The following is a 72,089-nucleotide window of genomic DNA, read 5'->3' on the forward strand; positions in this document are numbered from 1 at the left end:
TGTCTTGAGCATCCGCTATCCAAGTACCATTTGTTTGTTGTCGTTGTTGTCCTAAGGCAAACCTATAATGAGGGACACTAAGTGTTAGTTTTTGGAACCCAAATTCTTTTGACTTTTATTGTTTTACTGTTGGTTCCACTATTTGTCTTCCATTCTCCTTGGATTTTAACATATTTTCTCTTTAATGGACAATTAAACATTATATGACCTTTAGTCTTGCACATATAGCAAGTGGTGTGTTCATGTTTGTTGTTTGATGAAGTGCTAGCATAAAACCTAGCTTCCTTATTAAAGTATCCCATGTATAGCTTGTTATTCTTTTTATTTGTTTTACCATTGTAGCCTATTCCTTATTTGTTTCCATGAAGCCTTTGCTGTCCAATCATCTTTTCAAAGTTCTCTTTACCTTTAGTGAAGTTATAGATAATCTTTTCCTTATCCTTAACTATCTTTTTGAGTTCATTTATTTCTAAATCTTTCTTATTCAAACCATCTATATGAGTTTTATCTAACTCTTGTTTTATTTCTTCTTTCAGCTTCTTAATATAATTATTTCTTTCTTCTTCAATAACTTTGAATGATTCTAGTTGCTTTACTAGTTTTTGATTCTGATCTTTCAAAGTTATATTTCTTTTAGACACTTTTATAAATCTTTTATGTAGTGAAAATTATTCATTTGTAATTCCTTATAAGAAGACAAACTATCACATAACTCATCACACGACATATTTTGAGATTCTGTTGAAGAGTAATAAGAGTTTACCTCTTCATCGTTTGCCATGAAATAGATATTTGCCATCTCTTGCTCACTTGATTCAGTTTCAGTTTCGCTGGAGCTTGAATCATCCCAAGTAGCTTTCATTGCTTCCTTCTTTTTCTTCTTGTCTTTCTTGAATAATGGACACTCCGGTTTAATATGCCCTGGCTTTTTGCAATGATAACAGATTGGTTCATTTTTACCTTTATTTTCTTTCCTACTTGTATCGCCTTTTTCAGTTTTCTTTTTATAGAATTTTCTAGGAAACCTTTTATTTCTTCTATAGAATTTTCCTAACCTTTTAGTAATGAATGCCAATTCATCTTGATCTAGGTCACTTGTTTCACTTTCTTCTTCACTAGAACTATGGCTAGATGCTTTTAGAGCTATGGATTTTTTATGCTTTGGTTCAGGATTCCTTTCTTTCAATGCCATTTCATATGTAAGAATTGAGCCTATTAGTTCATCCAAAGAAGTAATCTTAAGATTTCTACCTTCTGTGATAGCTGTGGCCTTTGGTTCCCAAATAGGAGGTAGACCTCTTAGAATTTTCCTGATCATTTCATATGTAGTATAGGTTTTTCTTAAGGCACTTAGAGAGTTTATTATGTGGGTAAATCTGGTATACATGCTTGATATTGTTTCTTCAGAATTCATTTTGAAGGCTTCGTATTCATTTGTCAGCATGTTTATCCTATTGTCTCTAGCATCAATAGTTCCTTCATAAGTTACCTCTAGTTTATCCCAAATCTCCTTAGCTGTCTTGCAGGCCATGACTCGATTAAACTCATTTGCATCTAGTGCACAATATAACGTGTTTATAGCACTTGCATTTTTTTGAAGCATTTTATAATCTAAGTCGGTCATGTCTTTCTTTTTTTTTTTGGAATTTCTTTTCCATCAACTAACTTAGAGGGAACAAGGTTTCCATCCATGACAACTTCCCAAGCTTTCCAATCCATGTGTTGGAGATATATTTCCATTCTCTTTTTCCAAAAAGTGTAATTGTGTTCACAAAAGATTGGTGGACGGGTTGAAGATTGTCCTTCACCAAAAGGTGCTACTCCAATATTTGCCATTTGATCTTTTTATAGTTTCTTGTTAGGAATTTCTATACCTAGGCTTTGATACCAATTGAAATGAGGAATAACTTCCCAAGAGGGGGGGGGGGGGTGAATTGGATTTTTTTAAAATTTTAATGATTTTTAAAACTTTCTGATTTTAATAACTCAGAGAACATAATATATAATAACAGTAACCACACTTAAGAAGACTGAAACTTAAAATTATAATTCAATCAATGAAATCAATCAATCATAAATTATTTAGGCTTTTGTTGCTTTCCCTCTAGCCTTTCATCACACACTTTACTTGATTAAGATTTCCGCAGATTAATCAACGTACTCCCCGTTTGGGTTTCCGCAAACAATTAATCAAAATGTATTTTCTATTTATCAAGTACCTCTGTAACCTTCTCAATTCAAATCCTGCAACCTGCACTTAAAAATCTTATAACAATAGCAAGTAAAGTATGTAAAATAAAAATAGAGAGAAAGAGACAAGAATTTTTACGAGGTTTCGCTTCAACACAGCCTATGTTCTCGCCTTTGGCAAAAATACCAAAGGATTCCACTATATCAGTTCTGTTACCTGGTGGAACAGTACCAATTTACAACACACTCCTTTGATTAGGCTAGAGTCCGCCTCTCCAAATAATAACCCCTTATTCGGCTCAACGATTCAACAACTCTGAATCGCTTAGAAAAGATAATAAGGAAATTTGTGTACAAAAGAGAACTCTCACAATAGAGTAAATTAGTATAACGATCAGCTCACTTTATACCTCAAAGTAATTCAAATATAAGAAATTTCAAGCTCAATACTGTATGAATTACCAAATAATTTTCCAAAGAAAAAGAAAAATTCTGATCGCTGAAAAACTTAACTTCAAAATGTAAATCAATTTTAGATCAGAGATTTATCCTTGAAAGAATTTTAGATCTTTTGAAAAAAACAAAATTTTGAATACTTGAAGATAGATCGATCTAAAACCTCTGAAAACTTACTTTGATCTAAAAGCCTTTGAATATTTCTGAATCAGAAAATTTTTCGAGAAATCACTAGATCTGGAAACTTTAGAAGATTGCACAATTTCAAAACTCTTTTGAATATCTCATTAGTGTTCTCTCTATAATTTTTTTCTCTACCTTAAAATTTTGAGATTAAGACTATTTATAGAGGCTTTAGAAATCATCCATTACTCCCAAAGATTTCTAAAATTTATTTCCAAATATTTTGAAATAAATATATTCAAAAACATGGTTCAAAAAATCTTCTCGTTAAAAAATTTATTGCCAACGTTTGAGTGGCAGTCGCCTGTCACAAAACAACTCTCAACACAGAATACAGGCAATCGCCTGCCAAAACTAGGGCAGTCGCCTGGTTTGTTCACACAGGCGCCTGTCTAGCTACTAACTTTTTTAAAAAAACTTCTATTTAATTTAGCAGTCGCCTGCCTCATCATGGCAATCGCCTGGCCCTTCATTATTTCAAAAAATTTTCTTTTTCTTAAACCCTTTCTTTTTATTGATTTGAAAATTATTCTTTAGGGTATATGTATAAAAACATATTTTTGACTTTCTATGAGCTTCAAATCACTTTATACTTGAGATTTACTTTGAAGTACTTACATTTTAGAATATCCTTAAAAGTATAATTCGTTTAGTCTTCAAACTTGTTCTTCCATTATCTTTGTAGTTGCAATCTTTCCTTTGCGCTTTTCACAATATAACTTTGTTCTTCATGCTCTTTGTAATCCATTGAACTTTCTTATGCACTTGAGTTTTGTTATTTTCCTAAAAACTTTTACTTGAAACATATTAAACATTTCATTTGATTTGTTATCATCAAAATAATAATTATAAGTCTTATTAGGCCAACACTAGTATATCCACAATGGGAACAAATAACATTTCCTTTGGCTTTCGATTTTGTGAAACGAGTACCATTAGTAGTAACAAACTTTTGTGTTTGTGCAACAGTCATAGCATGAGAATCTATGGAAAAACCAACAGCATTAGACAATGATCTTTGACTTTCTTCTTGCAGTAGTAAAGAAAAAACTTTGCTCATACAAGGCAAAGGTGATTGGAGAAGTAATTGAATTCACATCATAAAGTAAGAATCATGCAAACTAATGAGAAACTTCATCATATAATCTGATTGCTGCCTATCTGTAAAATTCTTTAAAAGATTACAAGAACACCTATCAAGAGTTCCACATCTGCAGCTTGGAATTGGTTCGTAGCTGATATATTCATCTTAGAGGGTCTTGAATTCATTAAAGTATTCAGTGGCTGCTCTTGTTCCTTGAGAAATTGAATTGAGAGATTTTTCTAGGGTAAAGACTCTTGGACCATCACTTTGAAGGTACCTTGTTTTGAGTTCTTCCCAAACATCACATGCAGCTGTGAAGTATAACAGACTCCCATGAATTTCTTTAGCTATAGAATTCATTAGCCAAGATAGAACGAGATTATTTGCTCTTAACTAAGCAATTCAAATCCGAGAATCACCAAAATTGGATTGAGGCAGAGTACCATCTATGAATGTGATTTTATTCTTAACTGTAAGAGCAATGGAGATATATCTACTCCATGCAACATAATTTTCACTAGTCAAGATTTCGAAGACTAGAAGAGCTCTAGGGTTGTCCGATGGATGCAAGTAATAAACACTTGAAGAATCATCCGATGGATTTCTTGAAGATTCATCAACATTTGCCATAGAAGCAGAATGCATAGAAGATTCAAGTTCCACCATAGAAATGGAACTGAAAAGAATTTTTTTTTTTTAAGAGAGCAGTAGAAATTGAATCAATTAATTTCTGAAATTTGAAACTCCCTTGGCCAACCACAGCTTGGTCTGTAGTTGATTTTCTTCTCCCTGGTTTACAGTGAGAGATAGAAGTTTGGTGAAGATGAATATGCTTCTTTTACAATAGGCATTTCCCTGTGGAATTTAGTCAGTGTACTGTGAAGCATACAACTCTGTCTGGCGGAATTTTGCTTTGATACCATGTAAAATATAGAAAAGCTTTGGAAAACAGAGATAAAAGCAAGAAGAGTAATATTTCTTCTCTTCATTGAATTGAATTATATGGTATGTTATAAAAGGTGTACTCCCAAGAGGGGGGGTGAATTGGAATTTTAAACTTTCTTCCTAGGTTCAACTAGTCCAACAATTAGTATTACACAAATCTAGGGTTTTTCTATGCAATTCCAAATGCACTGATAAATATAATGTGGAAATTAAACCATGTGCATCATTCACCCCATAACATACATGTGCTATAAATATAAAGTGCAGAAATATAAATAGGGCACACGATGTGTTATCGGGGTTCGGCCAACTGTGCCTACGTCCTCGCTTCTAGCTCACAAGTCAGAGGATTCCACGAATAGCTCACTTAAGGGTGGAGCGGCACCATTCACAACTAGGTCAAATTAACACAGGGTTGACCTCAACCTTAACCAGGTCAATTAGCGGGGCTGACCTCAACCTACACGCCTTAACTGGACGACGCACCTAGCTTTCCTAACCGGGTCTAAGCCAATCTGGGACTATTCCAGGGCTAGTCTCCCTCTTCAGGCCCGTGCCTGGATATACAAAAAATGTATATATAATCAAATGGTACAGTGATTGTGCTTTTGTGTAAAGTAGATATGTACCCAAATGCGCGCAATTACATACACCACAATAGGATTTAATATGTAAGCTCAGTGTGGTCTTAAGATGTCTACTCTCAAATAGATTTACTATCGATGTAATTAGTGCGTGAAAGTGCAAACCTATATGATTTTTGTATCATGATATATTCAGCCAATAAGTTTACACAAAGATATCAAGTCTCAAATATTTCAGTCAACAGGATGTCTCAAGCATGCAAATATCAAATAATGTATATGCTTGATTTGCAAAAGATGTGTAATCTTTGTATTCAGCAAATAATATATGAGTGAATGAATATTGCAACAAAGATCACTCTGACAAACACAAATATCTTTTCACAAATATATCAATATAAATCACACAAGATACTTGAGTAAGTTTTGAAAATGATTTCGCAACCCAAAGACAAATACAAGACTTCCTAAGATATTGCAACACAAATGCAATACTCAGAAGCCTAAGCAAGTTTTCTTAGGATAGACTTATTAGCAAAAGCCCCCTAAGAACACTTAGGTTTAGCTCTCATAAAAATCAAATCAATCAATCAAGAATGGGAGAGCAAACCTATTTAGACTAACACTCAATCAACTTACAGAGGGTTCAATCAGTATGCAAAGGTAAGTATGAGTGTAGGAGGCTCAAAAAGGAGTATTATAGGTTTTTGGATTTTCAAAGAATTTTCCCTAATCAAATATGCTAATCTCCTCTTAATCTTTAGCAAATGAGGGGCTATATATAGACATTTGAAGAATTATAGCCGTTAGCCGTTAGGACATGTAGAGTATTATTAATATTGTTTAAAATCATTTTAACCTTAATTAACCCTGTTTAAAAATATTTAACCGCGATAAAAATCAGAGCAACCCGAGAGGTTCGGTCGACCAGATTAGTTTTGGTCGACCAGGACTCATATGGTTCGGTCGACCAGGGGACTTTTGAACTAAATGGTCGGTCGACTAGGAGAAGGTGATTTTTCAAATCTCCGAGGTTCGGTCGATCGGGACATTTTGAAATGGCTAGTTCGGTCGACCAGACCGTTGGGATTTTTCCCGAGGACCCTCGATCGACCAGGTAGTTGGAGTACATTTTTGCCTCGATCGACCAGATGGTCAAACATTTAACCTTAGGGGGTTTCGGTCGACCAGGAGTTTTGAACTGCAATGGTTCAGTCGACCGGGACCTAGGTCAACTGTTGACCCAGGCCAGGTTCGGTCAACCAGGCCAAAATGAATAGTCCTAGCCGGTCGACCGAAAGTGCACAAAGTGTGCATTTCGGTCCTATCTTGAAACACACAAACCCTATTCAAGTGCCTATCAATGTGTAATGGTGTGTGTCCTAAGGTCATTTACGTCCAATTAAAGACATAAAAAAAATTCGGTGTCGGTCGACCGAAGGGTGTTCCCTAAGGTCTGTCTAAGATCATTTTCATTTTGAACTTACATATTAAGTCATGCAATTATTACAATTAAATCCCTATTTACTATTACAGACCTTTCCTACTTAAATATTATAGACCCTTTACATCAATAAAATATATTACAATACAAAATATTGGGTCTTCAATCTTCACTTTCTCTTTGTGCATTCTGATATGCCAATTTGAATTCCTATACATAACTTCAAACACCCATTAGATATAATGAGTATTTGTCATTATCAAAAACGGGCGTGACTTATAAGGTCAACATGGTATACAAGTAGGCTTCTTATATAGATACAATAACAACCATTGGGCGACTAATCTTACTGCACATATTAGTTATAACAGTTTGGCGTATTTAATAACATCTTGTAAGCTCCAACTCTCTCTCTCTCTCTCTCTCTCTCTTATCCCATATATATAAATATAATAATAAGGTGTCATTTTTTGTAATTATTTAAAAAATTAAAAATCATTTGTATAAATAAATAGTAGCAAAATTATTTATAATTTATTTTTTTATTTTCTATAGATATTGTAAAACTAAAAAATTAACTCATCTTTCGTAATTTTCATTTTTATAATATTTTTAATTTTTTTATTTCTTAATAAATCCAAAATAGATAAAGATCTAGAAATAAAATGAGTAAATTTCAAAACAGAATATAAATGGAATGGTGCTTGTGAGTTAGGATATGATTCTTTTGTTTTATTATTATATTATTTTTTCAGGACATGGTGTATTTGTGAGTTTAGGTTAGCATATATACTCTTCTCTCTCTCCCCACTTTTCAACTTTCATATATATATATATATATATATATATATATATATATATATATATATATATATATATACTAAAGTGCCATTTTTTACAACTATTTAAAAAATTAAAAATTATTTACATAGACAAATTGTATCAAAATTGTTTATTATTATTATTATTCTATTTTTTATAAATATTGAAAAAATAAAAAGTTAGCTTATAATTTCCCTTTATATTTTTATAATTTTTTATTTCTTAATAAATCCAAAACAAATAAAGATATAGGAACAAAATTAAAACAAAATTATAAATTGGAAGGTACTTGTGAGTTTAGGATGTGGCCTTTTAGATATATTATTATTTTATTTTTTTAGGATATGGTGTATTCACAAGCACCTTCTAATTTATATTTTATTTAAATTTTGTTCCTATATCTTTATCTATTATAGATATGTTTAGAAGTAAAAAAATTAGAAAAATATTATAAAGATAATTTTTTTTTATTACATAGGAACTTCAGCTACCAACAAGCCCTTTCGGATCCCCTAGTGTGGTACCAAACTTACGAATCAGCGTCCTCCCCCTAGGTCTCGCTGATTAGGTAAAGTTCGAAATGCGGACATGGCTTCTGTGAATCAGTTGGACGTTTAGCCAATTCGACTCCCGGGACACATCTTCATTATTATTTACGGTTCCTACTGACTCACAGAGATATAAAAGAGAATTTGATCTTATAATAAATAATTTTAATATTATTTATTTGTGTGAATAATTTTTACTTTTTAAACAATTACAAAAAATGACACCTTACTAGAATATATATAGATATAAATGTAGAGAGAGAGAGGGAGAGAGAAGGGGGTCGGGCTGGGTAATGGGGGAGCCTTTGCTTTTGATATGAGAATCGAGTTTGAAAAGTTGATTTCTATTGAGTTCGAATTTTTTTTTTTAAATTTGGAAATCAATTTTTTAGTAGTTGATTTTAACTAAAATCAATTTTCGAAAATTTGATTGAGTTTATTTCTGTAATTTTTCATCCAACTAACCTGTAATTGTATTTATTTTATTTTAATTTAAATATTTTATAAAAAACCCCAGAAAAATGAGGATGAACAGATCAAAGCGGAAAAAAAGAGAGAAAACCTTATTCGCAAAACGACGACGACTTGCAGCCAATCCTATTCATAAATAAAACACGTGTGGGGAGGTGAGGATGTAGCCGTTGCAGGCACAACGTGTACCTGACTTTAGTAGCGAGAAGACAAAGCTCATGCAATCCTCCAAACGTTGGAGTCTTTTTAGGCTGTCCCTTTCCCAACGGCCACAACAAAACCGCCATTTTTTCCTAACCACACCTTTTATCCTTTTTTTTTTTTTAAATTTTTTTTATTGAGCAAGTTTAATTGTGTGGTTGTTGAATTTTGGCATTTTTATTATTCTATTTAATAATAGAATTATTATTTTGCTGCATGTCTAATCCAACCTTTCTAACGTGTTGAAAATGATTGTATTTTTTTTTCAATTCTTAATTAAATATTTTCATTTTAAAATTTTAATCTAAGTTTTTTAGTAAAAGAAATTTACTTTTTCACAATAAAAATATAACTTTTTTTTTGAAATTTTAAAAATGTTAATAAATAATTTCATGCAAATTTAATTTTTAAAATATTTATATTCTTTTATTAATTTATTATGAAACAAAAAATGTAAAATAAAAATTTAATTCCTTTTTTATATTTTTCCTTAACATGTGTGAAATAAATTTTATCAAAAGATAGAATTTCTAATGGTATATTATTATGTAGAAAAAGAACAAAACATATATTTATGTTTTATAATTTTTTTAATTATTTAACAATAAGATAATGAGTTGCAAATGAAATTTTTCATGAACAGTAAAAAATAAAATAAAATACTAAAATGTTAGACTTTTAATTTGTTAAATTAATAATGCAAAGATAAATATATGTTTCTCAAAATTTAAAATATTAAACATTATATATTTTATTTTTCATATATATATATATATAATTAACGAAAAAAATTGATTCCACTTAAAGAGACTCTGCTGTAAAAAAAAATCGACTGTAAAAAATTTAAAACTAAAATTATCAATTATTTTATGTTTGGTCTTGTATTAAAATTTAGTAATATTTACAGCAGGGAAAAGCATGAATCAGCTTTTTCTGCATCTTCCTGCACTCTCTGGAAAGCTCACCGAACAAATAATTCACTATCTGCTCCACACACCCAACTGACCATTATACCCATCCCCCTTAAATGCAAATGTTTCTTTGCCCTAGATGGACATAACAGTAATTTCGCCCGGACAACCGGCCTTCCCCTCTGACCCCACTGCTTCAGCCTTCAGCCTTTATAAACCTAACCCACTCACTTACGCCATTATCACAGAGCTCAGAGAACTTCACACACTTCCCATTCTTTGGAAGCTTTCTGCGCACAGGGAGAGAGAAAGAGAGAAAGAGAAAGAGAGAGAGAGAGAATGGAGGGGAAAGAGGAGGATGTGAAGTTAGGAGCAAACAAGTTTTCTGAGAGGCAGCCGATAGGGACGTCGGCGCAGGCGGACAAGGACTACAAGGAGCCACCGCCGGCACCCCTGATCGAGCCGAGCGAGCTCTACTCATGGTCCTTCTGGAGAGCAGGAATTGCGGAGTTCATGGCCACTTTCCTCTTCCTCTACATCACTATTTTGACTGTGATGGGCGTTGTCAGGTCCCCGAGCAAGTGTGCCACTGTGGGCATTCAAGGTATTGCTTGGGCTTTTGGGGGTATGATCTTTGCCCTCGTCTACTGCACCGCCGGTATCTCAGGTCATCTCTCTCTTCTCTTTCTCTTTCTCTCTCGTATGTGCTCTGTTTCCGTGGAGGCTTTGATCTGAACAAAAATGTTTTTATTGTACTTTTTTTCCTGCTAACTTGTTCCGATGCCTCAGGGTTTTTGCTAGTTTCTCTGCTGCTGGTTTGTTTAATTTTCTTTAGAACAGAGCTGGCTTTGCTTTAAAATATGTTGCCCTTGACACTAATTTGGAAATATTCTGAGAATTCTATCTTTCCCCTTTTATTTTCTTCGCAGATTCTCAACTTTTATTCCCCCAGAATGCTATTTTCCTCTTATTTTGCTCCTGATTCTCAACTCTTTCTGGGTTTGCTTAAAATCCCATGATCTTCTCTGCTGCTTTCTGGGATTTTCTAATCGTATGCGAAACTCATTTTTTGTTTTTGTTGCGCGACTTTAGTCCTCGTGTAGAATTTATTGAGAATAGTAAATGTGGTTGTGAGCAGGTGGACACATAAACCCAGCTGTGACATTCGGGCTGCTGCTGGCGAGGAAGCTTTCACTGCCCAGAGCCATATACTACATGGTGATGCAGTGCCTGGGTGCGATCTGCGGGGCAGGAGTGGTGAAAGGGTTCCAGAAGTCTCAGTACCAGATGCTGGGTGGTGGAGCTAACGTGGTGAACCCTGGCTACACCAAGGGTGATGGCCTCGGTGCAGAGATTGTGGGCACTTTTGTTCTTGTCTACACGGTTTTCTCTGCAACTGATGCCAAGAGAAGCGCCAGAGACTCCCATGTCCCAGTAAGTATCTCTCTCTCTCTCTCTCTCTCTCTCTCTGCGCACCTTATATCTATGTTTTGTTTTGCTTCTGTGTATTGTGAATGCTTGCTATGGTTAGTGGATTTAGGTTTTTCTCTTCACTGTCGTTGATCCCATCGTAGGTTTGGCTTGTTTTCATCTGAACTTAAGGTTACTTTCGTTTCACAGAAAAGAATAGGGTGCATAGTTGATACTATGGAGGTTTTGTTTTTTGGTGGGTGTTTGGATTCTTTTACACCGTTGCAGATCAAAGTAGGGTGGAAGTAGTATCAACTAAGGAGGTTTTGTTTTTTGGTGGGTGTTTGGATTCTTTTACACCGTTGCAGATCAAAGTAGGGTGGAAGTAGTATCAACTAAGGAGGTTTTCTTCATGGGAATATGAATTGTTTTCATCCTCGGGCATAGGGATAGGGTGAAAATTGTGGAGGCTTTTATTCCGTGTGGAGAATCCCTTTTTGAAAGTGGGAAACTATGAAAAATATTGAGACTTGTGACCAATTATCTTGAAATAAAAGGTGTAAATACGCAATTTCACATTGAAAATATATGAAATGTGTTATTTCCAAAGGAATAACATTAAGGTCTTAATAACTAAAAAAAATATCAGGTGAGTGCAGCAAACAAAGAGTAACGTGTTAACATGTATACCGCCTAATCAGTTTGCCTGTACCAATTGTCATAGTTAAATTGTTATGCTGGTTGATTTAGGCAGCAGTTTAGAAGGTTCAGAGAGCATATTTTTTGGTTTAGATCTTTAGATAATGGCGTATCTAAACTGGAAAACGCTGAAATTTGGTCACGAGTGGGATGTGACTTGAATTCTTTTGCTTAAGTTTTCACTCTGAGGTTTCTAAATCAACTGATCATCCAAGAGCAATGCTAAATCTGTGCTGCCTAAAAATCCCATTGCCTAAACCATTTGTCGTTCAAATTATTTATGGTTGTGGATTTAGGCAGCGGGTTTAGAAGCTCAAATCAATTTGTTTATGGCATTACATTTGGGCAGTGGAGTTTACATGGAGCAAGGAGCATCTGTATGTGGTTAAGATCTTCAGATAGATAAACTGAAAAACACTGTAAATATCGGTGTTAGTGACCTAAAAAGTCTTTACTTAATTTCTAAATCGCTCAAGGACATAAAGGTTTCATTAACTTCAGAAGTACATTTGCAACTTCAGTTAATTTTAAAATTTAAATTGCTTCATTAGCTTGCTGGCGTGCAATGACATTTTCGAAATTAATGAGATATTTAGATTATTTTGTTTATGAATTGAGGAAATAGAATGAATGAGTCAACTGTACATTTGGTGGTCTATTACAATCATGCATTGGCTGTAAGATCTTTATCAAGATTCGGGAGGACCTCTAATGCTTGACGGATCCTATTCTTAAAACCTAAATGGGTTCCATTACCTTTTTTGGTGAGTATAACTTAATGTAAGAGGTTTGGTATATAATCAATCAAGCAAGGAGTTTAAAGTTGGATTTATGGGATGATCTATTGTAAGCATTAAGGCATGTGCCTAGCAAGTGCACTTTTTTTAGACTTTGGTTATAGGAGTTTTGATTATCAAAGTTTGGAAAATGTGTACTTGTAGAGACACATGCCTTTGGCTTACCTTGGGAGCAATAATGACTCATAAATAACTTGATTTTTAGCACTAGGCAGTCTAGGTTTCCTTTCTGCTGGACGGTGTTTCCTGATGGGCCTTTTTAGCTGCATCAATGCACATGAGTGGCTCTCTCTCTCTCTCTCTCTCTCTCTCTCTCTGTGAGATGCATCCTATTTTCCATTTTGGAAACTCGTATCTATGTAATGTATTTAAGTGCTTAGGTTTGAGAATGCTTTCTTGTCATTAGTTGTTTATAGCACGTCAATTGTAATTAAAAACATTCCGTGCAAGAACCATCATTATTCTTGATTTGGTTTAGTGTTCCTGTAAATCAATTTGCTTGAAAATTTTGATAAAATTAACTTCGGTTCTGTATGCATTAGCTTGAAGTTGTATATTCAGAATAAGAGACCATACATGAGTTTTGCTAAAAAGAACTTTCGTTCTGTATACGTTAGCTTGAAGTTGTATATTCAGAGTAAGTAATGAAAATATTGAGCTGTGGTCTTAGAGTAAGCTAAGAATTTATTTTTGTCATTGTTTTGTAGTATGGTTGTTGATCGTGTGTTTCTGCCAACTTGGTTAGAGGGGGTCGGTGTCAAAAGAGCGTTTTGTGGTATTTACTTATGGGAAGGAATTCCAGTAAAACTAGATATATTATGCCATGTAAATTGATAATTCGTGCTTCAATTGATATTTTTGAGTGCTCTTAAGAACTTTTGAGAACTACGACCCTTTTTTTGTTCTTCCAAAATGGTTGTGCTTTTGTTTATTCTTTCCACAATGTTTGAAAGGAAAGTTTTCTTCAGAACTTAAAGAGACACATTTTATATGTTGAATAAGCTTGAGCCAAGTACACAATTTTGAGCTCAGAGAACTTTGGTAACTTTGGCATTTTTTTATTAACAATTTCTTGTACTTGCGCAATGCTTGTAAAAGAAAAAATAAATAAAAAGGGGCACATAATTAATTAGTAATCTATTTTAATTATATGTTATTCGAATTAAAGTACTACATGCTAGTCTTTTTTTGGCTTTACGCCTTTACTGCGTAGTGTGGGGGTCATTGGGATTTAATCTTTTGACATTATTTTAGTGGGGTACACCTTGGATGCCACCACCAGAGGAAAGGTGAGGCACCTATATATTTTTAAGGGGAGGTAGTCTATCCAAATCAATTAGAATCTCCACTAAAGAGCTTGGAGTCGAGCATATTATTTTTCTATTTAAAAATATATAAATGTACAATAGCTTGTGCAATATATACAAAATTGTGTTAAAGTGAACTTTTCATAAGTTGGTGAAAAGGACATCCATTTTGAAAACTGATTTTGTTCTTGTCAAATTGAAAGGAAATTTCTCAGATATTGCCTGTTTGCCTTGTTCAAATCAGGCCCAGTTTTTAGTTGACTTCTGTAATCTCAAGGTGGGTTGTAATGAAAATCATGTGAGTGACGCCTTCTGTAATCTCAAGGTGGGTTGTAATGAAAGTCATGTGAGTGGCAGCCTTCTGTAGTCACATGAATTGTTGAGGTTGTGTAAAAGAAATTTGTGTTGGTGATCTTTAGGTGGCTGGCCAATTTTGTTCATCATGGATTCTCAATTATTTAATAAAGTTCAAATGTAATGTTTAGGAGTCTTATCTGCAAATGTATTTTTGGGTTCATGAGACTCTGAAACAGGCTGCCAGGGCAAAGGGTCCACCTTTGGGTATCATGAATTTTTTTAAGTTAGAAAATCATTCGCTGCTGTGTTTGATATTGTTGGCAGTGTTCTTGCACAGCGCCCCCCCCCCCCCCCCCCCGCCCCCCCCCTCTCAACACTTTCCAACAGATATGGAAAAAGCTTTCCAACAGATGTGGAAAAAGATCACTAGGCCATCTTTTCTGATCATAGTTTCTTGTGTGTATGAACTACCAATGCCTGCAGATTTTGGCTCCACTCCCAATTGGGTTTGCAGTGTTCTTGGTTCACTTGGCAACCATTCCCATCACCGGAACTGGCATCAACCCCGCCAGAAGTCTTGGAGCTGCCATCATCTACAACAGAGATCACGCCTGGGACGATCATGTGAGCAGACTTGTTTGTTTAAATTTCAACAACCGTGACAATGTTGAAGGATTTATGCATCGTCTTCATGTTCTTGAATAATGATAATTTTTGTTCTTGCTTGTCCAGTGGATCTTCTGGGTGGGACCGTTCATAGGAGCTACACTCGCTGCGCTGTACCACCAGATAGTCATCAGAGCCATGCCATTCAAGACCAGAGGCTGAGAAAATTACTTACTCTCACCCTTTTATCATGTGAGCTGCTGCGCTGTATCGCATACCAGAAGCTATGAATTAAAATCGATCATTGCTTTTTCATTTTCTTTTTATTGTTAGTGTCCGAGTCTGTACCTTTCTTCCTCCAGTTTCCATATCGGTTAAGGTTGAAGCTAATCAAGATTGTCATGATGTGCATATAAGCATATAAGATACTTGGGCATCTTCTTGTGTGGGCAGCGTTTTGAATATAGTCTAGTTTTCAGTTCAACGCCTAGGCTGGTTCCTTCACTTGAAGCAATTTCATTTTCTCTTTCCTCTACATTTTCCTTTTTTTACATGTAGCAAAATCATACTATTTCATTTTTCCATTTGAATTTGGACTTACATGAGTAATGTGCATCAACGTAACAATGAGAGTCCTGTAATGGGTTTCAACACAATCTCAGCGGGGACGCCGGGGAGGAATCAGCGTGCTTGCAACTGGTTTCTGATGAAATGCTCAATAAATAATGTATAGTTCTCATTCGATTCGATCATATGTATTTACATTTACACAACTAATTTTGCTTTGATATTCTACATATTATTATGCATGTAGAATACGCATATTCTTAATATGACCAATAGATACACATATTCTTAATATGACCAAATATTTATATTATCTTTGAAGAGTATTATGAAGAGTTAATAAATGATTTAAGAGTTAGGGGCTTACTATTACTCTTGTGGAGCGTCTTTGGTATCTCACATTCTCTATGCGGTTGACATTTTTATTTTGTCAATGATAAGAGAAGTTTCATTTGAATGCTTATTAAGACTCTGAAGAAGTATGAGGACTGGTTGATATTTTTATTTTTGCCAATGACGAGAAGTTTCATTCGAATGCTTATTAGTACTCTGAAGAAGTATAAAGATTGGTCTGATCGATTGATAAATAAAGAGAAGTCAAGTATTTTTTTGTCAAAAAGAATTGTTTTTGCTCGGAAGAGATCTCTGTTAAGGTCGACTAGCTTTGCGGAATGAGGTTTCTCTGCTACTTACTTGGGTGTTTCTTTGGTATTGGGATGTCTTATGACTCGTATTTAAGAGCCCCTAGTTGATAAATTGAGGAAAAAGATAGCGGGTTGGAAATTTAAACTTTTATCTTAAGGGGGCTGCCTAATTTTAATTAAGCATGTATTATCATCTATGGCGGTTCATCAATTGGCGGTATTGGATATTCCTAATACTGTCTTCACAAAGATAAATTCTATGTTATCGAATTTTTTTTGGAGTGACGTAAATGATAAAAGGAAAAGGAATTGGTGTTCCTGGTCCAATATATGTAAGGCTGTTTATAAGGGTGTGGTTTGAGTGGTAGGGATTTGGAGGAAGTAAAAAAATATTTGCATCTGAAGTTTGTGTGGAGATTGTTAATTATAGATAACCTGTGGACTCAATTCTTTAAAGCCAAATATTTGTATAAGAAACACCACTTGAGAGAAATGAAACTAGATAAAGGAACCAGATTTTGGAGATCGATTGTTCGTATGATTCCTGAAGTTTTAAAGCATGTCCGTGTTCAAATTAAAGAAGGGCCGGCTTCTTTCTAGGTTGATCGTTGGTTAGCCTTCGGTCCCCTTTGTGCTAAGGTTCAGGAGCTACGAACTCGAGATTGTTGGGATAGAGATGGGGGGAATGTTGATTTATTAGTGGATCCGTTGGGTGAAGATCAGGCTAAGGAAGTAATGAACTCTGCTATTTCTTGCGAGGAGGGTCCAGATACAGTAATTTGGGAACCTTCAACAGATGGAAAATTCACCACGACAAGTGTTTGGGAAATTATAAGGGAGCATAAAGAGGATTTCTCAGTTGCAAAATGGATTTGGCATCCTATGTTTGCTTGTCTTCCGGTTGATACTCGTATTAAAGAAGTAGGTGTTCAGATGACCTCTCGATGTAATTGTTGTTCAAATACCAAAATTGAATCTCTAGACCATGTGTTTTGCACTGGATCTTTTGCTCAGGAGGTATGGAAAAAGGCGGCAATGGCATTGGGTGTTAGTTGTATGGTAACGAGTACTTGGAAAGGCAAAGTTAATGCCTGGTTTAATTATGCAAGACGAGCCTCACAGTTAGGCATTTTGGTAGGTCTTATACATAGTCTCATCATTTGGAGACTCTGGAATCGTTGATGTAGAGTCAGGATGGAATCAATTCATGATTTAGTGAGAACTGTGTGACTTGATATTAAATATTGGTTGAGATCCATTTTAGACAAGTTAAATAAATGTGCACCTGCTTCTTGTACGGATATTGTAGTCCTTCGTCATTTGGATATTCAAGTAAAAAATGTGGGGGTTTGTCTTCCTCATGTAGTCAGATGGTGTAAACTTGGGATAGGTTGGGTTAAGTTGAATGTGGATGAGAGCTGTAGAGGTAACCCAGGTAATTGTGGTGGTAGAGGCGTGATAAGAGATGAAAAATGTTTATTTAAAGCAGTTTTTTCCTCATTATTGAGTTATAGAACAATAACATGGTTGAATTGAAGGCGATTTTAGGGATTAATCTGTACAAAGATCTCGAATTTGATCAAGTGGAGATTACATGTGACTCTGCTTTGTTGGTTCAGTGGATAAATTCTGGGAAGTGCTTGATTTGGAACTTATGGAAATTGTGGGAAGAGCTTATGCTAGCATTGAAAGGCATACAATTCAAAGTAGAACATGTTTACAGGGAGGCAAATAAAAGTGCAGATTTTTTTGCCAACAGAGTGAATCTAGTATTTCTCGATCATATAGTTGGCAAGATGATCTTCCTCAACAAGTTAGGGGAATGATTCGATTGGATTTGTTGGGTTTTCCTTCTTTGCGCTCATGATGTTTTAAGTTATCTTTTGGAGTTTTGTTTGTTTTCCACTTATAGCTGTTTAGTTCTTAGTTTTTTTGTTTGGTTGCTGGTCTTTGGTTTTTTGGTTTGGTTTATGTTGGTTTAGTTAGTTTTAGGGTTTTGGAGTTTACTTTTGTTGTCCCAAAATCTCAAGATTGGAACCACGGTATTCCTCCGCCATAAGTGAGGTGTTTTCTAATAAAGTTAGGAAGTGCTGCCCTCTTTTACCCAAAAAAGAAAAAAGATTTAAGAGTTATATGTAGGACTGTTAATTTGGTAAATTAGAAATTTTTTTTCTTCGATCATCAGAAGTTTTAAACAACCAAAAACATTACGACTCCACCAAGTTGGTCACCTAATGAAGTTACAAAATTATGCTTTCTAGCTTAAGCATTTGAATTATGATCATAGTTCTTGAGTAAATTGGGCAAGACTAGGAAGCTTGTCCTTAAGTTTTGGCCCATTTACTCAAGCCAACTAGGGCTTGAAAATGGAAGGTCCATGGAGCGCAGCTAGGGGTGTTCGTCAACAATATTACCAATTCACTCGATGCGATCAAGCCAAACTGAACCAATTCAAAAAATTGGTTTCAAATGGTTTACATGTCAGTCGTTGATTTTCTATTTTGCATTATAACCCGATCGTATGGGTCAATTTGTGGGTTTAACATCTAATTCACCTAAGCTAACCTGAACCGTCTCTTTGTGTATATGCCTACAATTGCTCAAAACTCATGAAAGAATATATAAGATGGACTACGAATGGATACATGTATTTTGGAATATTTTAATTTTTGTGTTTTCCATTTTATTTTTATTGTAGTAATGATAATGGATATGATGTTTTAGTCAAAGTATGAATATTTGATGCTATTTATAAGATTTTATATTTTTTTTATGACAATGAAATATGAGCATGGACACAAACACAAGGTATTGCTATGACAAACAATATAAATAAAAATATATAGTTAATCTTTATATACAAAAAATGACACTATTAAACAACATAACCACAAGCCAAGCCTTAAGTCTCATTGTATGGAGAAGATTACATGAATTCTTTTTTGTCAATTTATGCGATAATGGATAATTCCCTTATACAAATTTAGGGTTATTAAATTTTCTCACTATCCTATTTCAAGTTATTCTAAATCTACTCCTATCCCTTCTACCGTCTCTTATAGTAACAAACTCACTCTTTTTCACTGACACACTATATGAGAGTTTTTTTTTTTGGATTTGTTTTTATATAAAAATATTTAATAAAGGTACAGGGGAAACTTTAATTCCTAGTTTGATGCTTCCTAAAAGTCGCTCGATGGTCCAGCATTTTTTTAACAAAAGACACTGGACCATTCAATGTTTTTTAAATAAAAGACACTGGACCATCTAGTGTTTTTTTTTTAAAAAAAAATAAAAGACGCTGGATGGTCTAACGCATTTTGCTTAGGAGAGCCAGGTGTCGTTTGCTCTAGTTTTTGAACATCTTCCTTCTCCATTTTTCATGCTATTTGCAGAGTCTATAGCTGAGGGAGAATTGACGCACCGAAAGGACAACTAACGACTAGACGAGCTGCAGGTGACCTTGCTCGGATTTGAGAGGCGGCCGTTGTGAGACAAAGGAGAAGTCGAACGTTGGTGAAGGTATTATATAAAGATAAGATGAGGTAGGTTTCATTCATTTAAACTTTGATCTTGTTTGGTTAAGATTTGTAATTTTGATTCAAAATTTGTGTTAGTTTGTGGTATAAATAGTATTTGATACATCCAATTTAATTGTAGTGAACCAAATTTTGTGATTAGAAGTATCATTCGGAAACCCCCAATTTGAGGTTAGGGTTTATTCTGGCTTGATTTGTTCCTATTTAATTTATTTGAATTTGTTCTTGTTTTCATGTGTAATTTGTTCTTGTCTTGAATTTGAATTTTTGTTGTTGTTGCTGTTAGTTAGATTTTTCATGTCCTATTTGTTCTTGTTCTTGGTGATTTGTTATTTTCCTCTTGATATTTATTTTTGGATAAACCATATAACAGAAGTTCTGCTTCATTTATTATGCTTTTCCATGTAAAATATTTATGTTTGATTCTTTAAAATTGTGGAAAATATACCATGCAAAATTATTTGCTTTGAATATGTGTTGTCCCTTATTTAGGCTTCCTCATAAAATTATCTGCGTTGAAATTATTCTAATAAGATATCTATTATATTTGTGAAAATAAAATTTCGAATTGTTGATTCATGTGTTTCTGTCACGTCTCGAATCCCGAAATGGGACCTAAGGGTGAAAATGTAATCTAACATGTCCCTGTATCCGATAAAAACATCCGAAGATACAGTACAAAGGATGAGGGTCCGACCCCGTGGGGTTCCCAGGCACCCTAAACACATCCAAACACCATTATATACGCAGCTGAAAAAGGTCATTCTATATCAATATATACAGTACCATACCAGAGTCTATATAAGAGCAGAAATAGGCTCTATCAAAATGTACAAACGGGTGCCCAAATACATCTCAAAATGGCAACTCACCAAAATACAGTCCTAACACTTACCTAGCGCTAACCGCAGTACACCGGCCACTACGCTCCTTACACCAGGACGCTAGTTCCACTTACTCGAAGGATTTGTAAAAATGTATGTATAGCAGGAGTGAGACACCTCTCAGTAAGGAAGAACACAGGTTATATCGGTGTGTGACATTTGAGTGTTATCATGATGCAACATACACGCTGTTAAATGCAATCCAGTACTAGTTTACACAGTGCATACACGCACACATAAACATACACATGATCAACAATCTCGGTGTCGTCACACCCATCGACACGAAGCCGGCCCACGACATACTGCGTTGGCCCGTAGCCAACCCGCGAACACGGTGTCACCGGCACATGGCTAGTCCCCGACTCCCATGGCATCGTACTGGCACTAACTAGTAGATCCACACCCTTTGGCCTGATCTAATGGAATAGGCTCACACCCTCGAATATAGAGCCAAACACTCTTGCCTACATGACAGGCGGTAAAACACACGCCTTCGGATATAGAGCCGAACACTCTTAGTACCTAGAACAATTTCGGAACCGCGTTCCTACTAGCATTTCAACATATCACACACACATGCATGCTCATATAACCAAACAAACCACACCCATTTGGTAATTTAAATCATGGTTTTCTAAACAAATACAATTTAAACAAGTCAAGACACGACCATTCCAATATCACAGTATAAATCAACATAAACGCTCAGTTTTCAACAAAACTAGGGATGCAGCCCGTTGCCTCCTTTTTCCCAAAACTGTAATAATAAAAAACCCATAGTTTTCCCCTTTAGATCCCCCAAAATGAGTAGCCAAAACACACACAGGACTGTGAATCACAGTTTCACTGAATTCGATTTCAAAAATAACCACTATAAACACAGTTCCCCTTACCTTTTCCCCGAATAGCCAATCCCGAACTCTAAGGTCCCTAAATAGCCAACCGAGTTTCAAAACCTACAAATCATAGTACAGAATATGTTCACAAAATAGTTTCCTACAAAACTACCGGATCATAATTAAAAACTGAGTCTTACCTCAATTTTATGTCAGAACTCGAAAATCTTTGAAATGAGATTTCGATCCTTAGAAGTTGTAGAGAATCCTTCCATGATCCTCGTGGTAACTTCAGATTTTCGATTCCATCAACGATCGACGAAGAAATCTAGAGAGAAAGTGTGTAGGGAGAGTTCTAAAGAGAGAGAGAGAGATATGTTTGAAGTTTCTTAATGAAGAAATAATGAAATTTCCTATTTATAGCCCTTTGACCCGGCCCAACTCGTCGACGAATTGGTGTTCTCGTTGACGAATCTTCCACTGCCTTCATCGACGAATCGGTGGCCTCGCTGAAGAATCTGGGATCTCCGGTTCTTTCGAGACTCCTCGGCTTCTCCTCGTCGACGAGTCTCTGAATTTCATCGACGAGAAGAACAAAGGCTTCGTCGATGAGGCTTGCTCTTTTACCAAAATGTCCCTCTCTTGTTTATTCAAACCCAGTTATCACGATTCGGGTTCTTACAATCTCCCCTCCTTACAAAAATTTTGTCCTCGAAATTTGTCATCTCTCATTTACAGACTCATACATACGATCATGCACATATATACCACTCTAGAGAAAAACTGGCGACCACTACAGCGTAGCCCCATTATACACATACACATACATACCCTCACTTATGGCGAAGGAATACCGTGGTTACATATACAACTGTCTCAGGAGTTCACCATACACACACACTCTCGACGACTAACCGCCTATCCCAACCCGTAGTAGGATCATGTACAAGTGCTCAAAACAACTGTGGATACTTCCGGCATATTTCCGTTTTCAGTTCCCAAGAAGCTTCCTAAATCTCGTGGTTTCGCCAAAATACCTTCGCTAACGGTATCTCTTTAGTACGAAGTTTTTGAACTTTACGGTTCAGAACCTAAACAAGTATCTCTTCATACGCTAAAGTATCCCCAATTTTCAACTCATTATAAAAAATAACATGTGAAGGATCCAACACGTACCTCCTTAACATGGACACGTGAAACACATCGTGGACCCTCGAAAGTGCTAGAGGTAATGCAATCCTGTAGGCTACCGGACCCACTCGCTCAAATACCTCGAATGGTGCGATATAACTCGGGCTCAACTTGCCCTTCCTGCCGAATCTCATCACCCCTTTCATCGGAGCAATACGCAGACATACCTTACCTCTCACTTCAAACTCTAAATCATGGCGGCGAACATCTACATAACTCTTCTGCCGACTTTGAGCTGATCTAATCCTCTCCCGAATCAAATCCACCTTCTCATACGCCTGCTGCACGAGTTTAGGTCCTAACACCCAACGTTCACCAACCTCCTGCCAACACAAAGGAGATCGTCACCTCCGACCATACAAGGCCTCGAACGGTGTCATCCCGATACTAGACTGGAAGCTGTTATTATAAGCGAACTCTACAAGTGGCATAAACTGTATCCAACTACCACCAAAGTCTAACACACATGCTCGCAACATATCTTCTAGAATCTGTATTATCCTCTCCAATTGTCCATCAGTCTGGGGGTGGAACGTTGTACTGAAAGTAAGCTTCGTCCCCAGTGCCTCCTGTAAACTTGTCCAGAATCGAGAAGTAAACCTCAGATCTCGATCTAACACAATGTACACCGGTACCCTGTGCATTCTCATAATCTCATACACGTACAACTCCGCCAGCCTACTTAAAGGATAGCCAACTTTCATCGGTATGAAATGAGGAGATTTCGTCAATTTGTCCACGATCACCCAAATAACATTCTGCCTGTGAAGTACTGGCAGCAATCCGATCACAAAATCTATGGAATTATGCTCTCATTTCCACATCGGAATAGGCAAAGGCTGCAACGACCCTGCTGGCCTCTGATCTTCAGCTTTTACCTACTGACACGTTAGACACTACTCCACGAACTGAGCAATCTGCCTCTTCCTACGAGACCACCAGAAAGTCTCGTGCAAGTCCTAATACATCTTTGTACTACCAGGATGTACTGTATACCAAGAACGATGCGCCTCCTCTAGAATCGTCCTTCTGATCTCATCATCATTCGGAACACATAGTCTGGTCCCAAACCTCAACACACATCTCTCAGAGGTGTTAAACTCCGTAGCTAGTCCCTGCTGTACCTTTTCCCTAACCTCTGCCAACTCTGCATCACTAGCCTGCGTGGCTTTTATACGCTCAAATAAAGTCGTCTAAACCACCAAACCAGCAAGATAAGTCTGATGATCACCAACTACCAACTTTATACCTGAGTTCTCCAACTCCCGTCTGATGTGACACTGAGTTACAATCGCAGATATAGCCGTAGGCCCTGACTTCTAACTCAACGCATCAGCTACCACATTAGCCTTCCCCGAGTGATAACTGATCATGCAATCGTAGTCTTTAATCAACTCTAGCCACCGCCTCTGCCTCATCTTCAACTCCTTCTATGTGAAAAAATACCTAAGACTCTCATGGTCAGTGAAGATCTCACACTACACCCCGTACAAATAATGTCGCTAGATCTTCAATGCATATACCATAGCAGCCAATTCCAAATCATGCGTAGGGTAATTCTTCTCGTACTCTTTCAGTTGCCGAGAAGCATACACCACTACCTTACCTTGCTGCATAAGCACACATCCCAAGCTTTTCAGAGACGCTTTGCTATAAATCACAAATCCACCATCCCCCGAAGGAATGGTCAACACTGGAGCAGTAACTAGCCGGTACTTCAACTCCTGAAAGCACTGCTCGCAATCACTGGTCTACTCAAACTGCACTCCTTTCCTGGTCAATCGTGTTAGAGGCCCAGATAGTTTAAAGAACCCCTCCACGAATCGACGATAATAACCCGTCAGTCTTAGAAAACTCTGAACCTCCTGCACATTCTTCGGCCTCACCCAGTCGACCACAGCTTCGATCTTGCTAGGATCAATTGAGATACCATCACCAATCACCACATGGCCTAGGAACGCAATCTGGCTCAACCAGAATTCAAACTTCTTCAGCTTAGCATACAACTTCTCCTCCCGTAGAATTCATAACACTAACCTCAAATGTTCCACGTGCTCTTCCGTACTCCTCGAGTATACCAAAATGTCGTCAATAAATACCACTACGAACCGATCCAAGTACTTATGGAAAACCTTATTCATCAAATCCATGAACACCACTAGAGCATTCGTCAACCCAAAAGGCATGACCAAAAACTCATAGTGGCCATATGTCGTTCAGAAAGCAGTCTTTGCTACATCCTCCACTCTAACCCTCACCTGATGCTTGACCACAAGTCAATCTTCGAAAAGACCCTCGTTCCTTATAACTAGTCAAAGAAATCATCTATACGAGGTAAAGGATAACGATTCTTCAAGGTCACCTTGTTAATCTCACGGTAATCAATGCACATCCGCATCGACCCATCCTTCTTCTTCACAAACAATACTAGAGCTCCCAGGGTGAAACACTAGGTCGAATGAATCCCCTGTCCAGTAATTCTTGCAACTGCTCCTTCAACTCTTGAAGTTCTGTTAGAGCCATCCGATACGGAGCTTTAGAGATCGGTGCCTTGCCAGGCAGCAACTCTATCGTAAACTCCACCTCACAATCTGGAGGTAAACCGGGTAAATCATCAGGAAACACATCCGAAAACTCGCTGACTACCCAAATATTCTTGAGCCTCAACTCATTCCGCGGCGGTTCCTTTATACAAGCTAGGTACCCCTGACTTCCGTCTAAGAGTAGCCTCCTCGCCTGTAGTATCGACAGAATCTGTGGTGCTGGACGCACACACGATCCCACGAATTCGTACTCCTGTTCTCTAGGAGGTCTGAAAACTACCACCTTCCTATGACAGTTGATCACAACATAACTGAAGAACAACCAATCCATCCCCAGAATGACATCGAACCCTGACATGTCATATACAACCAGATTTACCGGTAGCAGCTTTCCCTGAATTTCCATTAGGTAGTCTACCAACATTTTCCTACAGAATGATACACTCCCAGATGGCGTAGTAACAGATAATACCTCATTCATGTCTTGGGTCTCAAACCCACATCGTACCTCAAAATTCACAGATACAAAAGAATGGGTTGCACCCGAATCAAATAAAATAGAAGCCTTATTCGAAAGCAATAATAACGTACATATCACCATGTTTCCTGTCTGCTCAGCGTCCGCTGGAGTAAGAGAGTATACTCTGGCCGAAGCTGTATTCGTTTGAACGGTTCCTCGAGGTATCTAGTTGCTCCCTCGGTTCCCATTGAATGCAGGTACATCTCACTTCGGTGCACGACAATCACGAGACTTGTGGCCCAGCTGGCCACAATTATAGTAGTTACCCCCAAATGACCAGCACTCACCCTCGTGCCACCTGTGGCATCTGGTACAACGACCACTAGTCTGGCTCATCTGAGAATCCTGGGGCTCGGTATTCTAACGATAACCCGAGCCCTTGCTCCTCTTCTTCCACGATCTCTGACGAGATCCTGTTTGAGAACCAAAAGGTACTCACCTCTTCCTCGATTCCCGATCTACCTCACCCTCTCGGATACTGGTCTCAATCATTGTGACTTTATCCACCAACACTGAGAACTCACGGATTTGAAGCATACCCACCAGTCTGCGGGATATCCTTCCTCAAGCCATTCTCGAACCTCTGAATCTTCTCATAATCGCTTGAGATTAGACACGGCGCGAACTAGGACAGCTCTACGTACCTAGCCGCATATCCCTGCATCGTTATACTCCACTGAGTCAGCGCAGAAAACTCATCTGCCTCTGCATCACGTACTGAAGCCGGGAAGTATCTGTCAAAGAACACCTCCTTGAAACAACTTCATGTCATCTCCTCAGGACCGGCTCTCTGCTTCTCCAGCAGAGTCACTGCAGTCCACCATCGACCCGTTTCCCCAGACAACTAGAAAGTAGCATAGAGGACTCGCTGCCTATCCGTGCAGTGCAGGACTTCCAGAATCCTCTCACTCTTCTCCATCCAGTCCTTTATTGTCGTTGGGTCAGGTCCTCCAAAGAACGTCGGAGGATGCATGCGTGTGAACCTCTTAATGGTGCACCCCGCAGCAGTAGGAGAGCGCTCACGTCTCCTCACACTCCGTCGGATCTCTCGTAACACTTGCCTCGTCAAACCTTGAGGCACAGAAGGAGACTCGTCACTCGCAGTCTCCTCGGAGCCACTTCCCAGGTCATTATCCTTGGGATCCATTCTGCAGCACAATGAGAATCTATCAGTGTCCCTATGACACAAACAGTTAACACAATGATCTACACTAATCGTGTTAACTACTCTTTGCCAGGTCTGGGTCTGTCCTATCACACCGACACAAAGTCATCAATGATCTGCCCTACTTTTACTGGAATCATCATCCTAAGAAAAACACGGAATACCATTGACAAATCTTGGTCTAACAACCAAACAACCCTCAACTGACTTTACCTATATACACATCCTATACTCTGGTATGTACTCATAACTAAGCCTAACCAAGTCTACAAGATCTAGTAACCTGGTTAGCTCTGATACCAAGCTATCACGTCCCGAACCCCGAAATGGGACCCAAGGGTGAAAATGTAATCAAACCTGTCCCTATATCCGATAAAAACATCCGAAGATACAATACAAAGGATAAGGGTTTGACCCCGTGGGGTTCCCAGGCACCCTAAACACATCCAAACACCATCATATACGCCACGGAAAAAGGTCATTCTATATCAACATATATAGTACCATACCAGAGTCTATACAAGAGCAAAAACAGGCTCTATCAAAACGTACAAACGGGTGCCCAAATACATCTCAAAATGGCAACCCACCAAAATACAGTCCTAACACTTACCCAACGCTAACCGCAGTACACCGGCCACTACGCTCCCTACACCAGGACACTAGTTCCTATTACTCGAAGGACCTATAAAAATGTACGTACAACAAGGGTGAGACACCTCTCAGTAAGGAAGAACACAAGTTATATCGGTGTGTGACATTTGAGTGTCATCATGGTGCAACATACACGTAGTTAAATACAATCCAGTACTAGTTTACACAGTGCATACACGCACACATACACATACACATGATTAGCAATCCTGGTGGTGTCACACCTATCGGCCCGAAGCCAGCCTGCGACATACGACATTGGCTCGTAGCCAACCCGCAAACATAGCGCCACTGGCAGATGGCTAGTCCCTGACTCCTATGGCATCGTACCGGCGCTAACTGGTGGATTCACACCCTTCAGCCTGATCTGTCGGAATAGGCTCACGCCCTTGGATATAGAGCTGGACACTCTTGCCTACATGGCAAGTGGTAAAATACACGTCCTTGGATATAAAGTCGGACACTCTCAGTACCTGGAACAATTTCAGAACCGCGTTCCTACTAGCATTTCAACATATCACACACACATGCATGCTCATATAACCAAACAAGCCACACCCATTTGGTAATCTAAATCATGGTTTTCCAAACAAATACAGTTTAAACAAGTCAAGGCACGGTCATCCCAATATCACAGTATAAATCAACATATATGCTCAGTTTTCAACAAAACCAGGGATGCAGCCCGTTGCCCCATTTTTCCCAAAACTATAATAATGAAAAACCCATAATTTTTGCCATTAGATCCCCCCAAATGAGTATCCAAAACACACATAAGACCGTGAATCACAGTTTCATTGAATCCAATTTCGAAAATAACCAATATAAACACAGTTCCCTTTACCTTTTCCTCGAATAGCCAATCCCGAACTCTAAGGTCCCTAAACAGCGAACTGAGTTCCAAAACCTACAAATCACAGTACAGAATATGTTCACAAGATAGTTTCCTACAAAACTACCGGATCAGAATTAAAAACCTTGCCTTACCTTGATTTTACGCCGAAACCCAAAAATCTCTGAAACGGGATTCCGATCCGTGGAAGTTGTAGAGAATCCTTCCACGATCCTCATGGTAACTTCAGATATTTGATTCCATCAACGATCGGCAAAGAAATCTAGAGAGAGAGAGAGTGTAGGGAGAGTTCTAGATATATATATATATATATATATATATATGTTTGAAGTTTCTTAATGAAGAAGTAATGAAATTTCCTATTTATAACCCTTTGACCCAGCCCAACTCGTCGACGAATTGGTGTTCTCGTTGACGAATCTTCCACTGCCTTCGTTGACGAATCGGTGGCCTTGTCGACGAATCTGGGAGCTCTGATTTTTTCGAGACTCCTCGGATTCTCCTCTGAATTTCGTCGACGAGAAGAACAAAGGCTTCGTCGATGAAATCTGGCTTTGTCAATGAGGCTTGCTCTTTTACCAAAATATCCCTCTTTTGTTTATTCAAACCTAGTTATCACGGTTCGGGTTCTTACAGTTTCTACCACAAGTCTTTGAAATGATAGTTTGTTATTCAACCTATTTTGGATTAAGATGAATTGTTGCACCCCACTTATTTCTCTGTTAATAAAAAAATTTAGGAAGATTATTGTGGCAACAAAATGAATCCAATTTTTAAAACTTAGAATTAAAAAAATGAGATAGACTTGTGTTGTGTATTTGCAATTAAAAAAGAAAATCACCATAAAGACAAAAAAATCGTGTTATGCAATGTGCTTATATATACATCCTTCATATACATAATATGTTTTCGCACTACATAGTGAAAAGCCAAATAAGTAAAATAAACTCTTTCCAAGTTTGCTTCATAATCAATATTCACACATAATAGAGACTATTTATTACTTTTTATATCTCAAAAATTGATAGTCATTGGCTAAAGTATATGATTTTTTGTTTTTTGTAGGTCTTTACTATTTCATGAGGGTTGGTCTAAATGGCAGGAAGTTCAAGCAGTGTTCCGGTGATTGTGTTGTTGTATATGGGGGGAGGGAATTATCACATGAGTAGAAGGTGTTAGTTATAGTACTAAGCCTATTTGAGCAAGTCAAACTGGAAATAGGGTAAAATATAAACTAATTGTATCCGAAAATATACAAATATTTGCATATTGATCCAAACCTGTAATGCCCTGAACCCTAGAGTGGGCTCGGAGGGTTATTTTAAATAATTCTCTTTGATACCAAATAAATTACAACGGAAGATTTCCATAACAAATACCAGAATACTAAAAACCATCATTTATTACAATAAAAATCTCAGTATCACAAAAATAGATTTGAACTCATTAAAACATAAATAAGTTATCAACAACAATATCTCCAATATCAATTTAATACATCCTTAGGAAGTTCAAGATAACCAGAATAACACAATAACATTTAATCTAAATGTCACTTTCTAGTCTCACCCATGCTTCCACTAGGCTACTTTGATCACCGTTATACTCCTCATAGCATTTGAAAAACATTTGATCATGATGGGGTGAGATATCTCTCAGTAAGAAGGAATAAATTAAAATCAGTGCATGGCCAATGAGTTTTAGTGTATCATTTATATAAATAACATTCAATGCCTATATCATATAAATAAATTTGTATACTATAGGTTATAATGACATATAAAGCAATCTATCCTTTAGCGACCACATCTGGTGCATACCCAGGCACTCACTGACATTAGGCTCTCTTCTAGCACCCTATCCCGTACGGTAGGCCTACTCAGTAAGCCTTCCCAATTCAGCAAGCCCGAAGGCTAAGACCCAAGGATCAGAGCGTTACATATCGTCGTCCTCTTCTGCCTTGATATCACCAAATATATCCCTCAGATATGCAATTGCACAATACTATGATACCATACTCATTTATCCTTATTTATCCATTTATTCTCAGGCTAGCCTGTATACGGGAGGAATAATCCCATGTTGACACGTATGCCCATTCATACCATTTATCATTTCAATATCCATGGATTCTTTTTAGCAGTCGTAATCTCAACAAATTTAATTTAAACAATAGCTAAATTATTCTCATTGTAGACACCCCAATTTTTCCCGGGCCCAATATAACAAAAGTTATTATTATTATTATTATTTCTATTATCTTTATTATTATTTTTACTATTATTATAATTATTTTTATTTTTACTTTATTATTATTATTATTGTTGTTGTTGTTGTTGTTGTTGTTATTATTATTTATTTTTATTGTTATTTATTTTTAAATATAATAATTATTATTACTATTTTGCTATTATTATTATTATTATTATTATTATTATTATTATTATTTCTAAATATTATTGTTATTATTTTATTATTACCATTATTACTATTGTTATTTTTAATATCACTATTATTATTTTTAATATTATTATTTTACTATTGTTACTGTTATCTATTATTATTATTATTATTATTATTATTATTATTATTATTATTATTATTATTATTATTTCTAAATATTATTGTTATTATTTTATTATTACCATTATTACTATTGTTATTTTCAATATCACTATTATTATTTTTAATATTATTATTTTACTATTATTATTATTGTTATTTTACTATTATTATTATTTAGTATAATTAAAAAAAGGATGAGAGGATGGGGGCGGAAACCCTAACCCTTCCATCCCTTATTTTTGTCTATATAAACACAGGGAACTCACACACACAAAGACAGAGTCGGGACTCACAGAAAGTAAAAAACCCATCTTGCTACAGCCCGACCCCTGCTCTCATTCTCTCCCTCTGTCTTTCGGCTCCCCTGCTGCTCTGCACAACTTCTCCAGCCAAAACCATCTCTCCCACATCTCCCATAAACTCCCGTCCTCTCTCCTTCAGACTCTCATTCTCTCATACCTCCCCTGTTTCTCTGCCCTTTCTTTCTTGGCTTCCTTAGACCTCCCTCGGTCTCTCCCTGTACTCTTTGCTATTCCCCATATCTTGGCCACCACTCCGAGCAGCACCGAGCACACAGCGGTAGCCGAGACTCCTACAACACCCCTCTTTCTCCCGCAAGATTTCCTCTGTTCCAGCCACGCACCAGCAGGACCACAGGATTTCCCCTGTTCTCCGGCTGCCTCCTCGAAACTCCAGCCACCACGAGCACCAGCAGCATACCAACTCCAACGCTTTCACTGCTCACGACCACGACTCCATCACCGGCCACTCGCGAGCAACAATACACTCCACAAACCGTCCCTCCGGCAACACCTCACTGCTGGAACCCGAGAGTATTTCACGGCTGCCTGCAACTACAGCAGCAGTCGCCTCCTTGTTCCGCCTCAACCCAGCTTCGGCTCCACCACCAGCACCCAACTCCTGCAGTACTCCCCCTCTGTAAGTCCCTCTGTACGAACTTCTCTTGCATGCGAACACACTCACACACGTGCACGTATCAGTTTGCTCTGTTTCATTATTTCAATTCCAAGTCTTTTATTCAGTTCCTTTATTCCTTTCTTTAGCACACTGTGTATAGGTATTTTACAAAGCTTGAGTTTGATTTATTCTTTTTATAATACTGTTAATACTCATGTCAATATTTACATTTTATTTTGGTTATCCTTGTAGAAGTTTTATTGTAGAAACTTGTCTAAATATTCAAAGTTTAAATTTTTAAGTAGTAATACTATTTGGGATTTTTATTTATTTATTTATTTAAGTCTATTTTTTTACATTTATAATGAGGTATATTTTGAAGTTATCCTAAGAGGTCTTATTAGAATACGTTATGAGAGTTTTTTTTTTTTTTTTTTTATATACTTATGTTTATATTTTTACTGTTATTTATTGTATATTAAATGTGCAATTTTGTTACTGTAGGGTTTTTATTTTTGCTCCGATTTAGATTTTTGTGGTTTTCATTGCGTATATTTAATTTCAATATTGTTAGTGTAGGATTTTTATTATTGTTCAATTCTCATATTTAGGGTTGTGGTTATTGTTATATTTATTTAATGTGCAATATTTAGATATTAAGTTTTTTTTATTTATTGTTGTTATATGTTAGGGTTTGTTATTTGTTAAATGTTTAGTACTTGTAATGTTTAGAACATGTTTAGCATCAATTATTATTTTTTAGTATATTAATATAGTTAGTATTAATTATTAGTATCTTAGTATTTTTAGTATTAACTACTTTTAGTATATTAATGTGTTTAGTATTAATCATTATTAGAATCTTACTATATTTAGTATTAACTATTTTTAGTATATTAATATATTTAGTATCTTAATATATTGAGTATTAATTATTCTTAGTATATTAATATATCTAGTGCTACCTATTTCTAGTGTCTGAATATATTTAACCTTAACTATCTTTAAAATATCAATAAACTTAGTATCTTAATATATTTAGTATCAACTATTTTTTTATTAGTATATTAATGTATCTAGTATTATTATTCATTTTTTAAAAAAATGTTTAGTATTACGTATGTTTAGTATATTAATATTTCATTATTTACTATAGTGTTTTTCAGTATATATAGAGTCATGTATTCTATTATTAATATATATATATATATATATATATTTAGTATTTTAGCATTACTTATTAGGGTATTAATATTTATCATTATTTTATCGTTATTATCTTTGTATTATTTTTACTATTACAAACTCGTATTAACTTAATTATTTTTTATTATTCTTGTTTTTTTATTATTTATTTTCTTAATTTTATGATTTTTATCCTTATGATTTTAATGCAGGGGTATGAGCCTTCGGGCTTCATGTACCTTTAGTTCTGAGAGAATATATATAGTACATATATTTTTGTATGATTCACTTATTTATTTATTTATACCACATGTATATTTGTAAATCCACTAATAGAGGGGTAATTTGAGAGACTTATTAGATTAACTTAGGGATAATTCTAAATTAATTAGGTACCGTTCATAAGAACGGGCGCGTAGGGGGTGCTCATACCTTCCCCTCGCGTAACCGAACTCCCGACCCCAGCTCTGGTAACGTAGACCCATTCTACCCCTAACGGGATAGTAATCATGTGTTCTAATCACACTAAAAGTTAGTGTCGACTCCAATACTCCGATATTCCTATTTTTCCTTGAAAATGAAAATTGATTTTAATTTCGCCACCCCGGGGCCCCCACACTCCGGGACGTTGCGACACTCATGTCACACATTTAAATGATAACCCATACTTTATTAATATTCATATAATCATATACTCATATTTAAGACCAACATAATATCCATATACTCATATTCTGCAATTTAATCGGTTAATCTTTAAAAGTAGATGACATAATTTATTCCCCTTACCTGATCCTAAAGATTTGCCTACCTAGTTCCTTGGAACAAAACCCTAGCTTCCGTAAACTTGCCACAGAGAGAAAGACAACCGGCAAGTCGGGAGGAGAAGGAGAGAAAACCGGCCAAAGGCTGTGCCGGAGACCAGGGAGGCCCTAGAAGAGTGAGAAACATAAGGAGGGGTGAGGGAAACAAACTGGAGGGTCGAAACCCTAGCAAAGAGAAAGAAGGGAGAGGAAGAAAATGAAATAAAAACAACTTGAAACCTATTTATAAAGATGCTGGCCCGCAGGAAACCATTGACGATTTTTCTGGGCTTTACAAAATCGTCAATAGTTTGACACTTAAATTGCTCTCGATAGTTGTAACCGTCGACGATTTTTCTGAGATTCCTTGAAACCATCGATGGTTTGGTCCTGTGGCAAACCAATTTCCTTCTTTCCTTTTATTTATTTATTTATATTTATTTTTCGGGTTCGAGTCCTTACAGTCTCCCCCTTTTATAAAAATTTCGTTCTCAAAATTTGCTAAATATGACCTCGAACAACGATATCAATCATGAATCCAACAACCTAAAGCTAACTCGTGAACAATCCTATCCTCCTAATAATTCAAACCTATACTCTGGTATTAATCATTTCAAGAGTCTACATAATCTGTATCCTAAGCTTTGATACCACTTGTAACGTCCCAAACTCGAGAGTGGGTCCAGAGGGTTATTTTAAATAATTCTCTATGATACCAAATAAATTACAATGGAAGATTTTCCTAACAAATACTAGGGTACTAAAAACCATCCTTTATTACAATAAAAATCCCAATGTCACAATAACATATCTAAACTCATTAAAACATAAATAAGATATCAACAACAATATCTCCAATATCAATTTAATACATCCTTAGGAAGTTCAAGATAACCAGAATAACACAATATCATTTAATCTAAATCTCACTATCTAGTCCCACTCATGCTTTCATTGCACTGCTCTGATCACGGTTATACTCCTCATAACATTTGAAAAACATTTGATCATGATGGGGTGAGACACCTCTCAATAAGAAGGAAGAAATTATAATCAGTGTGTGGCCAATGAATTTTAGTGTATCATTTATATAAATAACATTTAATGCGTATATTATATAAATAACTCTGTATAATGTAGGTAGGTCATAATGACATATAAAGCAATCTATCCTTCGACGACCACATCTTATGCATACCCAGGCACTCACTGACATTGGGCCCTTTTCTAGCACCCTACCCCGTATGGTAGGCCTACTTAGCAAGCCTTCCCAATTCAGCAAGCCCTCGGGCTAAGACCAGAGGATCAGAGCGTTACGTATCACCATTTTCCTCTGCCTTGATATCACCAAAGATATCCCTCAGATATGCAATTGCACAATACTATGGTACCATACTAATTTATCCTTATTTATCCATTTATTCTCAGGCTGGCCTATATATGGGAGGAATAATCCCATGCTGACCCGTATGCCCATTCATACGATTTATCATTTCAATATCCATGGATTCTTTTTAACAGTCGTAATCTCAACAAGTATAATTTAAGCTGTCGCGGCGTCCCGGGAGCGCATGTGCCCCGGGCGGCGAAATCAAAAATCAATTTAGTATTTTCATGGAAAAACATGGATATCGGAGTCGCCACTAACCTTTAGTGCGGTTAGAATACATGATTACTACCCCGTTAGGGGTAGAATCGGTCTACATTACCAGAGTTGGAGCCGGGAATTCGGTTACGCGAGGGGAAGGTATGAGTACCCCCTACGCGCCCGTTCTTACGAACGGTACCTAATTAATTTGAAATTATCCCTAAATTAATCTAATAATTCTTTAAATTACTCATTTTTATGAATTTATAAATACATGTAAAAAATAAATAAATAAATAAATATATACATATATATATTCCCTCAGAGCTTAGGATATGTGATGCCCGAAGGCTCATACCCCCGCAATAAAATCATAGGGATAAAAAATCAAAAATAATTTACCAAATACACTCCCAAAATTTTGGAAATCTTCTAGAGTTTTTTTTTTTTTAAGTATTAAAATACTAGTTGGGAGGTTTTAATATATGGTAATAGAGTAATAAGCAACTCACAATTACCAAAATATCATGCATATCAAAATAAGTAATTAGATACCATATTACTATAAATATATATATTAATATACTAAGGATACTATAATAAATAACAAATTACCATAATACTATATATACTAAATATATAATATAATAGCATGATACCAAAACACCAAATATACATTATTAACTAAAATGCCAAACTTACCATAATAAATAATACCTTGTATATTAACATACTAAAAATATAATAATAATATATAATATTACCTAAAATGCTATATTACTAAATGTACACGGTCACCTAAATTAAATGTATAATGTTACTTAAAATTCTAAGTTGCTAACTATAAATATCACTTATTCAAATAAATATTATAGCATTAAAAATTCCACAACAATATTATGAACACGACAAAATAATAATACAATCGTATACAAGAAATAAATAAATAATAAACAATAATGAACATAAATATATACGCAATAACAATATAAAGTAAATTAAATAAAACACTACTCAAAACCCTAATAACGTGAAATAACTAAAACCCTAAAATAAAACAATAACCCAAAACCCTAAATGGTCGTATTATGAGAACAATGTAAATAATCAAGAATCCTGGATGTGCATAAATACTACAATCTTAAATAATAAATAAAATCCCTAAACATCGTATGAAAAATAAACATGATAAATATCCTAAATACACCGAAAACCTAAATAATATCTACACAACAACATGGTATACGAACCCCTTAGATATATATAACAATAATAAAAAATCCTATGATAATATACCCACCATAATATATAATATACCACAAATATGTAACAATGACAAAACTATATATCATAAATACATAATAACAATAAGGAACTAAAATGATAGACTATATACATGATAGGAGAACAATAATGAGAGCAAACAGGGTAATATTTATAATAATTATCACCAAAAAAAAAATAAAAAAAAATAAAATTTAAACAAACATCACCGCGGTTTAATAAGATCGTGAACACAATATTTAAAAATTTATCATATATATAATAGAAAGCCTGAATGCGAATATTTACTTACTACGATAAATAACATATTAATATAAACACCTATACAATGAAGCCCTAAGCTTTAAGTATTAAAACGAAACCAAATAAGAAAAGAAACAGAAAAATAAATAAATAAATGAATGAAAAGAAGAAAAAAATAAAATAAAATAAAATAAAAGATAATACAAGCATATATCCTTACCTCCACAATAAAAACGAACCTGTAATAAAAACAATTTTGGACAAAATTCTTACTCTAATTATTGAAAGGAGCCCCAAAAAAAATCTGCAAAAACAAGAACGAACCAGTTAATATTTGCAGCAATGATAAGAAGAAGAAAAAAAAAAGAAAAAAAAGAAAGATAATAATATAAAAATGGCATCTTTAAATATATAAGGAAGTGTGTGTGTTATGTATGCTGTGTGTGTGTGTCGTGTGCTGTGTGTGTGTGTTGTGTACTGTGTGTTTATGTTGTATGTGTGCTGTGTGCGTGTTGTTCCTGGTGTGATCTAGAGGTGGAGTAGAGGGTGGTCGTGCTCAGTTCACGGCTGTGTGTTGCTTGAGGCAGCAGCCGACGCCGGGTTTTTGGCTGGAGCTCTCGGGTGGCTTGCAGCAGTTGGAAGTCTGGGGGTTGCTGCAGCCGTGAGTTGCAGCAACTGGAGTAGCAGGGCCGCTGGGGGTGGCAGGGGTTGAGCGTGGCCGACTGGAGACATTAGAGGACACTCCATTGCTGGTATGAAGACGCCGGCCGGCGATGATGAAGGAGGTTGAATGTGCGGCGACTAGAGGGCAGAGACGATCGGAGGCTAGGCAGTGGGGCGAGGTGAGGTTGTTTGGTGCTGGTTCGGCTGTTGTGACGAAATGGGAGAGAGGGACGGAGGTGCTGAGAGATGAGGGTGTGGGAATGGATGTTGGAGGTAGGGCTGCGGCTGCTGGTGAGGGAGAGTGAGATTGGGAGCCTGGGGGACGGCGCTTGTGGGCTGGTTTGCTGTCTGCTGTGATGGCCGGATGGTGAGCAAAGAATGGTCGTGAAGGATCTCTGGCGGTTGCAGGGAGAGGGTGAGATTGAGGGGCGGAGAGGAGAATGGAGATGGGTGGAGGATGAAGAAGAAGACGGGCTTCCTCGGGTCTGGGCTTGTGGATGATGAGAAAAGAAACAGTTTTTTTTTTTTCATTGTTTCTCCGCTGCTGCTCCTGTGCGCAGCGCCCCCCCTTTGGCTGGGCTGAAAGAGCCTATAAATAGGCTCTCCCACTTAAAACCCTAATACCCACATTCCAAAATTAATAATAATAATAATAATAATAATAATAATAATAATAATAATAATAATAATAATAATAATGAATTAAATATAATAATAATAATAATAATAAAGTAAGATAATAAAAATAATTATAATAATAGTAAAAATAATAATAAGGATAATAGAAATAATAATAATAATAATAATAATGATAATAAAAATACTAAAGATAATAATGATAGCAAAATAATAATAGTAATAATAATAATAATAGTAAATATAATAATGATGCTACTAATAATAATAATAATAGTAAAAGTAATAATGATAATAAAGTAATAACAATATTTAATAATAATTTTATTAATAATAATAATAATAATAATAATCAATAAAATAAAGAAATAAAAATACTAATAATAATAATAATAATACTAATAATAATAGTAATAAAAATAAAAATAATAATGGCAAAAAAATGATAGTATTATAAAAAATAATAATAATAATAATATGGGGTCTGGGTAAAAATGGGGTGTCTACATAAGCAATAGCTGAAATATTCTCATACCACACATTTAAATGATAACCCATACTTTAATAATATTCATATAATCATATACTCATATTTAAGACCAACATAATATCCATATACTCATATTCTACAATTTAATCGGTTAATCTTTAAAAGCAGCTGACATAATTTATTCCCCTTAGCCGATCTTGAAGATTTTCCTACCTAATTCCTTGGAACAAAACCCTAGCTTCCATAAACTTGCCACGGAGAGAAAGAGAACCGACAAGTCGCAAGGAGAAGGAGAGAAAACTGACTGGAGGCTGTGTCAGAGACCCGGGAGGCCCTAGAAGAGTGAGAAACAAGAAGGGGTGAGGGAAACACACTAGAAGGTTGAAACCCTAGTAGAGAGAAAGAAGAGAGAGGAAGAAAATAAAATAAAAATAACTTGAAACATATTTATAGAGATGTTGGCCCATAGGAAACCGTCGACGGTTTTTGGCTTTACGAAACCGTCGACGATTTGGCACTTAAATTGCTCTCGGTAGTTGTAACCTTCAACCGTTTTTCTGAGACTCCCTGAAACTGTCGACGATTTGGTCCTATGCCAAACCAATTTTCTTCTTTCCTTTTTTTTATTTATTTTTATTTATTTTCTAGGTTCGTGTCCTTACAAAACCAATATGCATTACGAGTGACCACAAGATACCTTATACGAGGGTTAAATGATACATTACTCTATAAGGTTGTTCCTATAATAGATGACTATGATTTACGCATTTTGTTCGATGCACATAGCTCGGGTGCAACACATATAACTGTGCAGTTATATATGGAGACCATTCCTCAAATTGGTGTCGTCGAGGATAGGCAGACAGAGACACTTACCAAACATGTAGCTGAAGTGGAAGAAGACACCCAACCAACACGTCATTATGCAATGATTGCATGTGGTGTGGATATGCAGTACAAGAGTGCGGAGTTTCGTGGGACGACTGTTGTGGATTTGAATGAAGGTTCAAGATCGTCGTTCGAGCCACCGACATAAGAAATTCATGTCTATCACATGGATGAATAGTCTAGGTGCCCTGAAATCCTCGCTAATTTGTTCGTCATTGCGAACATTGCGTTAGATGAGGGGATGGATATTACGAATGATGTTAATTTAGAAGATGAGGAATCCTACAAGCAAAAAACTGCTAAAGGGTTAAATAATTTCACCAATGATGTGAATCCACCCCCTCATGAAACGAATGATGCCATCTATAATGCATACCTTGTGGATGAACCTCCAATGTATGCTCAAACAGATGTAGATGCCGCAGATGTGTCACACTAAGAGGAGATTCCTATATAAGTGACTTGTTGGGATGAGTCATCCGAGTTGTGTAAGGGGATGCTCTTCGCGTCCAAGGATCAGTTGATAGCTGCGGTGTGGGTTTGTCATGCTCGAACTCACCATGACTTATACATGGTGTAGTCTAACCCAGTGTTATGGGTTGCTAAGTGTAAGGAAAAGTTTGAGTGCAGACGGAGATTGCGTGCAATGTTTAGGAAGAAACACAATTTATTCGAAATCATTTAATGTGGTGGTCTGCACACGTGTTTGAATGAACTGCTATCGCAGGACCATAACCAAATCACATCTGTTAGATTTGGTGTATTCCCAAGAGGGGGGGTGAATTAGAATTTTAAAAATTTATCTCCTAGGTTAAACCATCCAGCAGCAGTATATACACAACCTAGGGTCTGTCTATGCAATTTCCAAATGCACAGATAAATATAATGTGAAAATTAAATCATACGCTGCATTCACACTATAACATACACATGTAGGAATATAAATTGCAGAAATATAAACATTGCACACATGATTTGTTATCAAGGTTCAGCCAATACTGCCTACGTACCGCATTGGCACACCCACACAAGGATTACACTATAAGCTCACTTAACGAGTGGAGCGGCACTGTTTACAACCAGGTCAATTAATAAGGCTAACCTCAACTTACACCTTACCAGGATGGTGCACCTAGCTTTCCTAACTGGGTTTAAGCCAATCCGGGACTATTCAATATGGCTAGTCTCCCTCTCTAGGCCCACGCTTGGAATACAACGAATATGAAAATTTTGCGTACAAGGAAAGACTTCTTACACAAGCAGATATGTACCACTATGTACAATATCACAAATCAATGCACACTACCAAATGATAAGATACAATAAGCTCAATGTAGTCTTAGTGTCTACTTTCAAATATTTATGCAAATATTTCAATTAGAACATGAGAGTGTGCGTGATAGGATCTTTGTATCAAAATAATATTCTTAATCACAATGCAGGAACAAAGATCACAAGTATACTTCAAATATCTCAACAAAAGTTTTTATCAAAATAAACTACAAGAGATATTCAACAATGGTTTGTAAAATATTTATTTGATCTTTGTAATAAAATGATAATTTCAATCAAAAGGTATAGCAACAAAGATCTTTTAGCACTCAAGCAAATATCTCAAAATATATATTTCTCAAATATAAGCACAAGAGATATTTTGAAAATAATTTGTAAAATATTTTAGCAATCAAAATCCAATGTGAGGTACTTGAGTATTACAATGACAATGTAAAACTTAAAGACTCAATGAAGTATTCCTAAGGAAGACTTATTAACAAAATTTCCTAAGGAAACTTGAAGTTTTGCTCTCTAATAAAATAACCTTAATCAATCAATAACAAGAGAGAGCATAAGCCTTTGAGATTAACACTCAAGCACACTTACAAAGAGATTTAAGCAAAAAAATCAAGTAAGAATGAGTGTCGGAGACTTAAAAATGGAAGTAGGATTTTTTGAATTTTAGAGGATTTTTGCAAATTAAAATTGCTAATCCTTGACTAATTTTTACAAATAAGGGGGTATATATAGAATTCCCCAAAATTATAACCGTTCATGACATATTAGTCATTATAGGAAAATTTTGAGTGAGGTTAGTAAAAATAAAAACATTTAACCTCGATAAAATTCGCCAACCCTAGAGCACTGGTCGACTGAAGTTGAGGTTCGGTTGACCGAGTGGCTACGTTCGGACGACCGGGATAAATTTCAACTGAAAGGATGGTCGACTGGAATTGCATGGTTCAAGGGTGATTTTCCAATTTTGTGCAATTCGGTCGACCAGGTCAATTTGAACTTGGAGGTTTGGTCGACTGGATGGTTGGCAATTCCCATGTGGGGGTTCGCTTGACCAAGGTGTTGCCCATATATTTCTGGTCGGTCAATTTAGAGGTCAACTTGTTGACCGTGTGGGGTTCGATCGATTAGGAGAAACCTATATACTTCTGGTCAGTCGACCGAAGAGTCAACAGGTTGACCAGGTGGGAGTTCGGTCGACCGAGAATCTCAGTGTAACTGAGTTTGGTCGACCGAACATGCTAATTTCAGAATTTTTAGTCTTTTTTTTTTTTTAAATATTTTCCCTATTCATATGATGATTAACTTAAATTTAATAAGGCACTCATTTATGCATGCATGAGGTACCTAAGTTCAGTTTAGGTCTTTTTGAACTTAAATTATTTCAGACCCAAAATGATAAATATAAATTGCAATAAACAAATATGCCGGGGTCTTCAATTTTCTTCAAGTTGTCACATGCCATCAATATAATCCAGTTAGTATAATCCAGCACATAAACTTGAAAGTCATCAAATACAAAGAGTATTTGTCATTATCAAAACCGGGAATGACCTATAAGGTCAACAACATCGTCCCTAATTGCTGGGAAGATAGTGAATACGATTAGGGGAGATGCGTCTACATCAATCGCCACATTGAAAGATATCATAGATTGTTGCTTCGGCTAATCGATCTTGTATAAGAAGGTGTGGTTAGGAAAACATAAGACCATTGCTTAAGTCTTCGGTGATTAGAAGACGTCGTATCAAAGATTTCCGAAATGGATGGAAGCGATGTGTGCATACAATCATGGTACTATAGTCAAGTGGAAGTGGACTTCTGTTCCAGAATGCGAAAACATTGCAACATTGGTATTCATATTTTGGTCATTTGCAACATCTATTGAGGTTTTTCGTTATTACCCTCTTGTTATATGTGTAGACGGGACACACCTATACAGTAAGTATAAAGGTAAACTCCTTATTGCTACGTCACCATATGCAAATAGACAAATTTTTCCTTATGCATTTGCCATTGTCCAAAAGGAAAGCTTCGACACATGGAATTGGTTTCTATGTTGACTTTGTTCTGTCAAGTAAGTGTGCCAATTAACTCGTGGGAGGTGGGCATTGCACACATATACACCAACACCACCCTCAATGTCCACCTACGCTCTTGGACCAATACCAAGAGCATCCCGATGCTTCTGGAAGTCAGAACTATCCAATGTTTTGGTGAAGATATCTGCATGATTATCTTCTATTGGGCAATACTCCATCTCAACAACCTTATCCTCAATGAGTTCTCGTATGTAGTGATACTGAATCTCAATGTGCTTGGTTCTTGCATGGATCATCGGGTTCTTACTGATAGCTATGCAACTTTGATTGTCACAATGAATCAGAGTTGCGGCATTTATCGTTATCCCAATATCAGTAATAAGTCTTCTTATCCAGAAAGTTTCACATGGAGGTGAGACAAACTGACTTGTACTCAGCTTTTGTGGATGATAGCAGCACTGTTAGTTGCTTTTTGCTTGTCCATGAGATGATTCCCAAAGAGAAAACAATATTTAGAAACTGACTTTCTGGAATCAATATCTCCAGCCTAATCGAAGTCACAATATCCAATTAGGGAGTTCCCGGATGTATAAGAGATGCCAAAATAAGGAGTCACTTTTATATACTTGAGGACCCTCATTCCATCCTTCCAATAAATTTCTCATAGCTTATTTGCAAATCTACTCAGAATACCAACTGCAAAATTGATATTAGGCCTTGTGTTGCACAGGTACACCAAATTCCCAATTAGGCTTCTGTACCTTTTAGTATCAACAAGTGGAAATGGATCTTCACTGGAGAGATTAATGTTTACTTCCATTGGAGTAACCACTAGAGTGCTTTCTGCCATCCCAAATGCCTTCAATAACTCTTGAGCATATCGTTGTAGAGAAATAAAGATTTCTCCTGGATGCTGCCACACTTCAATGCCTAAGAAGAAGTGGAGAAGCCCCAAGTCTGGCATCTTGAATTTTGAGCATAGACCTTCACAGATGTTGTTGATCTTCTCCTAGTGGTCACTTGTAAGCACAAGATCATCTACATATAGTATAATTATTACATACATCCCATTCTCCTTCAGTACATACAAATTTGCATCAGAGGTACTTCTACAAAATCCATAATTGGTGAAGAAAGAATCAATCCTCTGGTACCAAGCTCTGGGGGCTTATTTCAGCCTATACAAGGCTTTCTTCAACCTGCACACTTTGTTGTCTGAATTTGGCAATTCAAATCTAGGTGGTTGCATCACATAAACCTCCTATTTAAGATGACCATTGAGGAATGCAGACTTCACGTCCATTTGAAATAGCACCCAGTTTCTGTGTGCAGTAGTAGCCAAAACCAGACGGATTGTTTCCATGCAAGCTGTTGGTGCAAAGGTTTCAGTAACATCAAAACCTTCCACTTGAGAAAATCCTTGTACAACAAGGCGAGCTTTGTACTTCTCTAAAGTACCATTAGCTTTATATTTTACCTTCCATATCCACTTCGTGTCGATTACCTTCCTGTGATGGGGACGATCCATAATCTCCCAAGCATCATTTTTTATGATACTTTCATATTCAGCTTCCATAGCCATTCTCCACTTCGAATCAGCCAACGCTTCATCTAGGCTACTTGGTTCCTTAATTGTACTGATTATATCAGCTATTAAGGTCATATTTACTAAGTGTTTAGCTTATCGATGTTGTTCCTCTATTCTCTTTGACCTTCGAGGTCCATCAGGTTGTGAACTTTGATTTACAGGTTCTAGATTGCCTTCACCAAAGGGTTGTTGTACCCACCTGGGGTGTGGCTTCTGAACAGGTGCTATTGGTACAACAGGCTGGTTTTGAATTTCTTCATCATTCACCTCAATCAGCTGCTCTAAGTGAGGCACATGGTGGGTTACTTTATTGATTGATGATAAAGTGGGCCAATCTCTATCTTCCGCTGAGTGTGGTCCTTCATCAAATACCACATCTTGGCTTGTGATGGTCTTCTTTGCCTCAACATCATATAGATGATATGTCTTCTATTATGTATTGTATCCCAAGAAGATGCACTTGCAACTTTTATCATCTAACTTCCTTTGACTGTCATAAGGAACATGCACAAAACATCTGCAACCAAATGTTCTAAGATGAGAAACAGAGGGTTTCTTACTAGAGTAAGCCTCGTGAGATGTTTTGTTCCCCAAAGCTTTAGTGAAGCATTAGTTGAGGATATACACAGCTATATTAATAGCTTCTACCCAAAACGATTTTGGAAGGTCTTGTGCCTTCATCATTGCTTTGGCCATCTCCATCACAGTGTGATTTTTCCGTTCCACAACGCCATTCTGTTGTGGAGTTTTTGGTGCTGACAATTGGCCCTTGATGCCAAATGCACTACAATAATTGTTGAACTCCCCTAATGTGAACTCGCCTCCTCAATCTGTTCAAAGTTTCTTTAACTGCAAACTTGTCTCATTTTCAATAAGTTTATGTCTTTAAATTTCACAAAAGTGTCAGCCTTATCATGAAGAAAGTACACCCACATCTTTCTACTATAATCATCGACTAATAACATAAAATAGAAAGATCCTCCTAGTGTAGGAGTAGTCATGTTACCACAGAGATCTACATGTACCAGCTCTACAAGAAGCTTTGATTTGTTGTTGCACTCTTGTGGAAATGACATACGATGTTGCTTGCCCAGCATGCAAACTTCACAAGGCTCTACAATATCAACTACTATAGGCAAATCAACCACCATTTCCTTTCTCTACATCTTCTTCAAAACTGCATAGGAGATGTGTCCAAACCTTTCATGCCAAAGTCTGCTTGTTGTATCTCTAGTTGTTGCGGCAAGTGCCACAAACTCATACATGTTATTCTTTCGAATACCTTCGCCCACAATGTTGCCATTGCTATCAATGATCTCAGCTTTTGTTTTCATTAATTGCACTTCATAGTCACAGTCAGTGACAGCAGCTACAGATAAAAGATTCCTCTTAATTTGAGGAACATAAAGAATATTTGAAAGAGTTTTACCTTGGCCATTCGTGGTTTTTAAGGAAATGGATCCAGTGCCCTCTATTGGACACTTTACATTATTTTCGACAATCACATTCATAGGTTCTTGTAGAGGCTTAAGGGGACCATACCTATCCTTTTTGCTGGTCATGTGTCGGAAAGCTCCACTGTTAAGTACCCATGAGCAATCTCCTGGTACTGTTTGAGCAGTTAAGCACATTTCTTCTGTAACCATGCAAAGATCTAATTCTAGTTCAGCACAATTTGCTACCTATCCGACATTCCAAGTTGGCTTTAACGTGCCATTCTTTTCATCGTGGATACGTTTTCTACAATCCTTGGCTGCATGCCCCTTTTTCTTGCAGTAGTAGCACGTACTAGAAAATATCTTCTTGTTCTTTCCCTTCTTCTTTTCAACATTATTGTCCTTGCCTTTGATCTACATGGTGAAAGCACTACTACTTTAATTTTCTCTGGTTCTCAGCCACATCTCCTGCTCTAGTAGTAAAGCATAGAATTCCTTAAAGTTTCGTGCAAGAGTTCTAATCTGCATGTTAAGAGCAGTTACCAGACTATCATATTTTGATGGCAACACTTGAATACATCTTCAAACTAACTCCTCACTGGTCTTTGCTATGCCCGCTTCTTCCATCTGATCACACAAATTTTTGATTCTGGTGATGAATACTTCTACCAATTCTTCGTCATGTAGCTTTTCTGCAAGTAAATTAATTCTCCAAGTTCTGAATGCATGTCTGCTTCCTTGTTTCATATTGATTCTTCAGACCATTCCAAGCATCTACAGCCTTGGATGTATGTTGGATCAACGTAAGTATAGAATTAGATACACTTGTGACCATAGCACAAAGTGCATCTGCATTTCGCCTTTTCCATGGTTTGACGAGGGCAGCATCTAAAGGGATGATTACCTTAGGATTGGTGGGAACAGGAGTGCCAATCGGTTCTAGATCCGTACCTTGAGTTGTATCAAGTAGTTCATATGAATCCATAATAGCACTCATCTTGAACTTCCACAAAGTGTAGTTCGTTCCATCTAGCTTTCCTTATGTGAATGCTGGTGGACGTTTCGGAAGTGCTGGTGGAGATGCAGTAGGGGAAGATGAAGTTCCCTCCATTGCAACGTCTCAACAATTATAGTTGTTTCTTCTTAGTAGCCTTCAGCTCTGATATCATGTAGAATAACAACACCAAAATCTGTTTAGAAGAAACGATTGAAGAGATAGCACAAAGGTTTATTACAACAATCAGATTACAACAATTTGTCCAACCATGCACTCACTAAATGAGCTTCAATGATGAAAGGACAACAAATAGAAAAATAAAAGAAGACACAATCTTGCAGTCGAGATGTGTGTGTTGCTCCGGTGGGGGGGTGCTTATTTATAGCCTCTGGTTCGTGGAAGAAGCACATGGGTGGCTCACCTACCATGGTAGGTGGTGGTAGCTCACCTACTATGGCCGACTTTGACATTAGTGGTCGGCTTTAACAGTAGTGGCCATCTTTGACATTAGTGGCCGACTTTGACATTAGTGGTCGTCTTTCACATTAGTGGTCGTCTTTCACAATAGTGGTCGCCTTTGACATATCGTTCCCACCATTCACACTGGATAGGCCATACCATCTAGGGGGGGAACACCAGTGGCGCTACCCCTAAACCCCTGTGTCTCGGAGGGGAACGTTTTCTGTCTTCGTAGTAACATTGCGGTCTACCGCTTCGACCTCATCTAAATCATACATCAGGTGAGTGTGCCAAATAACTCGTGAGAGGTGGGCATTGCATACATACACACCAACAAACCCTTCACAGACCCAATCGACTATCTCGCCACACTTTGTACCAGACGTGTGGTTGCACTAATCACAAATACTAGCAACTGCACCGTGCTCTGTAAACTATGGTCCATGAGGGTTCTCATTTCCACATTTCTGTGTTCACATTTCATCATTTCTGTAATTCTCATCATTTCTGTATATTTCTCTGTTCAACATTTCTGTATAAAACAACTCTATGTATTTCACATATCATAATTTTAGTATAAAATATAAATGCATTTCTCATTTCATTGTTTCTGTAAAACATTACTGTAGATCTCGTATATCATCATTTCCCAGTAAAAACATATCTGTGTATTATATTTCATCATTCCTTAGTAAAAGCACGTATGTATATAAATCTCATATCATATATATATATATATATATAACATAACTGAGTGGGTTTCCCATATGAATAAAAACATATCCGAGTATCTCATATTATCACATATTTTACTATCAATCACATTCTCAGTAAAATTATTATTTCATATTCCTTATGCCACACAATTTTTAATTGATAATCATAATATAAGGATCGTAGGGAAAATATTAATATCATAGTTTTTCCAAAACATAAATAGTATTCACAATTTTACATACTTAATTCCAACCAGTTAATTTTTCCAAAAATATCTGTTATAATTTATTCCCTTTACGTGCTTATTGAGAGGCCCACTGCAATCCCCAAATCTACGCCCGCGGCATTTGGAATTCAAAATCTTGAAATCACATTTTCCCCAGTTCAAAACTCAATTCCTGAATCAAAATTATTTTAATATTTCCTAAGCTTACATACTCCCAATAACTAATTAAACTTTAAAAATAATTAACTGATATAATTTTATTATCCTTATCCTAGCCTTGGAGTGGTGCCTAAGAAACCCAAATTTAAAATCTGCTCCGATTAAAATGATGATGATCGAAACTAGGGCCCCGTGGTAGTGTTCGATCATCAATTTGGTCAACAATTTGAGGAAAAATTAAGAGAGAGAGAGAGAGAGAGAGAGAGAGAGAGAGAGAGAGAGAGAGAGAGAGAGAGAATTTACCTTATCCCAAAAGTTGTGTCTATGACACCCTAATCACGAATTCACTCCAGTTAAAATGTTGGTTGTAACACTCCACCCTAGGTCTGCTAGGGAGCACTGCGTCTCTCCTCCTCCACCTGGACAATACAACAGGGGGGCAGACCTTATCGGACTAATGACTGACCCCACAGACCAACACGTGTCCTTTTCAATGTGTTTTGTCCTCACTCACACAGTTCTTGATAAAACTTCCCAGAAGTTCACCCATCCCACGATTACTTCAAGCTAAACATGCTTAATTGTGGATGTAAGAACCTGCTTAATTAACTGAATTTTTTTTTTTAAAACACTGTAACAATTAACATACTCTGATACCACGACATTAACCTAAGCAATGACAAGCAGAATCATATAAACATATCCATAACCATTATATACAATACCAGAGTTCTGAAATGTTTTCCAATATTTACAAATATAACTGTATTCCCAAAATATCCTCAACTGGTGAGGGCTATACAAAAAAAATGCTCTCAAAAATGATACTCACTCTTTGATAGGGCACTACAGACGCCCCTCTATTTGCGAGCCTGATCTGCTCGCCTACCTGAATCACCTGAAAAAATGTTTCAACACTGGGATGAGCCAACGCTTAATAAAAGAAATATGTTATTGCTAGTGTGTGGCAAATGAGCTACTATTAATCATGAAATATGTTTTCATATAAACATGAATAATTGAATACGAAAATACCGTACAAATAATAAAATACACCACCCATTTTCCCTATTGCTTAACATAACAATATTATGGTTATAATTCAAAGTACTTCTAGTGTACGTAAGTATGGTCCCTATTTCTGTAAATTCGTTCATAAGTAATAGTAACCGAAACTGTTCCCTGTGACTATCTGTGTGTCATGACATGTCCCCTCATGATAAGGTTGTGCGGCCCGTAGGCTGGATTTACCCTGGCTAGTCCATCAGGAATAAATCACTGAACTTCGTCAATCGACCTGCCCACCTCAACCCATATCTGGATGGGGAGCCTAACCTCTTCAAGGGCCTAGGTGGTCGACCTTAACACGTATTATCTGAATACGTGGTTGTACTCATAAAGTAACATAGTATCTGTAGCAACGGTACCGTGCTCTGTAGCTGCAAGTCCAACAGGGTCTGATATCATATAATATATTTTTATACATATCTATATGATTTACCATGATTTTGAAGTAATCGTAATAACCATGATGCTGCATAAACTGTACTGTATTTTCACATATCGTAATACTGTGAACTGAATAATCATAACACTGAAACTGTATAATCATAATACTGATATTCGTGTAATCATAATACTAAAATCCATAAAATCAGAGTACTGAAATTCACATAATCATGGTACTGAAATTCGTAAAATCATGAAACTAGCATTCGTAAAACATATACCCGTACCATATTCATATTCACAAGCCACACCATACTTAAATACATAATTTTCATAATTAAATAAGCTGTACAGTATTTAAAGAAATACCTAGCATAGCATATTTCCCTTACCTGACTACTTGAAAGCCCCTAGGGAATACAAGCCTAACACCCGCAGGGCCTCCTACAAAACACCCCGAAAGCAATATTTGCCAGAACATAATATCAGTATTTTTCTGCCTATATTATTTCCTATAACTGTCATAAGGCCAAAATGTGACTAAAAGGTCTTACCCTGAATTTAGGATGTATTCCAACTCTGTTTTCCCGACGATCTGCTAGCAGATTTGCAGAAACTCCACCAAGAGCGTCGTGGTGGCTTCAGATGGTCGATCCGGTGACTGGCGGGGCCAGAAACGAAGAGAGAAGGGAGAGAGTGACGTAGAGAGAAAGAGAGGAGAGAGAGAGCTCAGTGAAAAATGAGTAAAAATATGGTTTTTATCTATTTATAGGGCCAGATTCATCGACGAGACACGTCACTTCATCAACAAATCCTTCAGTAAATTCATCGACGAAATTCAGAGAAGCCTGAACCATCTCTCGGTATTTTCTCTTCGACGAAGCCCTGTGTTCATCAATGAAATTCTTTAAACCTTCGTCGACGAAACCCTGTGTTTGTCGACGAAACCTTGGAAATTTTTCTGAAATTTTTATTTCCCTCAAAATGCAATGTCATCGACGAACGCAGAGTCTACGGCCTCATTCTATTTCTGTATCTATTTTTCTCTCCTTCTTATTATTAAAATGCTATTATTCTTTGGATCAATACAGTAGAGTTCTTATGGGAAGGCTCCCGAAAAGAAAGGTGCACCTTGTTGATATGAGTAGTAACATCAAATCCTTTTTAAGTCTTTCTTCCACGAGGTATCACATTTCTAATACCATTTTGTAACACCCCTACCTGGGTCTGCTAGGGAGCATTATGTCCCTCCTCCTCCATTTGGCCTAGACAACAGGGGGGCGGGCCTTATCGAACTTATGACTGGCCCCACAGACCAACACGTGTCCTTTTCAGTGTGTTTTGTCATCACTCACACACTTCCTAAGAAAACTTCCTAGAAGGTCACCTATCCCAAGATTACTCCAAGCCAAGCATGCTTAACCGTGGAGTTCTTATGGGAAGGCTCTAGAAAAGAAAGGTGCACCTTGTTGATATGGGTAGTAACATCAAATCATTTTTAAGCCTTTCTTCCACGGAGTATCATATTTCTGATACCATTTTGTAATGCCCCAACCTGGACCTGTCAGGGAGCACCGCATCTCTCCTCCTCCACCTAGACCAGACAACAAGGGGGCAGGCCTTATCAAACTAATGACTGGTCCCACAAACCAGCACGTGTCCTTTTCAATGTGTTTTGTCCTCACTCACACACTTCTTAAGAAAACTTCCTAGAAAGTCACCCATCCCAAGATTACTCCAAGCCAAACATGCTTAACTGTGGAGTTCTTATGGGAAAGCTCTCGAAAAGAAAGGTGCACTTTGTTGATATGGGTAGCAACATCAAATCCTTTTTAAGCCTTTCTTCCACGGGGTAATACATTGGTGACCGAGAATGGAACCTAGTGGCATTTTTTGTTCTTCAATCGGCTGAGAATCAGGGAAGAAATTGAGGAGAGAGAGAGAGAGAGAGAGAGAGAGAGAGAGAGAGAGAATGGCGAAAATCAAGGGGGTGTTCTCTGCTTGTCTTTCAGGAAATTTGATTTCATAAAGCTTCTTAAGCTTCAGGTTATCACTTAAACATATATATATATATATAATATTATATTGTATTATATTAATATATTATATTATTTAATTAATTATTAATTAATTAATGAATTAATTTTTATTTTGTTGGAATCACTACAACCAATGCATAGCGGAAACACAAATTGAATCGAAATGTGTACTGCAGCAATCAATGATGAACAATACGAAGAAAACCCACCAAAAAGAGAATGAAGGAAAGCAATAAAAACACACAACACAAGAATTTACGTGGTTTAGCAATGTGCCTATGTCCACAGGAGCAAGCGGTTGATTTTCACTATCATATCAAACAAGGGTTACAAAATATTAATTATATGATAACCCCATGCGTATAGAAGGTTTAGAAATTATCTAAAATACTCTTGTAGTAATCCTCAGAGGAAAATCCTCCAAAATCTCTAATCTATTGATCTTCCCTATTCAAATCTTGTAAACAATGTCGAACAATAAAGTCGACAGTTTCAGCAAACTGTCGACGATTTAATGTTGATAATGAAGTAACTCGACTGAAACTGTTGATGGTTCTAGAGAAACCGTCGATGATTATCTCCTGAGAGCAAGCCGTCAACCCAACTGTCGATGGTTTCTTTCTACAGCTCAGCTTCCTTGTTTTTGCTTCACCTTACTTTCCCTAAGTATGCGTTCCACTCAATATAAGTCACATACTCTAACAATTTGTGTTGACCCTCTTATTTTCTTTTCATTGGCATAGTTGTTGAAAAATTTCCTCAATGTTGGACTTGGAACTCATCGATCCTAAAAAAGTCAAGTTAGCATTTGGATTCATATAAGTAAGAGGTTTCTCTTGGCATTTGTTATAACATGGGTTTTGTATCATTTTAAAAGGTTCACTTACTAATATCACATCTTGTGATTCGTGAGCACCAAATTCTAAATAGTTGAACTATTTCTTGGAAGAGACGTAGAGTTCTTTATATACATTGGGGACTGCTTTAAGTGATTTTGTTGTTAAAGATCAGTATTATGGGTTGGCTTTTGACAATTTATTTAGTGGGCGAAAACAACAAGGTTAGGGTTTGAAATTTATTTTGAGCCTAAAATTATTTTGAAAAAGGTTTGATGTAGAATCTTCTCTCAACTTTTTTAGATTAGTGGTAATTTCAAATCAAATTTATTAGTGGTCTATTAATCAAATTGGTATGCTATTACATTACTAAGAAATTGTTTTTGTTCCTAACGAATAATGTATTATTAATAGTGTGGCCCTATTAAATCTAAGGCAATGCTAAATGCCAGCATATTTGAGCATACGATTTTAGTTCTCGAAATGTTGGGCTAAGTTGAGCTTGATCAAAAGTTGCTGCGCTTGAAGATGGACCAACATAAACACGTGTGTTCATGCACCAACATCAATATAAATGTCCTTAGTCTTCATGTACTTAATATATGTGGCATGCTTATAAATAATAAGCAAACATATGTGGAGCAAATTGAAAGAAAATAGAAAAATTCACGGATCAATAATGTGCCTATCATAATTCATGAGACCTATGCAATAATCTCTAGTATATTGTCAAAGAGAAGTTGTGTTTCTGTGTCTAGATTTCAACCAAAGGCTATATATACATATGTTGTCCCATATGAAAGCTTTAAAATATCCTCATATGAGAATATGGTATTCAAAATATATTATTATACTACAATAAGTGAAGTTAAGGCATTATAGTATAAGACAAAATTTCCATATAGAGAGCTTAGGAATCTTCACTTCAGAAAATATTCACCCTTAAGGAGCTTTTTAAATTGGTGCTTGTCCATAGTCATTTTTATCCAAGAATAATAATATAATTTAGCCGAATAAATGCAAATTAAGTTAAAAATCAAAGAGAAACAAATTAGCACAAGGCGGTCAACCGGCCCTTAGTAAGCAGTCGGCTGGCTTGACCCATTGAAAATTCAAAATTTTGAGTTATTGGCATTTAGTTGGCTGATTGATATAGCCATGTCAAGTGTCTTGATGGTTGCCATGTATTAGGCAACAACTAGTGTAGTTGATAGTTATTGATTGGTAGTTTTTAGTTTGAATTTGAATTTTTGAAATCCAAGTTTTGAGAGTTGTTTCCCTTCATATTTGAGTTGTCCATAAATAGACTAAAGGAGGCATTTTGTGGCACCTCCAAGTGGGGTTAAGAGTGAGAGACCAAAGAATCCGTGCATCTTTGGTGTTAGAAAGAAAGGGTGGTACTTTGAGGAGTTGTGAAGAGAATTACATTTTTTTTTCTCTCTTTTTACTCGAAGATTTTGAGGGCGTTGTGTGTATTCCAAAGGGTATCCTCACTTGATCTACACATGTGACATTCGTATAAGGTCAATCCTATATCCTTGCTCTTGTGTTTTCAAGTTTTAGTTTTTTTTTTTTTTTCCATGAAATCATGTATGTTGTAACATAGTTTGTTTATGTTTATTCTTACTTGACAATTTGCATTTTTGTGATAAAAGATATTATCTAGGAATGTTTAGAGTGAGGTCACGGTAATTCGTGAAGAAAGTGCATAAAATTGTGTTAACATTGCGTTTTCAAGAAGGGAGCATGCAAATGGTCAATGTGCCTGCAAATGCGATCAAGCACCCCTTAGATTTTTTATTATTTTTTTCAAAGTAGTCATTGAGTTATGGTAGATGGTCGATTGACCTTTGTAGATAGTCAATCGATTCATCTAAAGGTCATATTCTTGGTCAATTTCTCTTGATTTTTTTAAAAAGTTTTTTCATGAAGTTAATGTATAACACTCTTCAGAGTTTATGGTTGAATCTATATGTTAAATTTATGATGTGATTCCATGATTTTTCTATAAAAAACCACAAACTCATTTTAAAAATAATTTTAAATGATTTCAAGTGTTTTCAAGTTTTCAAATTATAACTTTAGAATGAATGTCTATGATGCAATTTTTGGGCATTTTCTAGAAATTTTAGTTTTCCAATTTGAGTTTTCAAGGCAGGTTTGCGGTTCTCTCACAAAAAAAAATTAATTTTTTTCAAAGTTTAAGGGATAGAATAGCATTTTTCAAAATAATCACTTATGAGGTTGTTTGAGGGTAGAAAATAATTCATTTATAACTTAAACTTGGTTTCAAGGCTTTGCTCTTACGGAGAGTTAATTGAAAAATTAATCAATTTCTAGTAAAATAGGGATTTTTAAAGTGAAGGTTTCAAAGGTTTTCAAGGATTTTAAAATCATAAAAAAAAAAATTCTAAACTTTGATTTATAAATGTTTTGATGAACTAAAAATGACTTAATTTCTCTTCGAGGATATGTAGGCAATCTACAAGCGTAAACTTGGCCATACAAAAACATAAAAACAAAAAAAAAACAAAAAAATTCATTTTCTTTCTTTGTTCTTCTTATCTTTTTCTTTTATGGATAAATGTTTGTATGATTTGAAATGATATAAAGTAGTGGGGTCTTCATGAGGTTAATTCCTTTACATGAACCCTTCAAAAGTCTTTTTAAAAAGGTGTTTTGGGTATTAGGTTTTTCTACGAAAAAAGAAAATAAAAAGAGTGAAAGGTTGAAGCAGACTGTGAATAAGCCATTGTTGCAACCTATCTTGCACATTTCAAAATAACTTTTTTTTTTAGAAAAATTATTTTTTTTAAAGGGAGATACATATACACATAAGGTAAGTATGGTAATAATTCATATAATGGGTGTTATAGGATGCTAACTTTTTGAATTTCTAAAAAAGAATTGGAAATTGTTGGAAGTCCCAACCCGGAGTATATAGTCTAGAGGGGGGGTGAATAGACTCTTTTCGTAGAATACGTATTTTTCTACAAAATAAAAACTATTGGCAAGATACAAGAAATTATATCACAATATGAATATAAATCATGCACAAGATATAAAATAAAGAGTGTAAGGGAGAGAAAGAACAACACCGGTATTTTTATGCGGTTCGGCACCAAGCCTAAGTCCACGCCTTAGCACCAAGCCAAGGATTCCACAATCCACTATAATCGCTCTTTCCGCAGTGGAGCAATTCTTACAAACTTGGGAACAAATCCCTACATGTGATGACCCCAAAATATATATATATATATATATATATATATATATATATATATATGATTAAAGCACAATAATAATAAAATAATAAAAATTGTCATTGAGTTAATATCAATACAGAATTATTTTTCTGTAGGATCCTTGATTCCATGTTTGATGCCTAAGAAAGACCTTATCTAAGCGAGTGCTCAGAGACCATTGCGGCTCAGTCGCTCCCTGGAGGTCGGCCTGATCAAAATGGAATTTCATATGATAAACATGATAGACACTATTTGTTCACGTAAATAAGTATATATACATAAAATAGTATTTTGACAGACATAATTTGTAGAAATATATAATAAGATGATAATAATATTAGTATCATATGTGGGGCCCACAAGACTATGTGGGGTCCACATGAGGCTCGTAGCCACAAGACACTGTTTATATACGTAAATAAGTACATAAAATAATGTCTTGACTGATATAATTTGTAGAAATATATGATAAAATAATAATAATATAGGTATCCTATGCGGGGCCCACAAGACTGTGTGGGGCCCACATGAGTCTCGAAGCCGTATGAAGGTTTACACGAGTCTCAAAGTTATGTAGGATGCATAAAATCGTATAAGAATTATTCGAATTACGTAGGATCCATTCGAGTCTCGAAGTTGTGTGGGGCCCACAAGAGTTTTCAAAATTTAAATTTATTTTTTGTTCAAAAATAAATAATAAAATAAATAAATACTAAAAATAGTTTAAAAGTAAAAACAATGATAATAATAATGATAATAATGATTAAGAAAAATAATAAAATAATAAAATTATTAATTAAATAATTTACTAATTAATTAGGTAAGTGATTAATTAAAAATTTATTTAATGGGAATGGTGGCAAGCACTCCCACATGACCTCCATCCCCATTCCATACTCAACCAATACCTTACCCATCCTTTGGCCATTCTTTAATTTTAAAAAAATTATAATTTCACTCATCTCCCCACACTTTTATAAATTCCATTTCTTCCCCAAAATTTTCCTATAAATAGGAAGCTCTCAACCTTCATTTTTCACAACAATTTTTCCAAGGAAGAGAAGGATTAGTGAGTGAAAGAATTTGTGGTGGAGAGATAATTTTGAGTAAGTTCTCACTCACCCACTCTTTCCGATCTCATTTCTTAAAGATAGTTTTTGTGTTCGTAACACACGGTAAAAGAAGAAGGTAAGTAAATTTTGATTATATTAGTTTTTTTATTTATTTAAAATTTATACCCGAGTTTATTTTATAAGTAAATTTCAATTATGTTAATTAGTTCCACAAAATTTCCATGAGTTTATTTTTACGCATATTTAATTATACCAGTTCTATTTTTAATATACTTGCATCTATTTTTGGGTTAAAAAATTTTCTAATCCGCTCGGGTAAATTTTCAGCATTTCTTTCTATTCAAAAATAAAATTATATATATTTTTAACACAAAAATTGTATGGCATGAGTTTATTTTTACGTTACATTTTTTTATAAAAATATGAGTAAAGATGAGATTTTTACGATATTATTTTAAATTGCATAAATTATAATAAGATAATTTTAAAACCCCTTATGGCAACGAAAGTTCAAAGTTACAGATGCTCGGTACCGCAGCTTAAAGTTTATACGAATCAGAGTGCGCCCACACTATTTACAGAATGGTTATTTATGTTAGTGGATTTCTCCTGAGTGCACACCTAGTTCCGGACCAGGATTTAATAAGGAAAATCTCACTTAAAGCTTACGTATGTTGAATTAGTTTGGTCGGCCAGCCAACTAAGTCCAATCTTCGAACCGCACAACCCAGTCATGGGGGTAAACATGACTTACGACAAACATGCCTAAGGGTGGTTTTTATAATATATGTTTATACATATTTAATTACGTGTACAAAGTTACTGATGATTTGAAGGAAAAGTGTAAGTTTACGTGAAAAGGATCATTCTGGTGCTTAAATGACGATCTAAGGAAAACGTATAAGGAAAAGTATATGTATGTTTATCATTAAATATTTTTACAGTTTTAAAGTTAAGAGTTTAATTTAGCAGTTATAGTATATGATTATAAAAATTTACTGTTGAAATTGATGACAAAAGTTTTATGTAGAAATTTTTAAATTTATATTTATCCTAAAAGCAGTCTTGAAGTTATAATATTAAATATTGTTTGACGAAATTCTTTAAAAGCTCATTTTTGCCACACACTAATAATAATCTTATTTACTTACTGAGCGTCGTCTCACTCCAATCATATTTTTTATTTCAGATAACTCTGAAAAGCATGTTGGAAATCAGGCTTAACAAGCATGCGGGTGGGGATAGAAAAATAAAGATTTATTAGAAATATTAGTATGATTTCAGACATTTATATTTGTGTAATTTTCTTCTTCTGAAATAAGTGATTGTAATATGGATAATTAACGCTCTGGTTTAAAATAAAAAAAAATTGAGTTTATTTTGCTTCCGCTGTAAATCAGTAGTAAAAAGTTAATATCCCAGGCCCCTTGGGGTCGAGGTGTTACACTACAGCTCACAAAGAGCCTTTATCAATTCGGTTCACGAAGAACCTTACAACATGGTTCACAAAGAACCTTTCACACGAACATGGAAGATTACAAAAAATGCTCCTTACAATGAGCAAATATGATTTAAAACCCAAACCTCACACTATTCTCTCAAGAATTGAATCAAACACAATAAGTGAGTAAGAGAGAATGAGCACATGTAATGAAGAACTAATATGCAATGTGCTAGATTTTGTATAAAATGATGTTTTTTACTAATAATGACCAAAGACTTTCAAAACCATGTTAATACAAGTCTAATAGCTTGTATTCATAGCTCAAGAGCCTTAGGAGCCGTTGGGGGGAAGAAAAAATATTTTATTTGGCAAACTAGCCGTTTTCCGCCCGTTAGTGTCATTCTACCCGTTGGACTCGTCAACGAATCCCCTGTGTTTGTCGATGAGAGCCTTGAATCAGAAAACGTCATAAAAATGAAAGTTGTGGAATTTTGTCTTAGCTTTCTAGGGATACCAAGATCGTCCCATTTGGACCTTTTTATCAAGAGTTATGCCCAAAATACCGAAAGGTGTTCAAGACTCAAGGTTGCACTACGGTAGTGACGATTGCTTTGTTTTTCCTTGTCAAAAAGCGTTTTAATGACTTAAAACATTCTTGGACAAAAGTGTATGAAATATATTGAGTCTAATGAAGATTAAAACTTTTCCAAGTTAGTTTTCCCATAAATATAAGATATCTTGTTTTATAAAAAAATATTTGAAAACTCGTTTCGATATCTTATATGCTTAGTATGTCCTTTATTGAAAATATGTTTGACTTTTAGGACTTTAGGACATAGAGCTAGTTTTTTAAAATCGAGACCAAGTTTTGAAAATGTTTATAACTCATATATTATTTAACACTTGTCCCATTTTGAAAACTTAATTGAGTATAGGATTATTTTGACAACCTTTTTGTTTTTACTTTGAAAACTATGAATTGTGAGTTTGTTACTTTTGTGCAGATCCTATATGCTCATGTGTCCTAGTATGTTTGTTACTTTTGTGCAGATCCTATATGCTCATGTTTCCTAGTATGTTTATGCAATGACTCAACCTTACTTAGAAATCATGCAAGACACACACCGCAAGAGTTATAATACGCACTTACTCACATAACCCTTATTACAATTAATTTATACACAATAAAAACTCCGGGATGTGCTTTGGTGCTTCTGAGTTAGTGTCCTTCTGATCTTTTCTATTTGATGTCTACTACGTCTGATCTTTGCTTCTTATTTGGAACCTCTGTTTATCTGACACTTTGTACCTATACTAGATGAGATCTACAAGGATGGAAAATACTAGAAACAACAAATAGGTTAATATCATCAAAACATATAAACCAAGATAGTGTAACTGACAAGGCTAACATTCTCCCCCTTTTTGATGATGTCTAACCTATTAAGAATCTACTTAATCTTTACTTTTGTGTTTTTTCTTACTAAGGCTTATTGTGTAAATATAATCTCACTTAGAACCACTAATGGGTTGTTATCATCAAAACAAGATAATTAAGTTTACGTAGCCTCTAAGGCTAACATTCTCCTCCTTTTTGATGATGGCAAACCATTGGTGTTCTATATGGGGTATGTTTTAAAGCTCCCCCTTAATTTATGTGCTCCCCCTTAATTTATGCATATTGTTAAATGATATTTATAATTTGCTCCCCTTTACTATATGCATATGAAGCATAAAAATAATTCATGTTCATTTGAACTTTTAACATGCATTCCATATTTTCCCCCACACATACATCATGTTTTCCATCACATATATAACACCATAAATCTTATCCCCATGGATAACTTCAAATATCTTCTCCTCCTTTGATCATCATCAAAAAGAGAGGTCATTTATCTTAAAAATACTTTAAGAGCCTATTAAGACTAGTTTCCATGGTGGTGAGGCGAGTGTGTGCTAAACACATATACCAAAATTTTGGGTGCTAAACCATAATATTAGAAAAGCCTAGATTGGCTTCCTTCCAAATTCATGAATGATGATTCAGAAGTTAAACCATTTGTTGTAGATCAATCATTCGATGATCATTCAAGAATGAACATTTTCAAAATAAGCGCAAAATATTCATGCTTATAATTTAAGCATGGTAAATGTGTCTAAACAACTTGGTAAAGAGTATGTGTATAATTTAGAGCATTTTAGGAAAATTCAAAGGATTATTGAAAATTTTGCATGTTTTTCAATATAGCATACAATGTTTAAGATTCAACATGTATCACTACCTATTCAATTATTCAGCATGCATTATAAAAAAATCATAAAATTCAACCCACATGCAATGGATTTCAAGCCATGATCATTTAACATGCAAAGACTTATAATTACAAATGAATCTTCATGCAAATGATTTTTTTTTTATCATGCATCATTTATAAATATTCATTAATGACAATGTACATGAACCAGTCTAAGAGACCACTTAAGGTTAAACACTAAGTTCAACTTGGTCACCATACTAAAACTGCATAAGACTTTCAAAAGTATTTAGAATTTAAAAAATAAGTCTTATGAAGTCATAATTTCGGTTGACTAACTAGCATGTATGTCCAAAATAGATTAATGAATTCAACATGCCAGACCCTAGTCAACTACTAGCATGTAATGCACAAATCTGCATCGACCAAGTAGATTATGTTCAAATCAAACATGCAGTTTAGTATATTCAATCAATATAAACTATTAAATAATATAACATTTAGAAAGTAATGGATAGTAACCGTTCAGTTCACATGAAGCATCCAATATATAAAAAAAAGATATTTCCAAAATAAGCACAATACACTGAAGTATTTATTGGATGAACTTTAAATTTGCTACTTCCCTTCAATTATACAACCCAAGCACAAAAATTTTATGATCTTTTTGAATATATTAATCATTTAAGCTTCGAGATGAGTTTAGGGTTATATGTGCAAAGTCTATAATTAATTCACAAAAGCTCAATTTTGTATGATGGACAAAATATACTATATTTTAAGATATTCATACAAAAACATATGTATATAACATTTAAAAAATTATTTAACTAGTTAAGATCCTTTGTCCATTTAGGGGATTTACTTAAGTATGCAATAACCAATACTATCATATAATAACCAATCATAATGATATATATATATATATATATATATATATATATATATATATATATATATATATTAAGTGAAATAGATTAGATGTTTCACTAAAGTTCTCATATTGGCTTGATTTTCCTAAGGTTCTTAGTATAATAATAATGTATACTAAAATTTAAAATTTTAAGCACAAAACACTATTTAAGCTTTTAAAACATTATTACCCCTTATAACCTAACAAGAATATTGTGAGTAAGATATCTCATAAGATATCATGTAAATATAACCCATTATTTCTTAATGAATTTAACACAAGATGTAAATCATGAATCATGACATGAGATAAAGTAGAAGGAGGAAAATAAACCTTTCCAATTAACTTGGCTTTATTTGACAATGCTCTTAGAAAATAGGAGACATGTTCTCCTAATGGGAAGGTATTCCTCAAACATTTGATATCACAAATAAATGCTTCATTTTAGAATGCCACTTGTTGTTATGATTATTTTTACTAAAACTCAATTCATGAATGCTATGTTTAGATATTCTACTATGTATTCAAACAAGAACATATATCATCAAAACGAATTATGTGACTAAGAAATACATCTCTTTTCCACAAGAAATGGATTTACATATCATAGCATGTCTTTGAACTTAAATTCAAAACCTTAGAAACTTATATGAGAAAAATAAGGTATTTCCATTTAATAAACTTAGAGCACATGTTATTTATCCCATAAATAATAGCCAACATTTTCAAAAAGGAACCAATTGATAATGACATATACAATTAAAGCATCACATTGGTTCTATAATTTGAACTCATCAATATTGGCATGTTTTTCAAAAGTTCCCAACAAAGTAATTTAAACAATTCAAAATTTGGGATTTTTCGCTCATTAAACACTTTTACCTAGGTGGGGTTTAAATTTACCTAAATTTAATTCCTAATCCTAGGTCATAAGGAAACAATTCAAAGAGCTCATGTGTTTCCTTTTGGTACTCATTCCTCCTTGGGTCCCAATGGATTTTTCCTCACAACCCATAACCTTGTGATTCATAAGAGGATTTTGAATTCTTTTTAGAAACATTATTTTTCTTAACTTCCAAAGATTTATTTATGTTTTCTTTTCCTCTTATGATTTTACCATGATTTTCAACTTTGTTTTTCAAGAGAGTATTTTCTTTCAAAATATTTTCAATTTTATTTTTCAAAATTCCTACTTCCCCTTGAAGAATTTCGTGGTCTTTTTTAGCTTGTTCCAAAAGCTCCTCATTTTCCCTTTTTAAAGAGCAATTTTCTTCTTTCAAGATAGAACAAAGACAAGGTTCCTTACCTTTGGATTTTGACAATTTTTTTTCCAAATTTTCTATCTTTTCTTTCAAAATTTCATGCTCTTTTTGAGAATTTAAAACAAACTTTTCATTTTTACTTTTAAGGAATTCATTTTCTTCTTTTAAATAAAATTCTATTTGTTTTGACAAAGCAAACTCTTTCTCAACATTTTTATTCTTCCTTTTTACTAAAAGTAATTCATCAAACAATTTAATACAACTATTCACAATTTCATCATATGAAGGTGCATAATCCTCCTCATTCGAGCTTACTTCATCTTCTTGTTCGTTAGCCATGAAGTAAGGATATGCTTCTTTCTCATTTTCATCATCGGTGGCTAATCCATCGATTTGATCCCAAGTAGCACTATTTATGGCATTATGATCCCCATTTAGAAAATTTTCCTCATTCTGATTTAGGGGGCAATTTATTATGTCATGCCTAGAGTTAATACAATCGCAACATTCAATGCATGACTCTTCTTTTTCTTTTTGTTGTATTCTTTTACTTAAAAGTTTCTTAACTTCTCTTGTGAAGAATGCAATATTATTATCTTCAATTATTTCTTGTTGATTAGTACAAGATGATTCTAAGACGAAACCATTTTCTCTCTTAGGTTTTTCTAGATTTCTTACTTCTACAATAGTCATAGATGACTTAGGTAAAGATTGGAGAATTTTGTGAATATAATCTTCTAATGAATAAATTCTACCAAATGCTTTCAAGTTGTTTATGAGGCGTGTGAACCGAGTGAGCATGGAAGAAATTTCTTCACCATCATTTAATTTAAATATTTCATATTCTCTAACTAACTTGCATATTTTTGATTGTTCATTTTGTGATGTGTTTTCATAAATGTTTTCAAGTACATCCCACATTTCTTTTGCGGTTTGACATTCACAAATATGACTATGTACATCTTCATTTAAATCACAAAGAATAATATGCTTTGCTTTAAAATTTAGTTCAACTAACCTTTTTTCTCTTGGTGATTGTTCCAATAAAGCCTTTAGAATATCCTCATTTTTCTTTGTGATTGAGAAGTCTCCTTTGGAGATGATCTCCCACAAATCCAAGTCATATGCTTGAATGAATACGGACATTTGATTTTTCCACGCATGGTAGTTTGAACCGTTGAACATCGGTGGTTCATTAATGGATCGTCCATATGAAGTGGTGCTCACCGAATACTCCATTTGATCTTTTACGCTCTGGATTTTACACTGTTAAATGCAAGCGTCTAGCTCTGATACCACTTGTTGGAAGTCCCAACCCGGAGTATATAGTCTAGAGGGGGGGTGAATAGACTCTTTTCGTGAAATACGTATTTTTCTACAAAATAAAAACTCTTGGCAAGATAGAAGAAATTATATCGCAATATAAATATAAATCATGCACAAGATATAAAATAAAGAGTGTAAGGGAGAGAAAGAACAACACCGGTATTTTTATATGGTTCGGCACCAAGCCTAAGTCCACGCTTTAGCACCAAGCCAAGGATTCCACAATCCACTATAATCGCTCCTTCCGCAGCGGAGCAAGCCTTACAAACTTGGGAACAAGTCCCTACCGCTCACAAAGAGCCTTTATCAATTCAGTTCACAAAGAACCTTACAATATAGTTCACAAAGAACCTTTCACACGAAGATGGAAGATTATAAAGAATGCTCCTTACAATGAGTAAATATGATTTAAAACTCAAATCTCACACTATTCTCTCAAGAATTGAATCAAACACAATAAGTGAGTAAGAGAGAATGAGCACATGTAATGAACAACTAATATGCAATGTGCTAGGTTTTGTATAAAATGATGTTTTTTACTAACAATGACCAAAGACCTTCAAAACCATGTTAATACAAGTCTAATAACTTGTATTTATAGCCCAAGAGCCTTCAGAACCGTTAACTAGTCGTTGGGGGGAGGAAAAAATATTTTATTTGGCAAACTAGCCGTTTTCCGCCCGTTAGTGTCATTCTGCCCATTGAACTCGTCGACGAATCCCTTGTGTTCGTCGATGAGGGCCCTGAATCAGAAAACGTCATAAAAATGAAAGTTGTGTCATTTTGTCTTAGCTTTCCAGGGACACCAAGATAGTCCTATTTGGACCTTTTTATCAAAAGTTATGCCCAAAATATCGAAGGATGTGCAGGACTCAAGGTTGCACTACGGTAGTGACGATTGCTTTGTTTTTCCTTGTCAAAAAGCATCTTAATGACTTAAAACATTCTTGGACAAAAGTATATGAAATATATTGAGTCTAATGATGATTAAAACTTGTCCAAGTGAGTTTCCCCATAAATATAAGATATCTTGTTTTATGAAAACATATTTGAAAACTCGTTTCGATATCTTATATGCTTAGTATGTCCTTTATTGAAAATATGCTTGACTTTTAGGACTTTAGGACGTAGAGCTAGTTTTGTAAAATCGGGACCAAGTTTAGAAAATTTTTATAACTCATATATTACTTAACACTTGTCCCATTTTGAAAACTTAATTGAGTATAGGATTATTTTGACAACCTCTTTGTTTTTACTTTGAAAACTATGAATTGTGAGTTTGTTACTTTTGTGCAGATCTTATATGCTCATGTGTCCTAGTATGTTTATGCAATGGCTCAACTCTTACTCAGAAATCATATAAGACACACACCACAAGAGTTATAATACGCACTCACTCACACAACCCTTATTACAATTAATTTATACACAATAAAAATTCAGGGATGTGTTTTGGTGCTTCTGAGTCAACCTTCCGATCTTTTCTATTTAACGTCTACTATGTCCGATCTTTGCTTCTTATTTGGAACCTCTATGTATCTGACACTTTGTACCTATACTAGATAAGATTTACAAGGATGGAAAATACTAGAAACAACAAATAGGTTAATATCATCAAAACATATAAACCAAGATAGTGTAACTGACAAGGCTAACAGAAATAATTACCTTTAAAAAAAAATGCAAACTTTATTGATATGCCCTCACTTTTGGCGGATGATTATCGTGGTTACAAGACAAGTATTGTATGATTACAGATAAAGAAATTAAAGGCCTCTCAAAAAACAACATCAACAACGAACCAAAACAGGACTACAAATTCAAACAAAGTTAAATAAGAAACAAATCTAAACAAGCCTGTCAAAAATAAAAATAATAAAATCAAATCAAATCAAAAAATCAACAAATTTAAACCTATCAAACAAAAATCGAGAGGTTGAACTAATAACGAAAGGAAGTGAGACTCAACATATCCATCCAAAGGATACCTTTTAGAGAACGTGGTAAAATGTGTTATTTTTTGTAGATGACATTATTTCTCATTTCTCCTTCTGTAGCAAGAAAAACAGTCGCACTATTGTCTTCCCTATATCGATGGATCACCATAAAATTCACTCCTTCTAACTCCGCGATGAGGTTCCTTATTCACAATGGTATTCTCGAATCTAAGTTTTTCTTTAAAAAGAATTTCCTTTATTTCACCTTTTCAAAACTAAAATAAAATGGCAACTCTATTTTCTAAACAACAAAAAAGTAAGTTCAATAACCAATGGTTTGATTATCTATACTTGTTTGATTTTCAAACAATCACCAAACTTTTTGGCTACCAAATGGGCTACCTGAGCTCGATGTCAGCAATGTTTTCTACCCAAAAAAAGTAAGGTGAAAAACCAATGATTTGATTATCTATACTTGCTTGAGTTTTAAATAGTCACCAAATTTGTTTTCTACCAAATGCGCCACCTGAGCTTGAAGTTGGCAATGCCTCACGTGAAAGGTGTAAATCGCTATTAACAAGTAACAAATATGGAGCAAGTTAAAGGAGTGTAAGAATTTCTCTATAGTAATAATTCCTATTAACATGTTTGCTGTATTTTTCCACGCACCCACCTTGAAAATTAAATCATTTGTAGCAATCAACCAACGAATTCCTCGTATCTTGTGATACCTAACCACAATGTATTTTGCGTTGGTGTGATAAATCTTATTTATTGTAAAGTAGATGACATTTAAAATGTCTCATTAATGTAGGTAAATGAATTGCTACCTTATTTTAAGTTTAGTTAATTATTAATGGTTTTAGGCACAACCTCCTTCATAGCCTTTATTGATTTTTCACTTCAGTAGTGGGACATACAATAATTGACTATAGAAAATGGTTCCCATAAATAAATATGTTTACTATAACACAAACATGACCTGTGTTAGACTTTTATCATCCAAGTCTTTTGTATAGTCTACATTAACATACACTTAAGCATAAGTAATGTACAAACTCCATAGTACCCTTTCAAGTTCTTAATTAAGTCTCATTTCAAAACTTGCCAATGCTCCTTGTCTAGATTTATCATAATAAACTTACCCATAGTACTAACTACATATACAAAAAAATAAATGAGTACTCACAAATAATGATATACATCGAACATCTTTTAGCATTGATGTATGGTTCCTTGCATATCGCCTCCTCTGTACTAAATTAAATTTGAAATAATTTTACAATGATGTGGAAAATGGCTTAGTGTCATGGTGTTAGATTCTTGCACTCATCATGCATGTCAAGTGGTTTGTTGGGTAATGTGTGGATTGTTACATTGTTCTTGTTGGATGGGCTATAAGATTGAACTTTAGTTAACATGGATTTAATTATGGAGACGTCACATACATTGAATGTCAATGTGATGTAGTGGTGGATCTAGATAGTTGCATTGGTGGCCTTCTCAAACTATGATGTATGATCATTAGACCCATGGTTGGTTACTCATATATGAACTAGAATATTATGAGTAGATTAATTTTGGGGGAACATCAGGTGAGTGACCTACTTCCTTTAGTATCTGCGTAGGTGCTAAGTGTGCACCTCGAGAAGCACTCTAGGGCAGACTTTTGACATATTTGAGTGGCGTCATGGGCTTCCAAGTCAGATTGGGAGCTTGAGGGACAACTTAATGGAGAATGAAGTCACATGATCCTCTTAGCTCGAAGATTGAGACTTATACTTGCATTAGACGTCTCTTGGGTATATTTTTAGGCGATCTAATTGGACAATTGAAGGATGTTGAATGCGGGTGCCTTGGAGGGAGAGGCATACTTAATTTGGGTCATTGTCAAAGGGTAATGTGGCGATGATGAATGAAGGGAGGATTAAACTAGTGTGCAAGCTATCACATTCATTTTCTTAACAGCAATTTTTTATGTCAAATGGTCCCAACAAGTGAAGGAAAAAAGTTCAACTGCTAAACCTTTTGATTGTGATTGTACTATATATATATATATATATATATATATATATATATATATATATATATATATATATATATGATGAAGATGATATGGAGGTGACCTACAAATCCTCAACTTCAATTTTAAGAAGGAAGAGATTGGTTTGATGGGAGACATGCATCCATAAAATCCACTTAGAGTCAAATCTACCTTATCCAATTCCCATCTACCTTCATAAATTCCCACCTCCAAAGCTTCACCAATTAAGGAAAGGGGTCCTCTTTCTTATTAAAGGGGTATTTGGGAAAAAGTCAATACTTTGAGGGATGTGCTATTCCTATGAAGGGTTTTTTTTTTTTTTTTCCTTTCTATTTAAATTTAGTATCGGCATATATTTTAAAATTTTTACTTTTAGAAATGAAATGTTTATCTTATAATAATTAACAAATAAGTTTGTATTTCGTGAAGGGGCAAATTAAATGCAAAATTAATTTTAAAAAGTAAATTATATATATACTTCTTGGCACGTGTTTGCAGTGGTCCCACTCAGGCTTAGTAATTATTATAACTATATATAATAATTATATTTTACTAACTTTTTAGCATTATAAGGGCAATTTTATTGCGCATAATAATTAAAAAATAGTAAAATTATTTTTAAATAAATTTTTATTTTTTTAAAATTTTCAAAATTTTTTAGTACTTTATTTTAATTAAACTTCAAATTATATAAATTAAAAATTTTAAATCAAAATTTAAGAGAAATCAGTGTCTTTTTTTTTTATACTAAGAATTATTTATGCAACGAATGATTTAAATTGCAAAAGTAAAATAATTAAAAAATATAAAATTTAATTACTACAATTTTGAAAAATAACTATAATCCACAAAAAAAATTAATTATGTAAATAAACACATTCTCATTGTACTTCATTTATTAATTGTAAATATAAAAAATATATATATAAATATAAATAATGTAGAAGAGTATGGTTGTGGAAAAGGAAAGGATGAGACAGTTGAGAAGCCCCGGTGGCAGGCAGCAAGTACAGGCCTACAGGCGTAATTGCTATATCTACACCAACAAGTACAGCTGCCAATAAAGGCTCACAGCAAGTGAATTCTTCAAGCCTCCAACTACTCAAACCAAAGCTTCAATTGTAATCCCATTTCCAACAACATTTCCCAATAAAATATTGAGTTTGGATTTTGAATTTAGATTACTATAAATATTTAAAATATAAAATAAAATTATATTAATTTTATTTTGTAAATGTAAATCAAACATTCTCTTCGTATATTTAACTTTTGTAATATATTGTCGCACAATTAGAAGCAGGGATTATTAAGGTATTTAATATCGAAGTGATTAATCCTTGTTTAGATTAATTCTAAATTTTGTTATGAATGAAAAATAAATTGAAATAAATATCACTATAGAAAAAATAACCTTTAACGACAATTTTTTAGTGGTAAACTCGTTTTTGTCGTGAAAGAGAACTTTGGCCATGGGAATTAAAGTTGTCATGAAAAACTAGTGCAACGAGGCATTTATTGGCAACTATTTATAATGTCGTTGGTAAAAATTAAGTGGGCAATGTATTTCATTTTGGCAGACTTAGGGGTAGTTTTAGCGATGAGTGCAGGGGTTTTTTGTAACAAAATTTATTTGTCGCTAAAGTTTTTAATCCAACAAGTGTAGAACAACATCATTTTTTTCATTTTCGAACTCTATTGTCCACAAATCTCATTTCGATGATGGAACTGTGCATCGTCTCCTTGTCTCCCCTCTCCATATCCCTAATCTCCCCTCTGAGTTGTCTCTAGTCTATTACAACTAGCTTTTACTGCTAGACAGAGTAGTAGCCTCTTGTGAGACCACATTTTTACAACACCTCCACTTGCGAGGCCACCGCCTACAAGTCCCTTTCACTTCCTCTCTCTCTCTCTCTCTCTCTCTCTCTCTCTCTCTCTCACTACAAAAAATAAGGTTATTAGTGACAGTTTAAAATTTATCAATATATCTGCGTTACTAATACTTATTAGTGACGAATTTTAAAATTAGTTACTAATAATAGAGTATTAGTGACAGATTATAATCGTCACTAAAAAATTAAGACCATCACTATAAATTCTACATTGGCTCAACTCAAAATCGTCATTAAAGCTACAATATTAGTGACGGTTTTAAATTCGTCACTAATAGTATATTATTAGTGACGGTTTTAAAATCGTCACTATTGCTCACAGACAACTATTAGTGAAAGTTTTAAAACCGTCACAATAATAGAGTATTAATGACGAATTTCAAATCTGTCACTAACAATAGACTATTAGTGACAATTCTGAAACCGTCATTAATAATTAGGCTTTAGTGACACTTTTGAAATTCATTACTAATACTCTACTATTAGTGACAGTTTTGAAATCGTAACTAATAATTAGGTTTTAGTTACATTTTTTATATTCGTTACTAATACTCTATTATTAGTGACGGTTTTGAAATCTTCACTACTTAAAAAATGGACTAATAATTTAAAATTAAAAAAAAATTTAATCACTAATTCCTGTAAAAATCTGTAATTATATTTTTACATATATAACATTAAACCATAATTGCTAAAAAATTCATAAATTACTCAAAATTTTAATTCAAATTCAAATTCAAATGCAAAACATTATACAAATTTAAATTCAAATTCAAATACAAATACATTATACAAATTCAAATTAAAATACAGAAATTCCATATGTTCAGATAAAAAAAATATAAAAAAAATCAAAAGCTACATCCGACTATAATACATGACATCATGCTGATGTTGTGACAGTCACAAATCCTACAATTTAAGAATTATAAAAAAAAAAATTAGTATACGATTTTTGAACATATATGTATACGTATTATAAGTGTCAATGATTTGATAGTAAAATAATTGGACATTCAAACATAGTAAAAAAAAATGATTTAATTTTAAAAAGCTAAGTTTTATCAGTTTAGAAAAAATTTGACAGCATTCCACCTGTAAATAGGATATTTTCCATAGAAATATGCTCCAAATCTAGGTGTTTACAATAAACATCACAATAATCCAACCAGTAATGAATTTTATGAGTACACATGAGCTTCATATAATAAGCATTAAATAATGTAATGTGTTCATGCATCCCACAAACAATTTATATCATAATATAATTTTATGAAAAAATAGAATGTGATATTTATGGTTTACATGACTTCCTTAGGACTCAAAAAATAACTTTAATAATCAAATAATGCAAATGAGTCCATGATTGATAGAATTTTCACTTGGCATATGCAAAAGTAAATTTAGAGATGAAGTTCAAAATTCACTTGAAGTTCACTCATTCTTTCAAAAATGTTTTAACATTCAGCACACTATAATCATCAGAGCATATGGTATATGGCTTTGATTATTTCGGGAAAAAATTAACAAATTTTCGACAGCATGCCGTCTGTAAATAGAACATTTCTTAAACTTAGAAATCACAAAAGCATGCAATTCACAAAAATTTTGCATCATATAAATGTCATTTAGATTAAAACATGCAACAACCTAAAAGTATCTACCAACAGGCAATGCATATCACTACATCAGCCATGTAGGTGGCGTTCCAATCAAGCATGCAGTCCTAATGTCCACTACTAGCATGCCGTTCACAAGATATATCAATCTAGGCATGTAGTCTAGAAATTAAATCATGCATTAAACTAAAGCTATAAGCAAAAAATGGATAGTGGATGTTTGT

General features: G+C 35.0%; 1 protein-coding gene across 1 annotated transcript; it reads left to right on the forward strand.

The window, feature by feature from the left end:
* Positions 1 to 9,896: 9,896 nt before the first annotated feature.
* On the forward strand, positions 9,897 to 15,439 carry LOC131166856 (aquaporin PIP1-1-like). Its single transcript, XM_058125460.1, has 4 exons — positions 9,897 to 10,506; positions 10,978 to 11,273; positions 14,833 to 14,973; positions 15,082 to 15,439. The coding sequence occupies exons 1-4, from the start codon at positions 10,179 to 10,181 to the stop codon at positions 15,175 to 15,177; spliced, it is 861 nt and encodes a 286-aa protein (XP_057981443.1). The 5' UTR covers positions 9,897 to 10,178; the 3' UTR covers positions 15,178 to 15,439.
* The last annotated feature ends 56,650 nt before the right edge of the window (positions 15,440 to 72,089 follow it).

Source organism: Malania oleifera, chromosome 10 (genome assembly GCF_029873635.1).
Source record: "Malania oleifera isolate guangnan ecotype guangnan chromosome 10, ASM2987363v1, whole genome shotgun sequence".
NCBI lineage: Eukaryota > Viridiplantae > Streptophyta > Magnoliopsida > Santalales > Ximeniaceae > Malania > Malania oleifera.

Coding starts and splice junctions, on each gene's coding strand:
- LOC131166856 (XM_058125460.1), top strand. CDS start 10,179: ATGGAGGGGAAAGAGGAGGATGTGAAGTTAGGAGCAAACAAGTTTTCT. Junction 10,507..10,977: donor CTGCACCGCCGGTATCTCAG/GTCATCTCTCTC, acceptor GGTTGTGAGCAG/GTGGACACATAAACCCAGCT. Junction 11,274..14,832: donor CCAGAGACTCCCATGTCCCA/GTAAGTATCTCT, acceptor CAATGCCTGCAG/ATTTTGGCTCCACTCCCAAT.